At 43.3% G+C, this 72,089-nt stretch overlaps 2 protein-coding genes across 3 annotated transcripts in view; both read right to left on the bottom strand.

Annotated features, from left to right (window-relative positions):
- LOC127573792 (cyclic nucleotide-gated olfactory channel-like) overlaps positions 1 to 9,804 on the bottom strand; it is a 15,272-nt gene extending 5,468 nt beyond the window's left edge. Inside the window, exons 1-4 of the mRNA XM_052022298.1 lie at positions 9,695 to 9,804; positions 8,073 to 8,177; positions 6,767 to 6,937; positions 4,537 to 4,641 (exon numbers count right to left, since the gene is read on the bottom strand). Of these exons, the coding sequence (XP_051878258.1) occupies positions 4,537 to 4,641; positions 6,767 to 6,937; positions 8,073 to 8,177; positions 9,695 to 9,804 (491 nt within the window). The remainder of the gene's footprint in view (positions 1 to 4,536; positions 4,642 to 6,766; positions 6,938 to 8,072; positions 8,178 to 9,694) is intronic.
- A 15,508-nt stretch (positions 9,805 to 25,312) lies between these two features.
- On the bottom strand, positions 25,313 to 57,517 carry slc25a14 (solute carrier family 25 member 14). Of its 2 annotated transcripts, XM_052021272.1 has the most exons (10): positions 55,589 to 55,653; positions 55,126 to 55,202; positions 52,053 to 52,200; positions 49,137 to 49,231; positions 46,371 to 46,455; positions 43,595 to 43,691; positions 37,272 to 37,396; positions 31,217 to 31,352; positions 30,067 to 30,147; positions 25,313 to 28,874 (listed from the first exon to the last, which is right to left on the bottom strand). In XM_052021272.1, the coding sequence occupies exons 3-10, from the start codon at positions 52,109 to 52,111 to the stop codon at positions 28,833 to 28,835; spliced, it is 720 nt and encodes a 239-aa protein (XP_051877232.1). In that variant the 5' UTR covers positions 52,112 to 52,200; positions 55,126 to 55,202; positions 55,589 to 55,653; the 3' UTR covers positions 25,313 to 28,832. The 2 variants fall into 2 exon arrangements, with proteins under 2 accessions (XP_051877232.1, XP_051877231.1); XM_052021271.1 differs by lacking the exons at positions 55,126 to 55,202; positions 55,589 to 55,653 and adding an exon at positions 57,244 to 57,517.
- Positions 57,518 to 72,089: the final 14,572 nt, after the last annotated feature.

Consider the following 72,089-nt stretch of genomic DNA (forward strand, 5'->3'; position numbering starts at 1 on the left):
GTTTGAGAACAATTATTTTACACATTTCTTCTTTCTCACTGGTAATCACCAGCCCTGATTGAGCAGTCTGGTGTTGGGCATGTGAACAAGATGGTCTGAACATTGAAGACGAATGAATGTGTTTAGAGCCATTTGCCTGTCACTTTAATTCCCCGTCCCAATATCACTCCAACCTCTGTGTCTGTGACCTCCTGCACTGTTACAACAGGGCCCAACATAAGCTCAAGGAACAGCACCTCATCTTCAGTCTGGGCACGTTGCAGCCTACAGGACCTGATAGTAAATTCTCCAACGTTAGGAAACCTGCTCTTTCTTCCTGTCTGTGTCAGGACCGGCCACTTATGCTGCCATTCCTCTTCCCCCTTGTTTCTTTCATTTGTATATTCTGACCTGCTCAGCAGCTCCCAGTGGGCCGGACTGTACAACGTCACCCAGATTTCACGACATTAGCAACATGATACCTAGAGAAAGGAGTTAACTGTCCATTCATTTCACCCTATCACAGACACTCCCTCTGTTTCACTAATTGCCCTCCTTACCTTCTCTGCCAAGTAGACTATCTTGCTTTCTCTCTTTCCCAGTTCTGACAAAGGTCTTTGATTTGAAACATTCATTGGTTTCTTTTTCCACAGATGCTGTTTGACTTCCAACATCTCTGGTTTTATTTAGAGCCTCATTGCTGGGGATACAGGCCCAGGTGAGAGCCCTGACATGTGTCTGCTTACCTTGCCAATGGATCTGCAGGATTTAGTGGAGGTATATATGGTGGTGACTGTCCAGTACTTTGAGGAGACTGTTGAAGGTAGTCCACTCAGAAGACTGGCTGCTGCATAGTAAACCATGAGATGTAGGATTTGGAGGCCATTAGCTTTGAATATTCAGATGGCCAAAGTCTGTGCTGTGTACTGAAGGTGTTGGTGAATTTCATAATCAACCATAGAGTCACACTGAAACAGGCCCTTCGGTCCACCATGTCCAGGGCAGCTGTTTTGCCCATTTATATTAATCCCATTTGCCTGCATCAAGTCCATATCTTTGCCTATTCAAGTGTCTGTCTAAATGTCCTTTAAATATCATGATTGTATCTGATTCCACCACCTCGTCTGGCAGCACGTTCCAGATATCAACCACTTTGTGCGTAAACAACTTACCCCTCAGATCCCCTTTAAATCTCCTCCCTCTCACTTTAAATCTAAGCCCTCTTGTTTATGACACCCCTGCCATAGGCGGAAAGGATTCTGACTATCTTATCCTGTCAACTCCCCTCATAATTTGTATATCTCTACAAGGTCACCTCTCAGCCTCCTTTGCTAAAGGGAAAACAAGCCCAACCTATCCAATCCCTCCCCATAACTAAAAGTCCTCCAATCCAGGCAACACCCTGGTGAATCTCCCCTGCACTCTCTCCGGTGTAATCACATCAGTGTCTGCCTTCATTGAGAGAAAGTCCTCCCCAGATATGGATCATTGTTGTTTGTCATATATATAAATGACTTGGATGAGCATGTTGGGGGACTGATTAGTAAGTTTGCTGATGATGTAAAATAGGTGCTGCCAAATTTACACATTTATAAAAGATTAATATGTTTCCATTTATAAGAAATTAACACAGCAAAGGATTTAAAGAGAAACATACCTTGTCGAAGGTTGGATCCATCAGCGTCAGTGATGTGTTTGCCATTCCTGATATCTGATTCAGTTACTCCTCATTGATGGATGCAGAGAATAGCTTCACAATAAAAGTACCAGCATTATCTCTATCATTTTTTTTCTAAATCGTTGCCACATCCTCCTTCTGACAAGCCTCTGCAGCTCCTCTCCACAATTCACCAAAAACAAAATACAAAGATCTTCGTGTAGAACATCCATGGCAAATGGAGTTTAATTCAGATATGTGTGAGGTGTTGCATTTTGGGAAGACAAATAAGGGTAGCACTTTCACAGTGAATGGTAGGGCCCTGGGGAGTCTTATAGAATGGAGGGAGCTAGGAGTACAAATACATGATTCCCTGAAAGTGGCTTCGCAAGTAGGCAGGGTGGTGAAGAAGGCTTTTGGCACGCTGGCATTAATCAGTCAGGGCTCTGAGTATAGAAGTTGGGATGTTATGTTGCAGTTGTACAAGATGTTGGTGAGGCCACATTTGAAGTATCGTGTTCAGTTTTGCTCACCCTATAGGAAGGATGTCATTAAGCTGGAAAGAGTGAAGAGGAGATTTATTATGATGTGGCCAGGAATTAAGAGACTGACTTATGGAGAAAGGTTGAGCAGGTTGGGACTTTATCATTGCAGCAGGGGAGAATGAGGGGTGATCTTACAGAGGTTATAAAATCATGAGGGGCATAGATAGGGTCAATGTGGACAGTCTTTTTCCCAGAGTTGGGAAATCAAGAACTAGAGGGCATCGGTTTAAGGTGAGAGGATGAGAGGTTTTAATAGGAACCTGAGGGGGAACTTTTTTTTACACACAGAGGGTAAAGTTCAGAGGTCAGTATATGGAATGAGGTGCCAGAGGAAGTAGCTGAGGCAGGCACATTAACATCTAAAAGGTACTTGGACTGGTAACATGGATAGGAAAGGATTAGAGGGATAGGAACCAAATGGGACTAGTTTAGATGGGAATCTTGGTTGGCATGGTCTAGTTGGGCTGATGGGCCTGTTTCTGTGCTATATGAATCTATGACTATGATGCAAAAATTGGGAGTAGCAGATAGTGAAGGCGGCTGTGAAAGGATACAGTAGAACATAGATTAGTTAGAAAGATGGACAGAGCCCAATTCTAGACAAGTGTGAGGTGATGCACTTTGGGAAATCAAATACTAACAAGACGTATACAGGGCCCTCAGAAGTGTTGATGTACAGAGGAATCTTGGGGTGCAAGTTCATACCTCTCTGAAAATGGCGACACAGGTGGATAGGATAGTGAAGAAGGCATTCAGCAAACTTGTCTTTATGGCCGAGGCACTGAGTGTAAGAGTTGGGGTGGTCATGTTGCAGTTGTACAAAACATTGGTCAGGCTGCACTTGGAGTACTGTATTCTGTACATTTCTGGTCACCACGCTACAGGATGGATGTGGCAGCGTTAGAAAGAGTGTAGAAGAGATTCACCAGGATGTTGCCTAGAATGGAGGACCTTACTTACAGAAACACAGAAACCTAGAAAAGTACAGCACAGGGACAGGCCATTTGGCCCATCATGTCTGCACTGACCATGATGCCAAATTAAATAATCCCATCATGCCTGCACATGGTCCATATCCTTTTATTACCTGCTTGTTCAAGTGTCTGTCTAAATACCCCTTAAAAGTTGCTTTCATTTCTGTTTCTACCTCCTCTCCTGGCAGCACATTCCAGGTATCCACCATTCTGTGTAAAAAAATGCCTCGCAAATCTCCTTTAAACTTTACCCCTCTTACCTTAAACCTATGCCCACTAATATTTGACATTCCCACCCTAGGAAAATAACTAACTATCTACCCTTTCTATGCCTCTCATAATTTATCTCATATACCGTACTTCTATCGGGTCATCCCTTCAGCCTCTGACGCTCCAGGGAAAACAATCCATGTCTGTCTAACCTCTTCTATGTCTAATACACCAATCCAGACAACATCCTGGTGACCTCTTCTGGGGTTAATGTCAGAGAGGAGAAATTTAAAGGAGATTTGAGGGGAAAAGTTTTCCACACAGAGGGTGGTTGATATCTGGAACGAGCTGCCAGAGGAGGTGGCGGAGGCAGATACAATTACAACATTTAAAAGGCATTTGGACAGGTTGGATAGGAAAGGATTAGAGGGATATGGGCCTAATGCAGACAAATGAGATTAGCAAAGGTAGGCTTCACAGTCAGCCTGGATGAGTTGGGCCGAAGGGCCCGTTTCTGTGCGACAAAAGAGATTGCAGATGTTGGAATCTGGAGCAACAAACAATCTGCTCGACGAACTCAGCAGGTCGAGCAGCATCTGTGGGGGAAAAGGAATTGTCGACTGCTACTAATCCTCACTATATTCTAATCACAATTTTCATTAATAATGACTGCTTCCTAACAATTACTAAGCGTTGACTGTGATTCTGCACTCATTGTGTCTATTTCTTCTTTTTCTTTCTATTTCTCCCAGGTGCTTACAAAGTGCTGTTTGGGGAGAGAGTTTTCAGGATTTAACCCAGTGATGATAAAAGGCTGGTGACATATTTCCAAGTTAGGATGGGTTCTGACTTGTTAGGGACTCTGCAGCTGGGGATTTCCCCTGCGCCAATGTCCTTAGTCTTTCAAGGTAGAGGTTGCAGGTAAGGGTTCAGTAAGGGATATGCCAGTCTGTGGGGTTACAGCCTGTAGTGGTGAACATTTCTGCTGCTGCTGATGGTCTACAGTGCCTCACGGATGCCCAGATCAAACGGCCAGACCTGTTCTCATTTTATCCCTTTGAGTACAATTGTGTAATCATGCAAATATTCACCTCTGGATGAAAAGTCACATCAAGTAATGTAAAAGAGAAAGCACAGTAACATGACATTACTCAGTCCCAAGTAAAATTACCTGCAAGGAAGAAAGCACCAGTTATACAGAACAGGCAACGAAATAACAGCCAGCCATCGGTAATACAAGTCCTCTGCTGGGTCAATCACAAACACAGAATGCTTCCTGTAAAGGTGAGAACGGTGCAGAGTTAGATTAAAGTGAAGCATGGTTAACTTAAGGGCAGAAAAGTTTCAATTAATGCACACTGTACAATCATAGCTATTTAAATATACTGGCCAAAGACATGAATCACAAATAAATAAACATATGTTTTCACTCAAAAGTAATGAATACACTGTCCATCTATAGTCATTCAATAACATGTTAACACATAGTCCATTTCTTCTCATCAGAGGTATATAAACACATGGGGCAAAAAAAACAAACTGCTGGAGAAACTCAGTGGATCAGGTAGCATCTGTGGAGGCAGAGGGATCATTAATGTTTCAGGTCGAGACCCTGCGAGATCACATGGGGCTTCTTTTCCATGAAGTAAAGGAAGTGAGGGATGACCTCATACAGTATATAGAATTGTAAGTGGCATAGATAGATAGATGGAATCTCTTTCCCATGGTAGGGGTGTCAAAAACAAGAGGGCATAGGGTTAAGGTGAGAGGAAGGAGTTTTAGAGGGGATTTGGGGTGAAAGTCTTTTTGATACTAAGAGTAGTTGATATCTGGAATGAACTGCCGGAGGAGGTGGTGGAATAAGATACACTCACTACATTTAAGAGACATTTAGACAGGTACTTGAATAGGCAAGGCATAGAAGGATACAGTCCTAATGTGGGCAAATGGGATTAGTGTAGATGGACAAAAAGATAGGCATGGATGTGGTGGGCTGAAGGGCCTGTTTCTGTGCTGAACAACTCGATGATTCTATGACTCTGTTTGTCCAGGTATTTTCATTCACAGACAAATAAACACATACTATTCACGTATTCTCATTCAGAAAAATAAAAGCACAAATTGTTTGTGTACCTCTATTCAGTGACCAATAAACACACTCTGATATGACTTCTCAGAAAACAGATATGCAAAATCACTGTCCATTTATTCTCATTCACAGAAAATAAATACACTCCATCCATGTACTCTCACACACTATGCAGACACACATACACACACTACCCATATATTCTCATTTACTGATATATCGACCACATATTTTCATTCACATACATATGATCTTTCTGTCCACGTGTCAATGTGGGGACATTGCAGGCATCTTAAAATAACATTCTTTCTCAACATTTCTTTGCTAACAGAGCCTACATTTATCACACATCCCTTGCTGCTCTTGAACTTCATATCAGCTGAGCCATTTTACATATTATAGAAGAGTCTCCTGATTGTCTTGTATCTGGAGTCACACACAGGTCCAACTGTGGAAAAGTTGAATGTTTCCTTTCCTAACTCATGGAGAGATACAGTAAGATAAAGGCCAATCAGCCCACCAATCCTGAACCCACCATCAACAGTAATCCTACATTAATCTCACTTTTTCCTCTCCCAACATTTCCAATTCCCCCCGATTCTAACCCTCACCTACACACAAAGGGAAATTTACAGCAGCTGTTTAACCTACCAGCCCGCGCATCTTTGGGATGTGGGAGAAAACCAGAGCACCCGGGGAAAACCCAAGCGATCACAGGAAGAACATGCAAACTCAATACAGACAGCACCCGATGTCAGGGTTGAACTTGGATCTCTGGTGCTGTGAGACAACAGCTCTACTAGCTGCACCACTGTGCCATCCCCTTCATAAAGGACCTTAATAAGTCAATTGGGCTTTACAACAACAATTTCATGGTCACTTTTACTGAGCTTACACTAGATTTATTTAATTCACTGGAATTAACTGCACTAGTTGCATTCAAGTTGTAGTTTCTGTTCAATTTTCCAGCTTTTATAACTTCTGACTGACTAACATTGCTATAATTTCTCATTGCAAATACTTCCCTTGAAATCCAATCTACCAAGGAAATTGAGATATAATTAAAATTATACCATTTTTATCTGGATTTAAAATGAAGGAATCTTTTTCCCTTAAATAAAAGCAGAAAATTCTGGGGATACTCAACATATCAGGCAGTCTTTGTTTCAGGCTGACAGCACCTCAAGTAACGGCTTTTCCAATTCATCAACCTGAAACATTTCCCGTTTCTCTCTCGCAGATGCTGCCTGACCTGCTGAGTATTTCCAATATTTCCTGTTTTCCTTTTGGAGTTACAGCATCTTTGACTTACTTTTTCTTTCCTGTCCGTCCCTTGTCCTGGGCTGGGCTGCTACACGTCCTGCTGGCCACGTCCCTCAAAACCGGACCTCGGAACCGCTCCAAGAAAGAGTCTGGTCGCTTGTCTTGTTCATGAAGACTTCTGTGAGCCCAGTCCCGCAGGACAACAACCAGGTGAACTATCCTAAGAGTAATATGGTGGGAACTGAGTGTCAGTGGGGGACTAACAGGAGAGTGGGCATGAGAATCAGAGCATACAGGCTGTGGGTTAAAGGAAGTTTAACACTGCAAGAGTGCTGGGTAGAGAGAGAATAACTGCAGGAGTACTTGCTGGAGAGAGAAGAACTCAAGAGAGTCATAGAGTCTTACAGCACAGAAACAGGCCCTTTGGCCCACTACATCCATGCTAACCGCTGTCCCTATCCACACTAATCCCATTTGCCCGCATTAGATCTGTATCCTATGTGGATGCCTTCAGGTGTCTGTCTAAATGCTTCTTGAACATTGTGATTGTATCTGCCACCTCTGGCAGCACGTTCCAGATATCAACCACTCTCTGTGTAAAAATATTTTCCTTCAGATCCCCTTTAAACCTCCTCCCTCTTAAGGCTATGCCCTCTCGTTTTAGACACCGGCCACCTTGGGAAAAATTTTCTTACATTATATTCTACCTAAGCCTTTGATAGTTTCATACCTCTATCAGGTCATCTCTCAGCCTCCTTCACTGCAAGGAAAACAAACTCAGCCTATCCATTCCCTCCTTACAATGAAAGTCCTTCAATCCAGGCAATATTCCCAATGAATCTCCTCTGCACTCTCTCCAGCACAATCTCATCTTTCCTATAGTGTGGTGACCAGAACTGCGCAATGGTCCAAGTGCAGCCTAACCAGTGTTTTGTAAATTTACAACATTACATCTCAAAACTTATATTCTATGCCCGATCTATGAAGGCAAGCATGTCATATGGCTTAATCACCACCCTATCATCCTGTGTTGCCACTTTCAGGAACTATGGACGAGGTCACTCTGTTCACCAACATTCCTTGGTGTCCCTACCACCTAGTGCATATGTCCTACAAGTGTACAAGTAAATGCAGCAAATGGGCGTGAGTAGCAGGTTGACGATGCAGGGATGTGGCGATGAGCGAATGAGAGTGGAAGATCGTGTTAGGGTGTGACAGTGGTTGTTAAGGTGGGAAAGGCTTTAAGAGATGGTGAGCTTGAGATCAGGGAGTTGTGGTGTTGATTGTGAGTGTGACTGCGAGTGTGGGTGTCATACAGGATGCACGGGTGATGTGCCATTTGTTGTACGGCTTACCTGGACAGTGCCCCTTGACCTCGGAATGATTTCTGTGACCCCATTCCTCTGTGGTCCTGTGCAGCCACCCTCTGCAGCTCTGAGCTGGTGTCATCGGAGGCGGACCTTCAGCAGGAGACAAAGAGATGTTACACAATTCCAATCCTGGCTCTAGCAGCAGAGAACAGTCCGTTCTCAGCAAGTGCTGCTTGCCCATACAGTACAGAGAGGGACAAGACAGCAGTGTGCTCACGAAGCACCCCTATCCCTCAGAATAAATGATAGAGGTATATTTCCACTAAGCCCTTGTTGCCCTTGTTTATCTATGTATTGCCAATGTCAACCACATGCCACCCCAGCAGTGGAGAACAAGACAAGTTGCAAGCACCACCTGAACTGGAGACGCAGCCCTCCTCCTAGACTGAACTGAGTCAGGACCTGGACTTTGCATGCAGATTCCACAGCTCCAGTGAAATTATCATCATGATAAAATAAGATGTAAGGTGTGCAGATAGTTTGGTTCAGCACTTTTATAGTTGGCTGCCAGGGAGTGGCCTGAACTGGTGGATGGGAACAGTGTTTGTTGCAGAGACTGAAGAACACAAGAACATCAGAAAATAGGTGCAGGAGAAGGCCACTCAGCCTCGCAAACCTGTCCTGTCATTCAATATGATCGTGACTGATCTATGCTGCTCTCAACTCCTCTTCTGTGCCAGTTCCCCATAACCCTCAATTCCTTGATCTTTCAAATATTTATCTATCTCCATCTTAAGTATATCTAATGATCTGGCTCTCACCATCCTTGGAGTCAGAGAATTCCAGGGACTCACTACCCTCTGAAAGAAGACATTTGTACCTACCTCAGTTTTAAATGACCGTTCCCTTATTTTGGAACCATGTCCCCTTGTTCATGACTCTCCCACTAGTTCCAATCATCCCAACAGCTACTATGTCAAGTTCCCTTAAGATCTTATATGCTTGAATAAGTTCACCCTTCATTCTTCTAAACCACAAGGAATACAGACCCAATCTGTCTGGCCTCTCTTGATAGGACAACCCTCTGATCCCAGAAATTAGCCTGATGCATCTCCAACAATGGATTCAATCTTTCCAATATTTAGTTGGAAATGATTTCTTCTCACCCTGTGCTGGATATTGACAGTTTTATAATTTAGACTCCGTGAGGAGCTCAAGAGAGGTTGTGGTGAGGTAGAGCTGGTGGGCAAATGGCACTGTATTGATACTGGGGGAGATGAAGCTCAACATGAAGGCCCACCATAAATCCTGGAGGGATTGTAAAGTGCAAGGAGCCATTTCTGGTGACTCTTTAGCTATGACGTGACTGATAAGAATGAAAGCAGAGGAGTCCTTTCCCACCCAAGTGGACAATGGCAAAAGGCATTGAAGGAAGTTGGTCAGGCAATCATGTCAGAGGTTTCAAGAGAAACTAGATTAGTAAAAGTGAAATGCTGGAGAAACTCAGCAGGTCAGGCAGCATCTGTGGAGGGAAACTGTTTATTGATTTTCTGAATAAATAAAAACTGTGGTTTTGCAAACAAGGAAATAATGGATGTTGCCTTTCCTTATTCTTTTCTCTGTTTTACAACTTATAGGAAAATTTATCATTTTGAGAGTGTACAAACCTGCTGATTCCACTCTGATAACTCTGCATTTCTTCAATGGTCCCTGTCTCCACCGACAGACAACGGGCTGGCAAGTTATTGCTAGTAATGAGATCCACTTGTCCTGCCATCCTTGAATGACACAAATGTGACTCTAAATCAAAATGGGATAGAAGATACATTATTACTTTTAAGGATGCTGAAACAACGTCGCAGGTCACCACAACATTGGTTAAGAATGAGATCTTCAATCCACAGAACCACATTGTCATGTTTGAAAACTAATTGATAAATATTTAGACAGTGAACATAATAGGCAGAATATTGAAAGACTGAGTACACTGGAGAGGGAAAGATGCAAGAATTTATAGAAAATTACTGCATCAGAGGAAGCCATTCAGCTGATTGTTTCCATGCCTGTCAAAAAATCGCTATTCACCTATCCCCACCTACCAGCCGTACAGCCATTGTTCTGCAGGTCGCAGTTCTTCAAATACACATCCAAGTAGCCTTAAATATAATGAGGGCTTCTGTCACTACCATCCTCTTCAGGTAGCGTGTTCGAGACCCCTAACCATTCTCTGGGTGAAAAAACATTTTATCACCCTTCTTATATTTCTCCCAGTTATTTTAAATCTATGTCCCCTGACTTTTGACTGCTCCACTAAAGGAAATTAGTCCTTCCTTTCCAACTTATACAGGTCCCTTCTGATTTTGTACCTGAATTAAGTCTCTGTTTCTTTGTTCAATAGAAAACAACCCCAGCTCATCCAGTCCTTCATCACAGCTGCAATTTTCCACTCCTGGTAACATCCTGGTAAATCTCCTCAGCACTGTCTCTGCTATAATCACATTTCCCTGTAATGTGATGACCTGAACTGTAGGCTGTATTTCAGCTGCAGTCCAACAAATTATATACAGTGCCAGCATAATTTCCCTGCTCTTCTGCTTGATGCATTGTCTAATAAAGGAAAGCATGTGTGTGCTTTTTAATTCCCTTGATACATCCCGCTAGCCTTGAGGACTATTAATGTACAGCCCATGATTCCTTTCCGAACACACCACTCAGTATCCTCCCAGTTATGCTCCATTCCCTTCCCTTGTTGCAGCACCCCAAATATATTACCTCACACTTCTCTGGATTAAATTTCATTGCCATTTTCTGCCCAATTAACGAGATCATTTATAAGATATCTTTATTAGTCACATGTACATCGAAACACACAGTGAAATACATCTTTTGCATAGAGTGTTCTGGGGGCAGCCCGCAAGTGTCGCCACACTTCTGGCGCCAACATAGCATGCCCACAACTTCCTAACCCGTACGTCTTTGGAATGTGGGAGGAAACCGGAGCCCCTGGAGGAAACCCACATGGACATGGGGAGTATGTACAAACTTCTTACAGACAGCGGCTGAAATTGAACCCAGGTTGCCGGCGCTGTAATGCATTACGCTAACTGCTACACTACCGTCTCTTTATGATTTGGAGCCTTCTTCCTCATTGTCAACTACACAGGCAATTATTGTATCACTTTTAAGCTTCTTTATCATACTCTATACATTTAGGTCTAAATCATACATATTACAAAACTCCAGGGACTGATTACTGAGTCCTTTGGAACCCCACTAGTAACAGACTTCAGTCACATAAACACACACTACGTAATACCCTTTGCATCATGCAATGGAGCCCATTTTAGATCTAATATCATCTTTCTCTATGTGTGGACTTGTTACTGCACTGTTACTGTACTGTTGCCTGAATTGGAAGACTTTAGCTGTAGGGAGAGATTGGATAGGCTGAGCTTGTTTCCCCTGGAGCAAAGGAGGCTGAGGGGGGATCTGACATAAAATTATGAGAGGCATAAATAGGGTAGAAAGTCAGAATCCTTTTCCCATGGTAGGGGTATCAAAATAAGGTGTTGATACTAACAAGGTTTTGATACCCCTACCATACCGAATATAGGTTTGTGAAAGGAAGTAGATTTAAAGGGGACCTGAGGGGTAAGTTTTTTCAAACAGAGAGTGGTTGATATCTGGAACGTGCTGCCAGAGGAGGTGCTGGAATCAGATACAATCACTATGTTTCTTAGGCATTAAGGCAGGCACTTGAACAGGCAAGGCATAGAAGGATACAGACCTAATGCGGGCAAATGGGATTATTGTAGATGGGCCAAGTCAGCATGAACATGGTGGACTGAAGGGCCAGTTTCTGCACTGTACAACTCGATAACTATGAGGTATAGAGGGAGGGAGAAGGGTGATTAGTTCATAAGTTACATAGCTTTTTATTTGAGTTTGAATTAAATTACAATAAACTTCTAGAGGCATTACATTAAATCAGTAGTATAAAAAGATACTAATGAGATTAGGTGATGGGTTTTGAACAGAAGCTCATCCTTTAGGTGACTTTAGAGCTGCCTCTCTTCCCTTGAGGTCTGGGAACACTTGTGATTGAAGTTAATTACTTCATGGATCTTCTGATCATTCTCATCAAATCATTCCGGGTTCTTTCTGGTCGAGAAGCGAAAATTCTCTTCTCAGGTGCTGCTAATGCTGAACCACAGGGCAGTCTGTACAGTGCGGACACACTGCAGCTTCTGCTGGCTGGAATTTGTCAGAGTTGTGTGTGAATTGCTATGTGAGAAGAGTGATCTTTGTGAGGTTCTTGGAAGCTTCCACAATGATTTTCTTGCAGCGGCACTTACGTTTCCCCTTGTTGGGTGTTCATAGTATCATAGTCATACAGCGTGGAAATGGGTCATTCACTGTCCACACTGACCATCAGGAACACATTTACACTCATCCCACATTAATCCCATTTTATTCTCCCCTCATTCCCATCAACTCCCCCCAGATTTTACGTCTCACCTACGAATTTTATAGCGGCCAATTAACTTACCAACCTGCACGTCTTTGGGATGTGGGAGGAAACCGGAGCAACCTGGGAAACTCAGCAGTCATAGAGTCATAGAGCAATGCAGCACAGATACAGGCCCTTCAGCCCAACGAGTCCATGCCGACCATGGTGCCTACCTATCTTGTCCCAATTTCCTGCATCTGGCCCATATCCCTCTAAGCCGCACCCCTGCATGTATCTATTCAAGTGCTCTTAAGTGATACTTTTGAACCTGCCTCAACCACTCAGCTCATTCCATATGCTCACCACCCTCTGTGTGAAAAAGTTGCCCCTCAGGTCCCTTTTAAATCTTTCCCCTCTCACTCTAAATCTATGCCCCTAGTTTTGAACTCCCCTCCCCTGGGGAAAAGACTGTTACCATCCAGCTTATCTATGCCGCTCATGATTTTATAAACCTCTATAAGATCACACCTCATTCTCCTGAGCTCCAAAGAATAAAGACCTAGCTGGCCCACTTCTCCCTGTAAGTCAGGCCCTCTAGTCCTGGCAACATCCTTGTAAATCTTTTCTGCACTCTTTCCAGTTTAACCACGTCTTTCCTATAACAGGGTGACCAAAACTGTACACTACTTACTGATCAAGCCTCGTGCATTTGCATCCAAATCACTTATGTAAATAACGAATAACAAGGGTCCCAACACCGACCCCTGCGACACACCACTAGTCACTGGCCCCCATTCCAAGAAACAACCTTCATCCACCTCTGCTTCCTACCTCCAAGCCAATTTTGACTCCACCTAACTAGCTCTCCCTGAATTCCATGGGACCTAACCTTCCAGACCAGCCTGCCATGTGGGACCTTGTCAAAGGGCTTGCTAAAGTCCAAATAGACAATGTCCACTGCCCTCCCCTCACCTACCTTTTTGGTTACCTCTTCAAAAAACTCTAAAAGATTAGTCAAGCACGACTTTCCATGCACAAAGCCATGCTGACTCCTCCTAATCAGATTTTGTCTATCCAAATGCTGGTAGATCCCGTCCATCAGATTTCCCTCCAGTAACTTCCCCACTACTGATTGGCCTGTAGTTTACTTGGTTGTCCTTGTTACCCTTCTTAAATAAAGGAACAACATTAGTCACCTTCCAGTCTTCAGGAACTTCACTGGTGGCTAACGATGAAGCAGATATCTCCACAAGGGCCTCTGCAATTTCTTCTCCAGCCTCCCACAAAGTCCGAGGATGCACTTGGTCGAGCCTTGGGGATTTATTCACCTTAATGTGCTGTAACACTGCAAAAATCTCTTACCTTGTAATATAAATGTTTTCAAAAACATCTCCACTTGTTTCCCTTATCTCTTGAACAACCATGAATTTCTCCTCAGTAAACACAGAGGAGAAATATTTGCAAAAAATCCCACCTATCTCCTGCAGCTCAAGACATAGGAAGCCCTGCTGATCTCTAAGGGGACCTGCTCTCTCCCTAGCCACCTCTTCACTCTTAATAGAGCTTGGGATTTTCCTTAACCTTACCTGCCAGATCCATCTCTTATCCTCTCTTTGCCCTCCTGATTCCCCTCAAGAGTATTCTTGCTCTTTTTATGGTCATCAAGGGATTCGCCCGTCCCCAACCTCCTAAACCCAACGTATGCTTCCCTCTTTTTCCTGACCAGAGCCTCAATATTTCTCATCAGCCAAGGTTCCCTAAACTTGCCAGGTTTACCCTTCACCCTATCAGGAACATGCTGTTCCTAGACTCTTGATATCACACTCTTAAAAGCCTCCCACTTGCTATTCATTCCTTTCCCTTCAAACAGGCTCAACCAGTCGACCTCTGCTAGATCCTGCCTAATTCCCTCCAAATTATCCCTGCTCCAGTTTAGGACCCTAACCTGTGCACTTGTCCTATCCTTTGCCATCACTGTCTCAAAACTAATAGAATTATGGTCACTAGAGCCAAAGTGCTCCCTGACTGCCACTTCAGTTACCTGCCCTGCCTCGTTCCCTAAGAGGAGGTCCAGTATTTCACCCTTCCTAGTAGGGCCCTCTATGTATTGACTCAGGAAACTTTCCTGGACACATTTCACAAATTCCACCCCATCCAGGCCCTTAACACTCTGTGTGGCCCAATCAATACCGGGGAAATTAAAATCTCTGACTAATACAACCCTATTATTCTTACAACTATGAGCAATTACTCTACATACCTGCTCCTCAAGTTCCTGCTGACTATTGGGGGGGGGGGGGGGTTGTCTATAATACATCCCCACTAGAGTGACCCTCTCCATTTTGTTTCTAAGTTCTACCCATATGGCCTCACTGGATGATCCCCCAAGAATGTCATCTCTAAGTACCGCTGTTATGTCCACCCTTATCAAAGAGGCTACACCCCCTCCTCACTTACCTGTACCTCTGTCACGCCTGCAGCATCTGTATCCTGGAACATTGAGCTGCCAGTCCTGCCTTTCTCTCAGCCATGTTTCTTTTATAGCTTTTACATCCCAGTCCTCCGAGCCGATCCGCACTCCGAGTTCATCTGCCTTACCTGTTAAACTTCATGCATTGAAATAAATGCTGTTTAACCAGGTATTCCTTTCCCTGCCTTTACTGTGCCCCTGGCTATCCTGATTACTAAACTTGCTCTCGCTGGCTACTGCTTTATCCCATGACTTGCTCCTGCTCAGAGTCCCATCCCTCTGCCAATCTAGTTTAAACCCTCTACTAGCAAATTTCCCTGCAAGGATATTGGTTCCTTTTTGGTTCAAGTGCAACCCGTCCCTCTTGTACAGGTTGCCTCTACATTCTCTCTTCTCTCCTCTTCCATCGGGTAGAAGATACAGGACGTACCACCAGACTTAAGGACAGCTTCTACCCACTGTGATAAGACTATTGAACGGTTCCCTTATACAATGAGATGGACTATGACTTCACGATCTACCTTGTTGTAACCTTGCACCTTATTGCACTGCACTTTCTCTGTAGCTGTGACACTTTACTCTGTACTGTTATTGTTTTTACCTGTACTACATCAATGCACTCTGTACTAACTCAATGTAACTGCACTGTGTAATGAATTAACCTGTACGATCAGTTTGTAAAACAAGTTTTTCACTGTACCTCGGTACAAGTGACAATAATAAACCAATACCAGTACCAATACCCCAGAGAGATCCCAGTGGTCCAAGAAGTTGAATCCCTGCCCCCTGCACCAGCTCCTCAGCCACAAATTCATCTGGCCTATCCTTTTATTTCTGAACTCGCTAGCAAGTGGCACCGGGAGTAATCCAGAGATCACTACCCTCGAGGTCCTGCATCTTGACTTCTTACCTAACTCCCTGTACCCATTCTGCAGAACCTCATCCCTTGTTCTACCTATGTCATTTGTAACAACATGTACAACGATCTCTGGCTGTTCTGCAGCCGCTCAGAGAAATCCCTGACTCTGGCAGCTGGGAGGCAAACACACCATCCTGGCACCTCTTCTGCGGACATAGAGTCTCCTGTCTGTCCCCGTGACTATCGAGTCTCCTATCACTATCGCCTCGTCTGACTGCACCCTTTCCCTCTGAGCCGGTCACAGTGCCAGAGACCTGACGACTGCTGCTGGCCCCTGATAGAACATCCCCCTCAACAGTCACAGGGAGAATGTGCAAACTCCACACGGACAGCATGAACCCAGTCGCTAGCGCTGTGAGCCGGCGACTCTACTAGTTGTGCCACTGTGCTGTATTGGGGTTAGTCAGGTTGGTGGCGATAACAGAGCAGATTAGGCAGTGGTCAGTTTCACATTCTCTACAGTAAATATACTAACTGGCTGTCGTAAATTAACTCTGTCCATATTAAAACACACTGACCTACAGTGAAAGAGTGCCTACAATATACACATTGACTGTCCATAATAAACACACTGGCTGCTCACATTAAAACAAGTGACCACTGCGATAAAAAATATTGAATCCGCACGGATTGAATCCATTTGATCTATTGTGCAGCGCAGAGAAATGAATTTATACAGTGAAGCAGATGGACTAACCAGCAGGTTTCCCTATTAGTAATATGTCCCAAAGTCCAATAATATCATCGTGTCTTCCTCCAAGGCGTTGGCTGAAAATAAACCTCACCTTCACGCTTACATTTGGAAAGGAAAGTTCCCGGACACTGGCAGTGGGGAAGGAGTCGTTTCGCATTTACTTTCGCCTTCTCCAGCACCTTCACAAACTGAAAGGAAATAACAATCTCAGCGGCACTGTAACCCCCAACTCTCCTGCTCAATCTTCTGCAGAAATGAACCAGATGCGCATCCTGGGCGACTGGAACCAAACTGGTGGACACACTGCGGTAACAAGATGCTGGTAGCCCCCCAGCCAGCGCCACCACCACCGGGGAAGCGTCTACACAGCACGCTGAGGTTACATTGCAGATCTTCCCAAACCACGTCGGGAAAGGTGGGGGATAAAACCCGGGGTTTGCAATGTGTGCAGGACAGGGCAGTGAGTGTGACAGACTTGTACCGTGCAGGGAGAGAGACACTGCTTCCAGAACCTCCCTGGCAGCATTACAATATTGTTATAAAATATATTATTATAGCCCTCCGAGTTTAGCGAAGTTTGATGTCTTGGTTTTGAGACACTCTTCTTCCTTGGTCGGTTGTTGAATTAACAGTCTGGGAAACCGAACGGATGTACGTTTAGGGATGGTGGACATCGCAGTGCTGGAGTCCGTGCTAAGAATGATCTCAGCTTGAGTTCATATTTGGACACGAGAAAAAGAAAGTAATTGGTTTTGATCATTCGATCTAAAGATTCACTGGTCCCTAATATAAATTTTGCAATCCGTGGTGGTTAATAAAAGAGGGTACAGAGAGAGGGGAGAAAAGAGGAAGAAAAGGAGAAAAGGTCAAAACGTTCTCCACACAATCACTCAGGAGTCTCATGTCCTGCAGAGATTGTAGCATAAATGTGAAAACTCCTTGTAACGCGTGCTGTAACTGCTTCCCTAATAAGATTTTGCTAACACATTATATCTTGTCTTTGATTCAATGGATAATTTTAAAATGGAATGGTATTATTAATACTGAATTAAGTGTAAACACGATCATATTCTCTTTTAATTAAGCAGCTGTTGGAAAGCTACAGCAGGAACATACAAATGCTAATAGTTAGGCTATTGAACACCGGGATCTGATGATTTTTGTGTTTAACATTACAATAAGATTTTTCACATCTGAGAGCAATATATGTTAATACCATCTAGCAGCCAGTCCCTTATTAGCATAACAATCAGCCTTGGCTCCTCCGTACACCTGCACCTCTCTGTTCCACTTCACTAATCTGCCACATCTCCTGCTCGTATTCTCACCAGTGCCTGGCTTCAAGAGCCGTTCAGAGGTTCATACCGTTTCAGATCTTGCGTTGCTCCCGAGTGTCTGTCTGCAGTTTCCTGACCCTTTCTGGCGGGCTCGGTCGGAAGGGAAGTACGTCTTTGATAAATTTAGTAGGTTCTTTAGAGAATAGATGAGGGAAGACCTGGCAGACTACTACAACTAGAATGGGCATGAGGTGCTCAATTTGCATGAATGACTCTTATGAAAGAAGAGGTCTGGATTTTGCTGATGTCCTTTGATGGTGCTGTAAATTACCCACGCAAGTATCAGCAGGTTCAGGAGTCTTGGGCTAGTGCACTGGTGCCAAAATTGGTAGCTTAGCTCCGCCGGTGATTTTTAAACATTTCTGTGTAACAAGGTCATTCTGAAATATTAAAGAAAAAAGACATCAGGCTGAGACCACCCCTGTTAAAACTGACACACTCCCCAGGGACCCCTTGCAAATACTGACACACTCCAGTGACCTCCTGTAAATACTGACATTTTCCCAGGTCTGACTAGGGATCGCACGGCTTTGTGCGTGGGAAATGGTACTGGAAAGAGTGCAAAGAAAATTTAGGAGAATGTTGCCAGGACTGGAGGGGCCCCAGTTATAGGGAGAGGTTGGGGAGGCTAGGACTTTATTAGCATAGGAGACTGAGGGGTGACCTTATAGAGGTGTATAAAATCACAAGGGGCAGAGATAGGGTGAATGCATAGTTTCCCCCCCAAGGAAACAGAACTAAAAATTAGAGGGCATAGGTTTAAGATGAGAGGTGAAACTTCTTCAGGCAGAGGGCGGTGCATATATGGGGCAAGCTGTCAGAAGAAGCAGGTACAATAACAGGATTTAAAAAAAAAATTGGTTAAGTACAAGGATGGGATATGGGCCAAATGCAGGTAGATGGGTCTATCTTAGGTGGGCAAGGATGAGTTCAGCTGAAGGGTGTTACAGTGCTGTAAAGATCTATGACACCCTGTAAATACTGACACCATAGAACCATACAGCACAATACAGGCCCTTCGGCCCATGTTGTGCCACCCTTCAAACCACACCTATGACTATCTAACCCCTTCCTCCCACATATCCCTCTAACTTAAAATCCTCCATATGCTTATCTAACAATCTCTTGAACAGTCTCCCTGACCAACACAGGGAGTGGAGACAGGGGCCTCACATCAGGACACAGCCTTTTACTCCATTCACACGCTGCTGACACTTCTCCTCACCACACAATCACACATTCACTGGGCCTACACAAGGTGCTTCTTCCTCCCTTGTTCCCTTTCCATTACTGCTCTCTGCACCACTCCCGTCGCTTCCTCCACACGGTTCCTCTGCTGCTCTGCTCATCTCATGTCTACTTCTGTTGCCTTTCCTCCTACCCTTTTCCCTGCTCTGTTGTTCTCCCCCTGTGCCTCTACCTTTCTATCGTTCTCCCCACCTCATCCCTTTCATACCTTCTCCTCCCTATTCACAACGATTGGTAAGACCTCAGGAAGTACTGAGGAAGAGAGGGACCTTGCTGTATGTATATGTCCACAGATCCCTGGACACAGCAGTAAACATAAATAAAGATGGTTAAGGTAGCTGATAAGATTATTTGGGGCATAAATATGAGAGCAGGGAGATTATGGTACAATTTTATAAAATATTAATCAGTCCATACCTGGAGTATTGTCTGCAGTTCTGGTCACCACACTATAGAAACAATGTAATTACTCTGGAGCGAGTGCAGAGATTCACCAAGAGGTTGCCTGGATTGGAGCATCTCACTAGGTTTATTTTCCTTGGAGAGGGCTGAGAGGGGACCTGACAGAGGGGTACACAATTTATGAAAGGCACAAGAAAATAGGAGTAGGCCCCTCAAGCCTGCCCTGCCATTCAATAAGATCACTTCTGTGCTAGTTCCTATAACCCTCAATTCCTCGATCTTTCACATATTTATCTATCTCCACCTTAAATATATCCGATGATCCGGCCTCCACCACCCTCGAGGGCAGAGAATTCCAGAGATTCACCACCCTCTGGGAGAAGAAATATCTACACAACTCAGTTTTAAATGAGCGGCCCCCTATCCTGTAACTATGTCCCCTTGTTTGTGACTCTCCCACTAGTGGGAGCATCTCAACTTCTACCCGATTAAGCCCCCTTAAGATCTTACATTTGATCCAAACTGCCTAGCCTCTCTTGATGTGTAGCCTCTCTTGATGTGTAGCCTCTCTTGATGTGACTTTGCTGCTTTGAAGAGACAAGATGGAAATGGAATTAGAATTTTATAAATTGCTGCCAGACTCTCTGCCTAAACAGAAGGCAGTTTTGGGCATCTTTACGTCCCACCCATACTAAGGTTGAAAATAATTCTACGTCATATCTTGCACACCCAATGATGTCCATTTACTTAGAACATAACAGCACAGCACAGGCCCTCTGGCCCACGATGTTGTGCCGACATTTTATGCTGCTCTGAGATCTATCTAACCCTTCCCTCCCACATAGCCCTATCATTCATGTAGTTATCTAAGAGTCTCTTAAATGTCCCTAATGTATCTGCCCCCACAACCTCTGCAGGCAGTGCATTCCGTGCACCCACTATTCCCTCTGTGTAAAAAATTTATACCTGACATCCCCCTTATATCTTCCTCCAATCACCTTAAAATTATGCCCCCTCGTGTTAGCCATTGTCACCCTGGGAAATTGACAGAAATTGACTTAAAACACTGTGACCTATGACTTTTACAAATAACTTTAGCTACTCCAATAAAGAGGAAGTGACAAATAATATTAACCATACACCCACTAACATGAACAGAAATTATGTGTGACTATATTCTGCAATAACTGAACTCCATAGAAACAGGATATTCATATCCACCTCGGAATTAGTGCCAAATGAGATTAGGGCAGTAGATCACAAGAAAAGGGCTGTTAATAAATAAGTAAACCCTCATTAACTCTCCACATTGAGTCATTAGAGGGCAGCTATGTGATGAACAACTTAAAGCACTGTTTACCTGGAAATACTGTGGAGTCTGCATATCTTTGCATAAACAGTGAGATAGAATAGTAAGAGCCAACAAGAGGAATTGATAATGGACAATGTTCCAGGAGTAATAATACCATTTCTGTGGTATTGCCAATGCCTTGATGAAGAAATATTAGCTGTATTATAGGGTGAATGCATGCAGGCTTTTTCCCCTAAGGTTGAGTTAGACTAGAACTAGAGGATGAAAGGTGAAATATTTAAGGGGAATCTGAGGGGAAACTTCTTCACTCAGAGGGTGCTGTGAGTGTGGAACGAGCTCCCCGTGGAAGTGGTAGATTGTAACATTTAGGAGAAGTTTGGATAGGTACATGGATAGGGGGTTTGGAGGGATAGGGTCTTGGAGAAGGTAGATGGGACTAGGCAGATCAGGCGGCCTGGACTAGATGGGAAGAAGGGCCTGTTTCTGTGCTGTAGTACTCTATGAGACTATGTATTCATAGAATAACTGGTGCCGCAAAAATAACCTCACGCTCAACATCAGCAAAACACAAAAGAGCTGATTGTTGACTTCAGGAAGGGGATGGAGGGCAAACAGTGCCGACACCCCTCCTCCACTGAAGGTCATAGTAATATAGTTGTACAGCACAGAAACAGCCCTTCGGCCCGACTCATGCATGCCGACCAAGATGCCTATCTACGCTAATCCTATTTTCCTGCAGTTGGCCCATATCCCTCTGTTCCTTTCCTCCCCATGTACCTGTCAAAATGCTTTTTAAACATTGTGATTGGACCTGCCTCCACCACTTCTGGCAGCTTGTTCTATGAACCAACTTGCCCCTCAGATCTCCTTTAAATCTTTCACTTCTCACCTCAAACCTATGTCCTTTAATTTTAGACTCCCTTACCATTGGAAAAAGATGGTGACAATCTACCCACTCTATGTCCTTCATAACTTTATAAATCTCTATAAGGTTATGCCTCAGCCCTCTCACTCCAGTGAAAACAACCCAGCCTATCCAATCTCTCCTTAAAATTAAAGCCCTCCATTCCAGGTTGCTTCCAGGTGTATCTCTTCTGCACTCTTTCCAGTGTAACCACATCCTTCCTCGTGTGTGACCAGAACTACAGCCAATACTCCAAGTGCAGCCTGACCAATATTATGTACAGCTGCAACGTGGCATCCCAATTCTTATATTCGATAACCCTGCGCAGGAAGGCAAGGAACCTTCACTACCATATCCACCTGTGTTGCTATTTTCATGGAGCTTATGAATTTGTCCCCCAAAGTCCCTTGCTTCACAGAACTCCTAGGATAGAATTCATTAGGCCCTGGGGACTCATCCACATGAATATGCATCAATATCTCCAACACTTCCTCTTTCCTGATACACACATCTTCTAGAATATCAGCATACATCTCCCCAACCATGCATCTCCCCATCCTTCTCCCTGGTGAATCCTGATACGAAGTATTCATTCAGGACACCACACATATCCTCTGGCTTCACACAAAGATTTCCCTTTTGATCCATGAGGGGTCCTACACTTTCCCTAGCTACCCTCTTGCTTGTACTATATTTATAAAATGGTTTCCTCCCACATTCCAAAGACGTATGGGTTAGGAAGTTGTGGGCGTGCTAGGTTGTCACCGGAAGTGTGGCACCATTTGCGGGCTGCCCCCAGAACACTACGCAGAAGATGCATTTCACTGTGTGTTTCGATGTACAAGTGACCAATAAAAATGTCTTACCGTAAAAGGTTTCAGAATTCTCTTTAATTCTGTTGGCCAGGTCCTTTTCATGTTCCATTTTTGCCCTCCTGTTATCTTTCCTATATCCTCTATAAACCTCAAAGGACTCACCTGATAACAATTTCCCATACCTGACATATGTTTCCTTCTTTTCCCTGATGAAACCCTCAAATTCCTTTGTTAACCAAGGTTCACCAATTTCACCTTTGCCCCTTACCCTTACAGGGACATGCTGACTCTGAACTCTCACTATTTTGCTTTATTGGATTTTGTTTTTCCCTCCAGCAGCTGCTCCCAATCTACTTTTGCCAGGTCCTGTCTTACACTATTGAAGTCGGCCTTCCCCAAATTTAAGACCTTAACTCTAGCTCCAATCTTATCCTTTTCCACAAATACCTTAAATTTGAGTGAATTGTCACTGTTTTCGAAGGGTTCCTCACAAACATTTCCACCACTTGCTATCCTCATTCTGATATAAGGTCGTACAGCTCCCACCCTAGCAGGACTCTTACATAATGTTTTAAAAACCCTTCCTGGATGCATCTAACAAATTCCACCCCACCCAGGCCCCTTTCACTAAGGTAATCCCATTCAATGTCGGGAAAGTTAGAATCACCCCAACTAAAACCCTACTGCTTTTACATCCTACTACTATTTGTCTAAATATTTGTTCTTCGAAATTCCACTGACCGTTTGGAGGACTATAGTACAATCCCAGCAATCATAAGGAAAATGCACCAGCGTCTTTACTTTCTTAGGTTAAGGAGGTTCAGCTTCTCATCAAACACTCTAATTTCTACAGATGTACTGTTGAAAGTATCCTGACTGGTTGCATCATGGCCTGGTACACCAGCTACCATCAGGCAGGAGGTACAGCATCCTGAAGTCCCACAGCACCACATTCAAGAACAGCTACTTTTCCTCAACCATTCGGTTTACAGTTTAGCAACACTATGATCACTCTGTACTAAAATGGACTTTTTTTTGTTTTGATTGGGTGTATTCTATGTTTATGTTTTTCTTGTGAATGCTGCTTATATGATGCTGCTGCAAGTTTTCATTGCACCTGTGCACAAATGTACTTGTGCACATGACAATAAACTCAATTTTGACTTTGTATTATTCCCTCTTCCTGCCACATTTTGATCATATTTCATTTGGTTTAGGATCTGCTTTTTTAAAAAAAATGTGTATGGGTGTTGGAGAGGACAATGACCGTTTAATAAAGCATCTGTGCAAGTTGAAATTATGTGCAAAACAGCAAACATTGAGACATTTAACAAACAAATGGTAGCTTTTCTTAACAGCAAAATTCATCACGTGGGTTGTACTGGAATATCAGATCACTTTAGCTGACTGATGAAACAGGTACGTTAAGGGAATCAGGGCATTACCATGCAGTTGTACAGCACAAAAACAGGCCCTTCAGCCCACCACATCCACACTGACCTTTTTGCCCATTTACACTAATCCCATTTGCCAACATTAGGACCATATCCTTCTATGCCTTGCCTATTCGTGCCTGTCTAAATGCCTCTTAAACATAGAGATTGTATCTGACTCCACCGCCTCCTCTGGCAGCACGTTCCAGATATCAACCACTCTCTGTGTAAAAACTCCTTCCTCTCATCTTAAACCTATGCCCTCGTTTTTTTGATACCATGACTATGGGGAAAGAGATTTTGTCTATCCACCTTATTTACGCCTTTCACAACTTTATAGGCCTCTATCAGGTCACCCCTCAGCCTCCTCCTCTCCAGGGAAAACAATCCTAGACTATACAGTCTATCTCCATAACTAAAGTCCTCCAATTTTGTTAACATCCTGGTGAATATCATCTGCACTCTGTCCAGTGCAATCACATCCTTCCTATAGTGTGGTGACCAGAATTGCATACAATACTCTAAGTGCAGCCTAACCAGTGTTTTGTAAAGTTGCAATATGATGTCCCAACTTTTATCTTCTGTGCCCCGACCTATGAAATCAAGCATGCTATATGCCTTCTTCACTACCTGTGCTACTGCTTTCAAGCAACTATGGCCTTGAACCCCACAGTCCCTCTGTTCATCAACTTTCCTTTGCACCCTACAATTTACTGAATATGTCCTACCTCTATTTGACATAAAATGCATCACCTTGCAGTAGTTGGGATTAAATTCCATCTTCAAATGCTCCACCCAACTTTCCATCTTATCTATATTTTGCTGTCAATCTACCTATCAACACCACCACTAATTTCCATGCCATCCACAACCCTACTAATCATACCCCCTACATTCACATATCATAAACAACAAAGGTTCAAGCACTCATCCCTACAGTACACTGCTGGTCACAGATTTCTAATCAGAAAAGCATCCTTCCATCAATACCCTCTGCCTCCTTTCACCAAGCCAATTTTGGATCCAAGTAGCCAGTTTGCCTTGTTTCTTTACCTTCCGGGGCAAATGCCTTACAGTCCATACAGTCAACATCTGCTCTCCTACCTTCATCAATCTTAGTTACCTCCTCAAAAAAAAACCTCAAATTAGTGAGAAAAAGACAATTAGTCCCACACTGTGTGGGAAATTAGGATCTGGAAACAAGGTTCTGTGGCACAATCAAGTGAAGCCAAGAATATAAAAATATCTTATGTGAGAGTTTTTAAAAAATGAGTTGATAGTGATCAATTGACATGGGGAAGCATTGTGCATTCATTATCTTTATATTATTACATAAGATCAAGTTATACAGAGTGAACTGAGCAAATCCAATTGCATATTCAATCCCCACAATCTTCATATAAATGACAATGTACAACATCACAAACAGTGATTGGATAGTCGCCAGTACATTTACAAATCTGTTCCGAAACAGGGCAGTTGTCTAGTCTTTGCCACATGGAGTTTGACCAATGAGTGCTCAGTGCAGCGTCCAACAATAAGTACTGCAAGGCACTCGCTGGTCGTAATTCAAAAACTAACTCAAACAAGTCAATTTACTCTCTATCGGGACAAGAATTGACTCTTACTCTCACCATGCTGTTTGCTCTTAATAAAAGTGCAACACTAAATTACAAGGGCAGTAAGCTCTGATCTACAAAACCGACTGCTCCTGTGGAAGTTTCGTAGTGCCCTTGGGCAGACTGAACCAGTGCAACTGTTGTCCAATGATTAGAAATAACCATTTCCAAGAGAATCCAATGGCACTAAGACAGATTTCAGTTCAGTAACTCACAGGTTAAAACATATTTAATGACTTGATGTCTCATTCTTACAACAGGCTTGCCCAAATGAAACTTCAATACTTAACTCTATTTGGATAATTGTCCAACAATGCAATACGTGCCTAATTGTGACCATGTTGTAATAACATTCATCGTAATATTTTTTAAAAAGTGCCAAATAGCTAAAATTCTAAACATGATGAAACAGAGATTGTCACAGTAGCCTGGAAAATCTGTTAAAGGGTAAAACAAAAAATTATTAGAAGGCATTCAATGAAAAATTGAATGAGCTTCAAACTCAATTTCAACAGCCAAAGGGCATGTGTAGTTGCATAAAATAATTCATAGACAACAGTTAATGAAAAACAAAAGACAAGTGTAAAGCTCTCTTGCCTTGAAGGGAGTGTAACGTAGATATGATATACGGGACAAATTACAAGATGCCAACTTGAGTTGCATTCTGTAGAACTTAGAAGACTGATAGGTAAAAGAGGAGCAAGAACTGATAAGGTGACATTAAATAGCTCTCTCCAGTGGCTTGGAAGCATTGAACTGCAGCGAATGTTAGTTCAGCCTGCAAAGTCCACATCCCTTGAAAGTATATAGATTAAAAAAACTGCAGGGAAAGTCTAAAGCTTACAAGTTAAGGAAAAAAAACAATTCTGCAAGTAAAGATAGTAGAAAATTGTCTTCCATATACAGCAATAATTTAACTTTGAACAGGATTGAAAGATTTTTGTTAAACCAGTAATAAGATTACATTTCAGCCACTGTCTCATTGACTGGCAAAAAAAAGGCTTGACAGGCTCACAGAAACTTGAAATTAAAACACAGCCAATCAAGCAACATCTGAAGAGAGAGAAACCAGTTCACATTTTAGGTCAGGGACCTTTCCTCAGAATTGTGGGAGAGAGGAGGGGTGTTAATTTTCAAAGCAAAGCTGGGGGGAGGAGTAAGGCATGAGACAAAAGACTAAATGGAGACTGGTTCAGACAAATCAGGTCATAGGGAGCATTGTACTGACTGGTAACAAGGAATTTTATAGAAATGGGGTGAGAAAGGGACATCAGCACAACAGGAAACGATGAGAGACACATTAGACAACTAATGTTCATTCCAGGAAGATTGCAAAGTGCTCGGATGGAAGATATTGTTCCTCAACTTTATGTTGGGCCTCACTACAGCAGTGGAGGAGGATGCAGACAGACAGGTCAGAATGGGAATGGGAATTAAAGTGGCACAGAACAGGAAGCTCAGGGTCACTGCTGCAGACTGAGTGCAGGTGCTCCACAAAGTGATCACTAAATCTCCTTTTTGTTTCTCTAATGTAGAGGAGACTACATTGTGAACACCAAATGCAGGACACTAGATTGGAAGAAGTGCAGAAGTGCAAGTGAATCATTGCTTCGCCTGGAAGGACGGTTTAAGTCCCTGGATGGTGAGAAGTAAATCGACAGGTGTTGCATCTCCTCCGGTTGCATTGGAAGGTGCCATGCAACGGGGAAGCAGTCAGTGGGGATGGAAGCGCTGACCATGAAGTCATGAAGTGAGTGGTCCCCATGAAATGCTAAACGAGGAGGGGAAGATGTGATTTGTGGTGGGATCATGTTGGAGCTGATGGAAATTGCAAAGGATAATACATTAAATGTGAACTTGATGAAAGCCTGATAAGGACGGTTGGAGACATTTACCAAAGAAATCTTTTGGCTTTCCAGCGAAAAGTATCAGCAATGGGTGACGATATAAAGCCTGGACATGATTCAGTTATAATCATATTTTAATACCAACATGGATTCTGGGACTGGGACTCCTTTCAACCTGTAAAGAGGGAGGAGAAATAATGATCGCAGCATTGGAAAACACTTACATCTCTGGACCGCTGCCCCTTTTCCAGGGCATGCCAGTGTCCCTTTTCATTTGAAGAATGACAGGTCCTCCAGAACTGAACCATCACAAAACGAGAGAAGGACGAGGTACAAAATCTAAATAAATCATCACATTGAACTACAGCTGCAAACTGGAATGGCAAGGTTTGAAAATCAGCCGAGGGAAACCCCTAGAAGTCACCTCAAAGAACATGCAAAAAGCAACTTAAATTTTGGTTTAAATTTGGTGAATAATCAAAAAAGAAATTTTAAAAAGGAATCTTAATTTGAAATTCTGAAAAGCACCAGTAGAAACAAAAGCTATATTATGCCATCATTTAACGAAAGGGAATGAGGAACTTCCCTCAATGCACAGTATTCCACATACCTTTTCTTTACAAATAGTTTGGTCTTGCCTTTTGTGAAGCCTTAAAATAGAACCAGGCACAAAGACAAGAAAATGTAAATACTTGGTTACTGACTGATTTAGCCACTTCTTCACATCAGGATGTGGCAAAGCCCCAGTAATCCTGCCTTTAGTCAGTCTAACTGTCCAGTTTGAACTTTGAGTCTTAGAAAGTACTGTTTATTGACCTGTTGTTTCACGGGTGGAAAGGGTCCTGTTTTCTAATTTAGGACTTGAGACACTGTACCAGATCCAAACTACAGTGACCCCAATCCCACAAAGATAAACCATATCCAAGTTTACACTGAGGATGAACTTTTATCCTTAACCTCCACAACTGTACAACTCTTCCCATAAACTGCATGTCTGTCTCTGCATGCACGTGCATGTCCAGTGGCATGTCATCTATGTACACATCTGTGTTTCCATGTGCATATGGCACAACCAGGTCTGTATGCATTGGGTGCAGGCCCGTGCCCACAGCTGCCTCTGGTGAGCTGTTTCCACTGGACGGCAAAGTCTTCTATTCTTCCAAGTTTTCAGAGAGAGAGAGTGACTCCTGTACACAGATCTTCTTTCCACACAATGTCATTGAACTTGAATGCAGCAACATTCATGCATAAACCTGAGGCAAGGGTGGAAGAAAAGGCAATGGCATGAAGGCTTCCTTCCTTCAACAAACAAATGCCAGGTAGCAACACAAGGATGAACTTTTGCAGGATACAACTTAGATAGGGAGTTTCCGGAGTTGCTCATATGTAATGAAGAACTGAAAGAAACAGTTAAGTTAAACAATGCAACTCAGTTTGTTAATACAAGAGGTAAACTTTCCTCTACTCTCACTCCTGGAGAAATATTTCATTCTAAAAGAAAACTGCAGATGCTAGAAATCTGAAACAAGAACCCAGGAAAATTCCTGAGATTTATCTCCCTGAGAGAAGAAATTTCTACGCACCTCAGATTTAAATGACCAGCCCCTTATCCTGTAATTCTCGTTTGTGACTCTCGTATTAGTGAGACCAACTCGACATCTACCCCTTGGTATCTTATATGTCTGAATGAGGTCACCCCTCATTTTCCTAAAACCCAAAAATTATAGATCCTACCTGTTTAGCCTCTTGCGAGGACAACTTTCTCGTAAGGACAACCCTCTCATCCCAGGAACCAGCCTAGTGAATCTCCTTTGGGCCTGCCTCCAATGCTTCTATATCCTTTTTAGGGTAAAGAGGAAAAATTGAAAATGCTGTAATGCTCAGCAGGTCAGGCAGTTTAAATGGTGAAAGTCAATGATTCAGGTTGATGACAATTTATAAACAAAGATTATTGAACTGAAACTGACTCCTTCTCTCTTTTCAGACACTGCCTGAGCTGCTGAGAATTTCCAGAATTTGTTTTTTTTTTCATAATCCATATCACTTTAACCCTCGCCTGGGTGTCATCAACACCAGGCCCAGGAAGATGCTTAAGGGCTTTTCTGAAAAATTTCTCTAGTAACTAAGGGCCAGTATGGAAAAGATCCTGTGGCAACCAGATCTGACCAATTTCAACTTGGTAAATCTGCTTATTCCAAGGAAAGAGAATAGATTGCACCAACATTACCCTTATCGGGAGAGGATGAACCACTTCACCCACACCACTTTTCCCACACCTACTTGGGAAGCAGATAATTGCGCAGTGGGATACTGACTTCATTGTGACCAAACTAGTGAATATTAATTCAACTATCCAGTACAAATGCAAGACCAAACATTTATCTGACACTCATGCATACTTGCTCTCCACAAGTCCCTTTCATCGGACAAAAGCAGAATGTAGAGAGGACACTGAATGAAAATGGAAGACACTTTGCAAAGTGCCACCAACTTTCTAACAGTACCTTCTCTAATGACTGAGGTAGAAGTCTGCACATTTAAAAAAACATCACCAGCACACAGAGAATGAGAAACAAAGGAAAAGGATACGATGATATTCCAAGGCCCAAGCCGTAACCAGTTTGGCCAGAATCCTTTGTACAAAGCGAAGAAACCTTCAGTCTTCCAGATCTAACAATGCGTTAAAAAAAACTTTAAACATTGCCCTTCAGCCCTTTTAATTAAAATCCTTGCTCTATAATCCCAACTAAATACTACAAAAATGTTCTCACTGAGATACCTTCACTGGTTTCCTCCCTCAACCTGCAGACCAAGTGAATGCTCATTCTTGGTAACTTTTCGCTCAGAGAGAGTCAGAGACACACAGCACAGAGATGGGCCCTTTGGCCCACCGAGTCCATGCCAACCATCAGCACCAATTTACACTAATCCAGTTTTATTTTCCCCGCATTCCCCTCCACTCCCTCCAGATTCTATCATTCACCTACACACTAAGGGCAATTTACAGTGGCCAATTAACCTCCCAACCCACATGGCTTTTGGATGTGGGAGGAAATCGATGCACCCAGAGGAAACCCACACGATTTCAGGGTGAACATGCAAACTCCACACAGACAGCACCCGATGTCAGGATTGAACTTGAGTCGCTGGAGCTGTGAGGCAGCAACTCCACTTAGCTGTGTCTCTGTGCCAATCAATTCAAATTTGTCCTGCGTTCATGGTTTTAATCTCTCTCTTCATAACAGATACTCCTGAATAGGCTCACAGCCATTGCCCTGCCACTTCACATAATCCTGGTCAATCATGGTGAGAGCTATCTTCAGAGAGGGATGCTTTTATGGGACATTGATGCTGCTGGTACTGCCATTGTATCAGAACACAATGTCACTATCCGGTTAAACAGGTCAGAATTTGGTTCGTTCCTGTAACTGGTACAAACCCAAACCAGCATCTGGAGACATTTAGGAGAAATTTAAATGACTGTTGGCTCCAAATGGGCAGCTTCAAATATCTACTCAAATGTTTTCTAAGAAATAAATGGATTATGGGCTTTTTCCTAAGGTAAATCACCCTAGTAATGAGGGGATCAGTAGGGGGCCTGTTGTATACAAATGACCTTTGGAGTGTTTATCTACACAAGCCCTTTGTTTGTACATATTAATGCAATAGTTTCTACCTTATAATAACAAGTGCATTGTGCAAAGCTTCTGTTGGTGACATATTTCCTCTTTAGACTTACCTGCAGGAGACCATCCAGGGTCCCCTTGTAAGCAACATGGCCCCCCAAGGCCACTTTCTGGTTCATCATGCGAGTCCGCACCACATCGACAGGATTGGAGGCCAAGGCACCAGCCAAACCACAGGTGAAACTCGAGCTGGAAGAGCAACAAATAGGAACATTGGAAAGATATGAACGACTTGGGCTCCTTAAGTCTCTTCTACCATTCAATGAAGTTGTGGCTGATTGGTGACTCCTTTTCCTGAAGAATAATCTGCATATTAAATTCACAAACTAGCAGCAAAAGTCCGAGTTGTATGGCTCAGAAACAGGCCCTTCGTCCCACTATGTCCATGCTACCCATTGTACCCACCTACATCAATCCCATTTACCCACTTTAGGTCTGTAGCCTTCCATGCCTTGGCAATTCAAGTACTCGTCTGGATGCTTCCTAAAAGTTGTGAGAATCTCTGCCTACATCGCCTCTTCAGGCAGCACGTTCCAGTTCCAACCACCCCAAGTGGAAATAATCACCCTCATGTCAGTTCTAAACCTCCTCAAACCTATGGCCTCTGGCCTTAGACAACCCCACCATGGGAAAAAGATTTTACTATCCATCCCCTTAATAATTTTGTAAACCTCTATCAGATCACCCCTCAGCCTCCTCCACTCCAGGGAAAACAAACCCAGCCTATCCTCATAATTGAAATACTCCAATGCAGGCAACATCCTAGTGAATCTCCCCTGCACTCTCTCCAGTGCAAATAGCGTCACCAACTATATCAACTTCTTCCCAGTACTTTGAAAACCTCAATCAAACAACATTTAAATTCTATGGATTACAACCTAGTTTCTACAATTTCTTCTATTGATTTAGGGTCAAAATAAGATCCTGGTACATCTACACTATTCACCTAAGGCCATCTTTTTAGGATCCTTGATATTTGCCCATATTGAAATTCATTTCCTGCAGTTCTGCCAATTCGCTCAATAGAGCCTGAAATTGCCTGTGAGTGGTGAGGTGTCTGTATTCACCAGTCTGTTATCAACTAGGCATATCCCAAGTTACATCCTTCCAGCCTGAAAAGAACCCATTTATCCCAACTTTTCCATGTGACAGCTGGTTTTCACTCCATGCTAACACACTTCCTTCAATACCTTGGGCTCTTAATTTATATGTCAGCCTCTTATGTGGGCACCTTGTCAAATGCCTTCTGGAAATCAAACTACACTACATCTATAGTGTGTGACAAATGATGACATTTTTCCTTTATTGACTCTCCCTATTACATCCTCCAAGAATTTGAGCAAATTTGTCAAACGTGATTTACTTTTCATAAAAAGTTCACTAAGACCTGCTCTGGCTAAAAATGGTATCACATGCTAGGGCCCTAACAAATATCTCTCACTGAAATGCTTTGAAAACCAGTTCAGCCGTCACAGACATTCAGAATCTGTTAACACTTAATTGCACCATCAAAAAAGATTAAAAACACCACAAACAATTCAAATTTAAATGTTACTTTAAACACCTCTCTCATCCTCATTTCTCTTCATTGAAGTGTAGTCACTGCTCCTTGTCCCCAGGTAAGTGCAGCGGACAGGATTTCCATTGTGTCTGTTGGGAAGCTGGCACACTACCACTGGACACGAGGAATTCAACATTGTAATGCAGTCAGAAATTGCATCGGTTGCCCGGGACTTCTGCAGTGACAATTAGTGCATATGGGATTTGCTACTTTCATGAGTTATGGGGTAAATGTTGGGAGTTCAGCCAGCAGACCCAGGTGGAATTGATGACATTTATTAGGAAAATTTGGACACTGTTTAATTCTGTCACCCACACTACTTAAAATAAATTCTACACCATCTTTGTGCCATCAGAAAATTGAGGAGGCCGATGGATGACCTGATAGAGATACACAAAATTATGAGGGGGTAGATAGTAAAAACCTTTATTTTCCATAAATAGGGTGTCAAAGACAAGGGGGCATAGGTTTAAGGCAAGAAGAAGGGGATTTAGAGGGGATCTGAAGGGGAATCTTTTCCACACGGATGATTGGAGTCTGAAATGTGCTGCCTGAAGGGATGGTGGAAACAGATACTCTCACGATATTTAAGAAGTATCTACACAAGTGCTTGAATCACCAAGGCATAAAAGGCTATAGATCTAATGAGGGTAAATGGGATTAGTGTGGGAAGGTACAATGGCAATAAGGACGTGCTGGGCCAAAGGCTTGTCTCTGTGCTGTACGACTCCATAATACATGGTTTTCTATACCATTACCCCAGTAATTTATGGCTACGATAAACAATTGTCGTCCCAACACAAACGCTTGTGAAACCTTTCTAGTCACATCCTGCCAACTAATGTAGCTACCTGCTACCCCTAGTCCCAGCTCAGCCAATCTCTTCACCTGGTCAAACACCGTTCCCAGGTATTATGTCGCTTCAACTTCTGAGGACCAGATTCACACTCCCTATTGTTGCAAAAGGCCTATGTTTGGGCAGTTTATCAGAATTCCCATTGTTCTGTCATTATGTAAAACTAACTCAGCACAGTGAGGTTGGAAAGGATCAGAATTCAGAGTACACTCTTTTCTTCTGAGGTTGCATTCACATGAATAGTATTCCTCACTACCCCAAGGTTGCTTATGGTGCAGAATAGAAAAAGCTTTGGGAGGACTAATAAGGTAAGGACATAGATAATGAATGGTAGGACCCTGGGAAGTACTGAGGAACAGGAGGACATTGGTGTACATGTCCAAGGATCCCTGAAAGCAGCAGCACAAGTAGATAAAAGCAGTGAAGACTTATGGAAAAATTGCCTTCATTAGCCAGATCATAGATTATAAGAGCAGGATGGCTACGGTACAACAACATAAAATGTTAGGGCAGTGTTGAAAAACCGTGTGCAGTTCTGATCGCCACATTATGGGAAGTACGTAAATGCACTGGAGAGGGTGCAGAGGAGATTGAACAGGCTCTAGGATTTAGGTAACAAGAGTATACTATGATAAATCCTTGGTGCACGCTATTATACAAGTAGATTATACTCTCAAAATAGGAAGTCATACAAATGATTTACTAGAGTGTTAATTAAGCATCAATGTTGGATCCAAAATTCATCCATGCGTTTTTTATGGTTTCCGTCAGGAATATTTGCATGGAATCAACAGTAGATCAATTGGGATATATTGACAGTATGGAAACAGGGGCAACGGAAGAACGTTTACCATAGGGACTACATGTAGGCACCAAAGTTGCCAACATTGATGACCTCCACTATTTAATTCCAGGCTTGTATCAGATTACTACCTCTACACATGAGCAACAGTGACTCATCTCCATTAGTTGTTTTTGGAAGCTATATAAGATGACAGACACCTAAGGTGACTTCAAATCTGTTCAAACCAGCAGAAAATGAAGTGGTAACTTTGAGTAAGTTCAGCCTCACTGGAACATTTTCCAGATAAATATCACACTCTTTTGGGGGTGGGGAATTTCATAAAAGTTTAGCAGCCTCAGTCTTTGGACTTGCAAGACATATGGGAGCTTTGTTACTTCCAGGGAAGTATTTGGTTCTCCTTGCAATTAGACTCGATTAGACTGAAGTTCCTGAACACCGAACCCAACAAAGAGACATATAAGAGATATATCCCACTTTTTAAGAAAGGAGGGAGGGAGAAAACGGGGAACTATAGTCCAGTTGGCCTAACATCTGTGGTGGGGAAGATGCTAGAGTCCATTATTAAGGATGAAATAGCGGTATATCTGGATAGCAATGATAGGATTGGGTCGAGTCAACATGGATTTACCAAGGGCAAATCATGCTTGACTAATCTACTGGAGTTTTTTTGACGACGTAACCAGGAAAATAGATGAGGGAGATTCAGTGGATGTTGTACACCTCGACTTTCAGAAGGCATTTGATAAAGTGCCGCACAGGAGATTGGTGGGTAAAATTAGGGCTCATGGAATTGGGGGGCGGGTATTAACATGGATAGAAGACTGGTTGGCGGATAGGAAACAAAGGGTAGGGGTGAATGGATGTTTCTCAGAATGGCAGGCCGTGACTAGTGGGGTGCCACAGGGCTCGGTGCTGGGACTGCAGCTGTTTACGATCTATGTTGATGATTTAGATGAAGGCATTGTGAATAACATTAGCAAGTTTGCTGATGATACAAAGTTGGGTGGCAGTGCGACATGTGTAGAGGAAGTTAGGAGAATTCAAGGTGATTTGGATAGGTTGGGTAAGTGGGCAGATACTTGGCAGATGAAGTTTAATGTGGATAAGTGTGAGGTTATCCACTTTGGGAGCAGGAACAGGAAGGTGGATTATTATCTGAATGGTGTGGAGTTAGGTAAGGGGGAAATACAAAGGGATCTAGGAGTCCTTGTTCATCAGTCACTGAAAGTGAATGAGCAAGTGCAGCAGGCAGTGATGAAGGCTAATGGAATGTTGGCCTGTATTACAAGGGGAATTGAGTACAAAAGCAGAGAGATTCTTTTGCATTTGTACAGGGCCCTGGTGAGACCACTCCTGGAGTACTGTGTACATTTTTGGTCTCCAGGGTTAAGGAAGGATATCCTGGCTATAGAGGGCGTGCAGCGTAGGTTTACGAGGTTAATTCCGGGGATGTCGGGACTGTCTTATGCTGAGAGGTTGGAGAGACTGGGATTGTACACGCTGGAATCGAGAAGATTGAGAGGGGATCTGATTGAAACATACAGGATTATTAAGGGATTGGACAAGATAGAGACAGGAAATATGTTCCAGATGTTGGGGAAGTCCAGGACCAGGGGGCATGATTTAAGAATAAGGGCTAAGCCATTTAGGACAGAGGGGAGGAAAAACTTCTTCTCCCAGAGGGTTGTGAATTTGTGGAATGCACTGCCTCAGAGGGCAGTGGAGGCCAATTCTCTGGGCACTTTCAAGAAGGAGCTAGATAGGTTTCTTATAGATAGGGGAATCAAGGGATATGGGGACAAGGCAGGAACAGGATATTGATTGTTGAGGATCAGCCATGATCTCAAAATGGCGGTGCAGACTCGAAGGGCCGAATGGTCTACTTCTGCTCCTATTGCCTATTGACAGGATTGGTTCCAAGTTCCTTGTTGGATTTGCTGACCTTTTCCAGGACCCAGCTGTACCAATGAGGATGATTATCTGCTCTTGTCTGTTTGGATAACGTGGAATGAAATTAAGCAGCCATCTCTGACATAGCACTTGTTAGAATGGAATAGTCAGTGGAATTTAGAGAATTCTTAAAGGAATACATTTCTAAAAGATGTTTTTACAGGTCATTTCAATTTGTGTTGTCTTGTGTGCAGCTCTGGTTGCCATGCTAGAGGAAGGATGTGATTGCGCTGGAGATGGTACAGAGGATATTCACCTTGATTGGAGGACTTCAGATATAAGGAGAGATTAGATAGGCTGGTCTTGTTTTCCCTGCAGCACAGGCCACTGAGAGTTGACACGACAGAGGTATATAATATTATGAGAGGCATAGATGGGGTAGATAGTCAAAATCTTTTTCCCATGGTAGGGGTATCAAAAAGAGGACATAGGTTTAAGGTGAGAGGAAGAGGGGATCTGAGGGGTATGTTTTTTTTAAACACAGAGGGTTGCTGATATCAGGAACATGCTGCCAGAGGAGGTGGTGGAGGCAGATATGATCACAGTGTTCAAGAGTCACTTAGACAGGCACTTGAATAGGAAAGGCTTAGAAGGATACAGACCTAATGCGGGCAAATAGGATTAGTGTAGATGGGCAAAATGGTTGGCCTGGACGTGGTAGACTGAAGGACCTGTTTCTGTGCTGTACAACTCTATGACTTTAAACAAAGCAACTGAAATGATGAGCATTATATAATCATTTAAACATTTAATTCTATGAAAAATACTATTAAGTGGATAACACTGTTGTCATTTACAAGTCAACTTGTCTTTGCTCTTGACCCTGACTCCACATCTCCTCTGCCCATTTTCCCTTATTCCTTTAAATAGCCTTGGAATGAATGGTCTAGATTAAAATATTCTACAGCAATGCAAATAATTGTTGAAGAAACTTACAGGAAGTGCGTGTAAACTGTGTCTCCCATGAAGCCAGACAAAATTATATATTTTTTCGTGACATCATAGATGGGTAACTCCACACCCACAACAATGGCTGCTCGCTGGGCAGTGAGGCTGACACCCTGGATATCACACAAAGAACAATGTCTGAAGAGCGTACAAAACACAGCTCACAACACAAACAAGGTGTTACACAAAAGCAGAAGAACTCAGCCAGTTAAGCTGCATCTGTGGAAAGAGTTGAAAACACGATGATGCTGGAGGAACTCAGCAGGCCAGGCAGCATCCATGGAGAAAAACAGGTGGTCAACGTTTCGTGTCAGGACCCTTCTTCAGGACTGAAGATAAGGAAAGGGGAAGCCCAATATATAGGAGGGAAAAGCAGAGCAGTGAAAGGTGAACAAGAGGGGAGGTGGAGTGGGCACAGGGTGGTGATAGACAGGTGCGGGGGAGGAGGGGAGAGCAGATCCACCGGGGGATGGGTAAAAGGTAACAAGAGAAAGGGGAAAAAAAGGGATAGGAGAAAGGGAAGAAGAGAAGCATGGTGGTGGTGGTGGTGGGGGGGGGGGAAAGAGAGGGGGCTTTGTGGGGAAGGGCAGTGGGGATTCCCTAAAGCGGGAGAATTCAATATTCATGCTGTTAGGCTGCAAGGTTCCAAGATGGAAAATGAGGTGCTGTTCCTCCAATTTGCGCTTGGAATTCTCCTGGCAGTGGAGGAGGCCGAGGACTGTCGTATCAGTGAGTGTGGAAGGGGGAGTTGAAGTGACCGGCAACGGGAAGATGCCAGTCACTGTTATGGACAGAGCACAGGTGTTATGTGAGACGGTCACCTAGTCTGCGTTTGGTCTCACCGATGTAGAGGAGGCCACACTTGGAGCTCCGAATGCAGTTGGAGGTGCAGGTTTATCTCTGTCTCACCTGGAAGGACTGTTTGGGTCCCTGGATGGAAATGATGGGGTGGTGTAGGGCCAGTGTTGCATCTGCTCTTGTCCCGTGGAGATCGTATCCTCCTACCTGGACACTATCCTGTCCCCCGGTCCATTCCCTTCCCACCTATGTCCATGACACATCACATGCTCTCCAACTCTTCCATAGCTTTAAGTTCTCCAGCATGCACATCTTCATCTTCACCATGGATGTCCAGTCCCTATATACCTCCATTCCCGTTCATGACGGCCTCACTGCCCCCCACTTCTTTCTTGACCAGAGACAGAAAAACCAGTCCCCTTCCACTAACACTCCCCTCCGCCTGACTGAACTTGTCCTCATGCTTAACAACTTTACTTTCAATTCCTCTCACTTTCTACAGACCAAGGGTGTAGCTATGGGCACGTGCATGGGCCCCAGCTATGCCTGCCTCTTCGCTGGCCACGTTGAACAGTCTCAGTTCCAAGCCCACTACGGCCCCATTTCTCAACTCTTTCTTCTGCTATATTGACAACTGCATTGGTGCCACCTCTTGTACCCGTGCGGAACTCGACAGTTTTCAAAAAATTTTGCCAGTAATTTTCACCCAGTTCTCCAATTCACTTAGATCTCTCTAACACATTTCTCTCCTTCCTCGATCTTTCTGTCTCCATCTCAGGAGATTCCTTATCCACTAACATCTTCTACAAACCCACTGACACCCACAGCTACCTCGATTACAGCTCTTCCCACCCGGTCTTTTGCAAGGATGCTATCACTTTTTCCCAATTTCTCCGCCTCCGCCCCCACGATATGACTTTCCACTCCAGGACATCTGAGATGTCCAACTTCTTTTCTAACCGGGGCTTCCCCCCGACTGTGGTCAAGAGACCCATATCCCTGCTATTTCCTGCACCTCCGCTCTCACCCCCACCCCTCCCAGACCCAACAGGGATAGGGTCCCCCTTGTAACACCTGCCCCTGCACCACGTCCATCACTCCCATCCAGGGACCCAAACACTCCTTCCAGGTGAGACAGAGATTCACCTGCACCTCCCTTAATATCATCCACTGCATTCAGAGCTCCAAGTGTGGCCTCCTCTACATTGGTGAGACCAAACACAGACTAGGTGACTGTTTCGCAGAACACCTGCCCTCTGTCCGTAACCACAACCTGCATCTTCCCGTTGCCAGTTACTTCAACTCCCTCTCCCACACTGTCACTGATATGACAGTTCTCAACCTCCTCCACTGCCAGGAGAATTCCAAGCACAAAGTGGAGGAACAACACCTCATTTTCCACCTTGGGACCTTGCAGCCTAACGGCATGAACATTGAATTCTCCCACGTAAGGTAATCCCCACACCTAATCCCCACACCTCTTCCCCACGAACCCTCCCCCCCACCATGCTTCTTCTCTTCTTCCCTTTCCTAGCCCTTTTTTCTTCCTTTCTCTTCTTACCCTTTACCCATTCCCCCAGTGGATCTGCTCTCCCCTCCACCTGCCTATCACTATCTCTTACCTGCATCTACCTATCACCACCATGTGCCCACCCCGCCTCCACACTTTTGTCCACCTATCACTGCTTTGCTTTTCCCTCCTATATATTGGGCTTCCCCTTTTCCTACCTTCAGTCCTGAAGAAGGGTCCTGACCCGAAACATTGACCACCTGCTTTACTCCATAGATGCTACCTGGCCTGCTGAGTTCCTCCAGTATCATAGTGTTTTTCATCTAGATTCCAGCATCTGCAGTCCTTTATTTGTCCAGTCTTTCTGTGGAAAGAGAAACCAGTTATCATTTCATGTCAAAAACCCTTCATCAGAACTGAGAAAGCAAGTTTAAGTGGCAGGGAAGGCAGGAGAGGATAATGGGTGGAACAAAGCAAACATTTGTTGTATGGTGAAATGACATCGTTAAGCTCCTTTGTCTATGTAACATGTTGTTAATATTGTGAAGTCTGGGTGATATTGTACAGGTTGTTTTGCTGAGACGTGCTAAGCACGCCAGAATATAAAATGGAAATAAAAAGGTGGGGACAGGAATGACAAGCATAAATGGCCAGTCCTGATACAAACAGAAAGAAAGAGCATGCTATCTGAAGTCGGAGAATTCAATTTCAAGCCCTACAGTCTTCAATTGCCCAGATGGAAGATGAAGTGCTGTTCCTTGAGCTCACGTTAGGCCCTGTTGTAACAGTGCAGGAGGTCACGAACAGAGAGGTCAGAGTGCAATTGGATGGTGCTCTGCCCCACATAGAACTAACTAGTTATAATAGCCCTCTTGGTCTTGCTGTCTAAACACTCCCAGGTACATAACAAATATACTTTAAAAAGTCTCCTGCTCAGGCTGCACCCTCTTGTGCCCTGTAACCCGACACAAACCCCTGCCTCCTCCATTTTGCTCTGCACTGCTGTTCCAGGAATATGGTGTGAAGACCCCTCTAGTGGCTCAGCGTGGAAAGGCTACCTTGGGGAGCTGATCCAATTGGTGCAGTTGGTCAGCAAGAGTCATGGAGCTGCACAGCACAGAAATAGGCTCTTCGGCCTGTCATACCCAAACCTCCCATTGTACCCATCTACACAAATCCCATTTATCCACATTAGGTCCGTAGCCTATGTCATGGCAATTCAAGTACTTGTTTAAATGCTTCTTAAATTTTGTGATTGTATTTGCATCACCAACTCTTCAAACAGCATGTTCCAGACTCCAAACACAATCTGGGTGAAAAAATTAACCTTGAGATCCCCTCTAAACCTCCCATCTCTCACCCGATACCTATGGCCCCTTGTCTTTAATACTCCCACCATGTGAAAAAGATTTTTGCTATCTACCTTATCAATGCCACTCATAATTTTCTATACCTCTCTTAGGTCACCCCTCAGCCTCCTCTCACCAGGGACAACAAACCCAGCCTATCCAATCTCATAACCGAAATGCTCCAATCTAGGCAACCTGCAGAATCTCCTCCACACCCTCTCCAGTGCAATCACATCCTTCTTGTAGTGTGGCGACCAAAACTGCACAGAATACTCCTGATGAGGCCTAACCAATATTTTGTAAAGCTGTAACATGACAACGCTAAATACATTGGTCACGTTCCGGCCACCAGTTACCAACTGTACACCCCTGTGGAACTCTAACACCAGAACATAAGTTCACTGGATTCCCTGGCTATTATCTGCCAGCCTGCTCTTTCGATTGGAGAATTTACAGCTGCAAGACAGATAAGCAAGCAAGCATCGAAGGAGTTGCAGAGGAGTTTCACTAGGATGTTGCCTGTATTGGGGCTTTATGATTACAAGGAGAGATTGGATAGGCTGGGTTTGTTTTACTTGGGGTAGAGGGGTGTCTTGATAGAGCTGGATAAAATTCTGAGGTAGATAGATAGGGTAGATAATAAAATTCTTTTTCCCCATAGTGGGGGTGCCTAAGACTGGAGGACATAGGTTTAAGATGAGAGGAAGAAGGTTTAGAGGGGATCTGAGGGGGAATTTTAATCACACAGAGGGTGGTTAGAGACGGGAATACACTGCCTGAAGAGGTGGTCGCGGCAGATATCATCACAATATTTAAGAAGTGTCTAGACAAGTGCTTGAATTGCCAAGGGATAGAAGGCTAGGGACCTAATGCAGGCAAAGGGCACTAGAGTAGATAAGTACAATGGGCAGCATGAACATGGTGGGCCGAAGAGCCTGTTTCAGTGCTGCCATGGGGAAAGGCTTTCATAGTACTTATGCCTTTCATAATTTTATACACTTGTATCAGGTCCCCTCAGCCTCCTCCACTCAAAAGAAAACAAACCCAGCCTGTCCAGTCTCTCCTAACTGAGACACTCTATTCCAGATAACATTTTGGTGAATCTCCTTTGCGTCGTCTCCAGTACAATCACCTCCTTCTTATAGTGCAACAACCAGAATGGTACACAATACTTCACCTGTGGCCTAACCATTACTTTATAAAATTGTACCATAACTTCATACTCTTATATTTTGTACCTGGGCTAATGAAGGCAGATATCCCATTTATCCTTTACAATATTCTTATCTACCTGTGTTGCCACCTCTAGGGATCCTTGGATTTTTACAGGGGTTCCTCAATACCACCCAAGGTGTTATCATTCATGTACATGTCCTGTCCTTATTAGTCCTCCAAAAGTGCATCAGGTCACACTTATCAGAATTAAATTCCATCCGCCATTACTCTGCCCATCTTAGCAACTGATCAATATCATCCTGTAGTCTACAAGTAGCCTCCTCACTATCAACAGCACTACTGATTTTTATGTCATCAGCAAACAAAGACTTACTTGCTGAAAATACAAAAGGTAGTCACAGGCTTTTGGACCAATCTCCATGTAGGACCTTACCAATTTTACTAACTTTATCAATATATTTTGTTGACAAATTCAAACAAATTGGTCAGACAGGATCTCCCCTTAATAAAACCAAGCTGACCATCTTTGATTAATCCTTGCCATTCCAAGTGCAGATTAACCTTGTAACCTTGTCCCTCAGTTTCCTGCAAACCTCCCCTCCCCCCCCCACCCCACCAATAACTTCAATTGAGGCCCAAGTTCTCGAATACTTTCCCTAAACCTCTCTGCCTCTCTTCTCTCATGTAAATATGACTATATATAAAATTTTGATCATCTCATGTAATACTTCACATTAACTGGTATAAGATATTCTGTAAAATGCTTTTGAGTTTTACCACATTAAAAAATATATATACAAATGCAAGCTTTGTCATTGTCGCACAAGCCCAGGGAAATATCCAGACTCCTGACTAATTCTCAGCAGCCAGTCACTAAACATCTCCAATCCCGTTACCAACCTCCTCTGATGGTCCTGCTTTCCTTCAGATACTATCAAACTCACATTTTTATAGATCCACTCCCCACACGCACCATTCCTTTACAAAGCAATTTCTCCATAACTCTAACATTCCTAAAATCTCATTCCATCGACTCCCTTCCTGATAGTCTTATAGATCCATGCCATACCAAAACTTTTAAACAAAATAAATTAAACAATTATTCAGCATTTCCATCACCAGTACACAGCCTATGCCCAAGTAGATCATAATTATAGGCGTAAGTTATTTAATATCTCAAACCTGTTCCATCACTTTGTAGTTCTCTGTGACCCAGTTCCATTCACTCACCTTTGCCCCCATAACCTTTGTTTAAAAATCTATCAATCTCTGACCTAAAATCAATAACTTACCTAGCATCACTTCCATCCCTGTGCACCAAGAATGACCATTTGAGGAAAGAAACAGGTTTCTTGGAAGTAGCATTGAGCAGCTACTGATGTGTAACTCATCCTAACACAAGATAAGTTTCAGGAAAGCAGAAAAGTGGATGAACATCTGCAAAGGCATTTCTGGTACTGTGACCACTGAATACTTACCCTCCATAAGCCCCTGGTACCTTCTTGCTGGTAGATATTAATGAAATTACCAATCATACTTCCCTGACAAAGGTCACTTTGTGCTTGCATCCGTATCTGAAAGAGAAATTAAACAAATAAAAATTCATACATGTTGCATCAACCAAGAAAAGCATTAGAATTAGGGGTTGTTTGCAATAGCTTAATTCATAAAGACCATTCATTCCCTAACAATGCTATCAGTAGTCTGCCTCATGTGAAACTTAAGATTTCTTAGATCCCAGAAAATGACAGCACAGGTGGATAAGATGGTGTAAAAGGCATATGGGACGCTTGACTTTATCAGCTGTGGCACAGAATACAAGGGCTGGGACATCATGTTACAGGTTTATAAAAAGTTGATTAGGCTGCACTTGGAATATTGTGTGCAGTCTGGTTACTGCACTATAGGAAGGATGTGATTACGCTGGAGTGTGTGCAAAGGAGCTTCACTAGACATATAGACTGGATTTGTTTCCTCTGGAGGAGGCTGATGGGTGACCTGATAGAGATTAATAAAGTAATAAGGGGGATGGGGTAGATAGCAAAAATGTTTACCTGATTTCCTCAAAGACAAGAGGGCATAGGTTTAAGGTAGGATGTAGGAGCTTTACAGGATCTGAAGGGGAATTTTTCACAGGTGGTTGGACTTTGAAATGCGCTGCCAGAAGAGGTGGTGGAGGCAGAGACTCTTACAACATTTAAGAGACATCTAGGTAAGTACCTGAATCATAGAAGGCTATGGATCTAAAATGGGTAAATGGGATTAGTGTAGGTTGGTAATTGCAGGTAGCATGGACAATGTGGGCTGAAGGACCTGTTTCTGTGCTGTACAATTCCATAACTATTATTCCATGACCCTATGTAAACCATGCAGATCAGAAATTTCCTAAACGAAGCCAACACGTAAATCTTGGTCACGGTGTGACACACACTGCAGTTCTCCTCACACAGCACAGCAATGAGTAGTGATTTCAATAAGTGAAAATTTATCCTGGTAACAGAACACTAGCAGAACTCTCAAGTCCTTCACATGAATATTTTTTGCATGCCCAAGAAAGGAGGACTTTGTTTTTATATTTTATCTGAATAGCAACACCACCAACAACCTCATTAAGGGCTACAGTGTAGTGTTAGCTTAGATTATGATATCAGGCCTGATGAAGGTGAAGTGCCAGGGAATAATTATGCTCTGGAATTATCTCTCAAGTACTTAATGAACTTGTGGGAAACAGAAGCCATTCCAAGTTAAGGCATAGGGTCACCCTCTGTGCAGGCAAACTACCAAGAAAAGGAAAAGTGTTGCCATTTACAAAGTGTCACCTGGTTTCAATCTCTCCCTCCCACTGTGATCTCTCTAGCTGCACTGTAGGAATCTTCCACAACCCTATCAAAACTAAACAGTAGTCGCTGTCCTTCATTACAAGGAAACTGATATCTGTCTTCAAGAAACTGTACAATGCAGTTCAGACCCTTCCCTAATCATTCCTTCAAGACAACAAAGAACTGAGGAGCTCTTTGAGTTCAATAATGGAGTATCTCCTTACCATTACCCCCAATACTTTCCACAAAGATGAACCTACCAACTCTCCATCACCTGTGACATTTGCAGGCTTGCAACTAGATGAACTGGAAAAACAATCCAGACAAAATCTTAATGATGTTGAAAGAATCATGGATAGATACCGAAGGATGGGTTGCACCTGGTGCCCAATGATTATGGAGAGGATGTTGCCTTATCCAAAGGAGGGCACTGATTAAGGTTCTTTGTAGAAGTTAAGTTTGGGAGTAGAGAGGCCCTGAGAGTCATAGAGAGATACAGCACGGAAACCCTACGACACATCCAGTCTGTGCTGACCCTCAACTACCCAGTAACACCAAAACTACATTAATCCCATTTTCTTTCCCCCACATTCTTAACAACTCCTGCCAGTTTCTACCACTCAACCACACACTGGAAGAAATTTACAATGGCCAGTTAACCTACCAACCCACACATCTTTGGGATGTGGGAGGAAACTGGAGCACCCGGAGGAAACCCACACTATCACAGCGAGAACATGCAAACTCCACACAGACAGCACTGGAAGTCAGGATTGAACCTGGGTCTCTGGCGCTGTGAAGCTGCAGCTCTACTAGCTGCCACACTGTGTCGCTATAGACCTAATTTCCTTAGCTGTTCATGGCAGGTACGGTAGCATAGTGGTTAGCATAATGCTTTACAGCGCCAGAGACCCGGGTTCAAATCCGGCCACTGTCTGTAAGGAGTTTATACGTTCTCCCAGTGTCTGCGTGGGTTTCCTCCAGGTGCTCTGGTTTCCTCCCACATTCCAAAGATGTACAGGTTAGGAAGTTGTGGGCATGCTATGTTGGTGCCGGAAGCGTGGTGACGCTTGCGGGCTGCCCCCCAAAATCACTACGCAAGAGCTGTATTTCACTGTGTGTTTTGATGTACATATGACCAATAAAGATCCTATCTTATCTTCTCTGGAATTAGCCTGTGAATCTCTTCTGGACTGTCTCCAATGACAGTGCATCCTTTCTTGAGCAGAATGTGCAAACTCCACACAGACAGAACCAGGCGTCAGGGTCAAACCTGAGGCAGTAGCTCTGTGTGGTAACCTGTGAGTTCTGTTTGCACAGAAGCACTGTCCAGCATTCTTAATCCCATAAACTTCTCAACTCACAGATCAAGGTTAGATTCACCCAGCCATGTGTTAATCAGAACATACATAATTAAAAGGTTACCACTGTACCTTTTAGGACATCTGTAGGGTTGGCTATCGAGGACGAAACTACTCCAGCAAGAATTCCACAGAAAACATTTACAAGCAGAGGTTCATCTGTAAATTGAGTGCACTTGCATGAGTGGAAAGGCAAGCCAAAAATACAGAAGTAACTTAGAATTTAAAAATAATGAATGGTATAACATCAATAGGCTCAAGAGAATAAACATTCTTAAATGTCACACCAACCACAACGCTGAATGCTTGCTTTTGGAGGAATGTAGGGCTGCACGATAGACTTGGCCATACCAAGTGTCCCCAGGCTACTGTATGGGATTGGAATCAAATGCAATACATACTTATGAAGGCAATGAGAACTTGGTGAACCAATTAGATTTTTACAGCAAACAAATGCTTGTTTTCATACTCTATGACTCTACCTAATTGTAAGATTAAGTGTTATCACTCTGTCGTAAAAAACAAACTGCTGGAGGAACTCAGCTGGTCAAACAGCATCTGTGGCAAAGGGATGGTCAACACTTTGGGTCGAGACCCCGCATCTTCCAATAGTTTGTTTCTTTGCTCCAGATTCCAGCGCCTGCAGCCTTGTGTCCCCATCATCACCCTGTCATTCTCGTTCCTAGTCACAGAATGATGTGGTTCTGAATAGTCTTCTTGACTCATTATCACGGGGTCAAATGTTACTGCATATTAATCTGGTTTCCAGTCAGGACATCAAGTCTCTGTATCATAAATCTGGCTCCTGGTTTTTAATTTATTTAATAGGATGATAGCATTGCTGGCATTCACTGTCCAATCTATAATTAACTATTCATAACCACCTTGAGTTAGTCAAACTCCTTGAAGTACCAGTTAAGGCATGCTCAGAATAATTGATGAGAGAGTTCCAGACTTTAGATGCCATGTTGATAAAGCAAAGGTAATATGCTCCCAAGTCAGTATGGTATTCATCAAGAAGGGCAATTTGTAGGCTGTCCTTGTGTGAGGTAGGATTCTAGCCAGTTAATTCTTTTCCATCAATTCCCATTGATTTTTTTTTAAGCCAGCTCTCCTTGATGTCATACTTGGACAAAGGCTTCCTTTTCTGAAGGTTAGTCAGTTTGCACCTTGCCTTGGAATTCAGCACTTGTTTGGTCTGCAAGAGGTCTCGAGCCAAGGGGAACAAGAACAGAAAATACCGGAGAAATAAAATACTGGAAATAGTCCGCAGGTCGGGCCATTCACAGACCTTTCATCACAAAGGCTGTCTGACTTGCTGAGTATTTCCAGCATTTGCCACTTTCATTTCAGATTTCCAGCACCTGCGGTATTTTTGCTTTTCTAGAGGTAAGTAGTTCTGGTGAAACCTAAAGTGATCATGAATGAGCACATTATTGCAACTATCATTGAGAATGCTGTTAATAACACCTTCCATTACACTGAGAATACACTGAGGAGGTAGCAATTAATCTGACTAGATTTGACTTTTCTTGTTGACATGACATAGCTGGGAAATTTTCCACAGTTGGTTGTAACTGATGTCGGTGTTGTAACTACTGAAGTAGTTTGGTTATACGTGAATCTAGCCAAGGAGGCTGACGGGTAACCTGATGGAGGTTTATAAAATTATTAAAGGCATAGATAGAGAGTAAGATTCTTTCACCCTGGTAGGGGTATGAAAAACAAGAGGTTTAAGATAAGAGGGAGGAAACTTAAAGGGGATTTTTATTGAGTGACATCTGGAATGCATTGCCAGAGGTGGTGGTGGAATCAGATACAATCACTATGTTTAAGAGACGTTTAGACAGGCACATGAATAGGCATGGCCTAGATGATATGAACTTACTGCAAGCAAAAGTATTAAGGTAGCGGGGCAAGAAGGTTGGCATGGACTCAGTGGGCTGAAGGGCCTGTTTCTGTGCTGTACAACCACTACAGTCAGGATGTTATCCAATCCCATGGCCTTTACTGCATACAATGTTCTCAACTATTCCTTGCTATTGAGTAGATCAAATCAAATTGGTTGGTGGAGATCTCAGGAAGATCCATCCAAATGTACCAGCCTTGACTTTGGCACTTGTGTTCTGGGTTAAGTCATAGTCGATACTGGTGATGTTCTTGGATCCATTTCATCTTCTCAAACTGTTTAACTACTCACCACCATTCAGGACTGCAGATGTTTGATCTGAGTGATTAATCTTTGGATCACTTAACTCAATCTGTTACTTACTAGATAAGCTCACAAGCAGTTCTGTGTTGTGGCTTTTCTAAGCTAGGCAACATTGTGCCACCTTTCTGCTCCTAGTCATGGTGCAATACCAGCTCCTAGTAAACGTTATTGCATTACTGGTCCAACTCAGTCATTGGACTATGTTTTTCCCTATCACTCAGCCAAGTGTTATTGTGCTATCATTCAAGGTCACTATCAAGCACTCTTTCCCACAAATATTAACTGAGAGGAAAACAAATCAACTTATCTCACAAAATTATAAATATTGTGCGTTGGAATTATCGTAGCGTTATCCTAAGTTGCTTCTGGCGCTCTCAGTCATGTGTAAAATTGACCGCTCAATTAGTACCCAAAATCAGCTTTAACAAGAAGGGTAACACATGCAATTTTTTTTTTGAAGATCAAGCAGTCAGATAGGGAGGGAATAGTCACAGTCCAGGAAATCAAATCAAAAGTTCTTGGAATTTCAGGTGACTTGGATATAGTGAGGAAGCAGTAGTGCTATGTTGCAGGTGGCATGGTGTACAAGGACAAGACAAATCATCATCAAACGTTAAGTAAAACTAACCTTCTGGGCAGCTTACAAACAAGCGTTTCAAACTTTGGTATGTTCCGATTTTGATGGTGCCATAGGACGCTTGCCGCAACAGTGCTGGGCTTATGCTGTATCAGGAGATAAAAACATTATAACAGACTAGCCTGCATTCAAAAATGAGTTATGCTATAGTCCCATATTGGTTCAGCACCAGCTCATCTCTGCACCCTCAGCGTCAGTGTTTTCTCTATCCAATCACCAAATGGTGCACCATGTCCATAAGTTAAGAAGGGAGACTTGTTTACAATCCAAATTTTCAGCCCATTCCTTCATTCCAGTCATGTACCTCTAAAAGCAAAACACTGGATGCTGGAGATCTGAAATTAAGACAGGAAATATTGGAAATAGTCCAAAGAGAGGTCAGACTCTGCTTCTCTCTCCACAGATGATGCCTAGTTTGATCAGCATTTCCAACATTTTCTGTTTTTAACACAGACAAACACAATTGTTCCACCAGATATAGGCTCTTGTTTATTTGCTATCAATATTAGCTTTCTTTACCCTATTTGCATAATCACTTTGTACATGGAACATTCTTTCATTAAAGAAATAGTAGAGATAGCAGCCTGTTTTCTAACAACAGGTGTTGCAAACACAACATTGTGATTCCGCAACAGGATACAGATAGATCAAACAATTGGGTGAAAACCTGTCAAATGGAGTTTAATGTGGGGAAGTGTGAAGTCACGCACTTCTGCAGGAGAAATCAAAAGGAATGAAATTAACTAAATGGACAGAGACTGCAAATGGGTGAAGTTCAGATGGTCTAGGTGTTCTAGTGCATGAATTGCAAGAACAGGCAGGTCCAACATGCAGTTAAGGAAAACATCATTTTTGCCTTTGTTGCAAAGGGGCTGGAGTTTAAGAAAAGGCAGGTTTGTACAGGGTGTTGGAGAGGCCGCACCTGGACTACTGCGCACAGTTTTGGACTCTTTATCCGAAAAAGGATAGAGTAGTATTTGGAGACAGTCCAAAGCAGATTCACCATGCTAATCTCTGGGATGAGGGGGTTGTCCTTTGAAGAGAGGCTGGACAGTTTAAGTCTTTTTCTTGGGGTTTAGAAGAATGAGGAATGACCTTATTTAGACATACAAAATCCTAAGGGAGCTTGATGGTGTAACTGTTGAGATATTTCCACTAGTGGGAGAGTCCTGAACAAGGGGGCACAGTTAAAAAGTAAGGGACTGGTCACTTAAAAGTGAGATGCACAGAGATTTCTTCTCTCGGAGGGTAGTGAACCTCTGGAAAGTCATGGGCAGATCCCTCCCCACCATTGGTAGTATCAACAGGAAGCGATGCCTAGAGAAAGCAACATCCATCATCAAATATCTCCATCAGCTGGGCCATGCCGTCTTCTTACAGCTACCATCAGGCAGGAGGTACAGAAGCCTGAGGTCCCACACCACCAGCTTTCAGAGAAGCTACTTCCCTTCAACCATTCAGTTCTTGAACCAACTAGCACAACTCTAATCACTACAGTTTAGCAACACTATGGCTACTTTGATCACTTTGCACTAAAATGGATTTTGTTTTTTTGTTCTAATTGTGTTCTTTCTTGTAAAAATTGTGTATAATTCATGTTTATGTTTTTCTTATGAATGCTGCTTATATGATGCTGTGTGCCTATGATACTGCTGCAAGCAAGTTTTTTTTATTGCATCTGTGCATACATGTGCACAATAAACTTGACTTTGACTCTGAATCCTCTGCCCCCCGAGGGTGGTGGAAGCCAGATCGTTTGATACACTTAAGGTGAAGATGGATAAATATTTGAAAGATCAAGAAATTAAGGGTTATGGGGAACTAGTAAAGAAGAGGACAGCACAGATCAGCCATGATCATATTGAATGACACGGCAGGCTTGAGGGGCCAAGTAGCCAACTATTGCTTCTATTTTCTTGTGTTCTTGTATGATGGTACCACATACAGGATATTGTCAAGGATGTATATTTTTATTTAACAGCATTCTCCAAGTTTACCAGTGTTCAATGCACTTTCAGAAATAATCATCACACGCAACCTACCCAACTTTAACCAAACAACATGTATTTATATACCACCAGTGGAGACCCTCCACACTTTGCAGGCACATCCTGTGACTTAAAGTGAATGGATTTAATAGGGATGGGGAGTAAACAGGAAAGAAAGACAGAAAATGGGGCAGGACTTGAAAAGGCAAAGGAAATCAAGGGAATCAATTGTAATTAGAAGTTGGGTGATCAATAGTTATGGGAATTGTTTTAAGGATCAGGAGGAGTAGGTCCCAAACAAAATAAACAGGGTTACAGGGAGATCAGATTGAAGCCAGAGAAAGACAGACCCGAAAAAAAAAGAGGAATGAGGTAGAGACGGCTGATCAGATAGTTTCAGTGCTCCTCGCGCTTATTGGCAACTGAGGACACAAGTAATATGGAAAAGGATTTCCAAATGTGGTTTGCAGTGGAGAAACCTTCCAGAGTGAACCAGTGAGCAGTTCTGGCTAATGAGACAAGATCCTGATATTACTTGATTTAGTAATAGATGAATGAACAAGTTGTGCATTGTACACTTTCAAGTCTGTGCAATTTAAACTCAAGAGTCAAAGATCAAGGTTCTGGCAGCCATTTTAAAGGATACAAGAGCACCAAAAGTGGGCAATAGGCTGATCAGTAGCTACCAAAATGTTGTGGAGGACAGTTAGGAATCTGAAAGTTTAGCTGTGATGTGAGAATCATTTTCTGCAGAGATAAGTGGCGCTGGGAACAGGAGAGGTTGAGGATGGAGAAGGATGTTTGTGTTTACAAACCCAAGATTAAAGAGCCGCGGTGAAATTCTGGAATGCACAACTGAGGCAATAGTTGAGGTAGATTCAAATGAAGCATTCATACAAGAGCTTTAATCTATACTTACCCAGAATAGAGAGCCCTCAATCCTTCCTCTTTAAATATTCGAAATAGGGCATGCAGCATTCCTCTGTATTTAATCTCCTTATAACGCAAATCAAGAGTTTGGCCCTGAACTTGCAGTCGGGTTTTAGTGAGGTCTATCGGAAAAGTGCCTAGCAGAGTGGAAAAAACAGCTTTTTACTCCTTAAATTTTAACAAGGAAACCCAAATAATGGCTAATAAGTTATAACAATCGACTATCATATTATAGGCTGAAGGATGCTGGGCCAGCAATTTTGCAGTGTCTCCTAGAGGAATCAAATGAAGTTGCAGAGAAGAGAATTAATAAAATCAATCCCAAGACGTTTTCAAAGCACAAGATACAGAGAGATTGGTTAGCTGTCATCCAAGTAATTGCTGTGATATATTAGCAGGTAGCACTGTAAAACAGGGTATAAACATGGTCAAAAAGGAGTCAATGCTCTGGGGAGGGCAGCTGGGGAACTCAGTAAATGGGAATTCCCAACATCAGAATTCCAGATTTAAAATAATAAATTCTAAAACATAGAATAGAACAGCATAGGGCAGGAACAAGTCCTTTGGCCCACCATATCCATGTTGACCATGTTGCCAATCTAAACTAATCCCATCTTCCTGCACATGGTCTGTATCCCTCCACTCCCTGCTTGTTCATGTTTGTCCAAATACCTGTTAAGCATTACTATCTTATCTGCTTCTACCACCACCACTGGCATCGCATTACAGGGGAGACGGCAGAAGATGTGATAGCAACAGATGACTAAAGATGAATGAACTACAACTATACATTGAGAGTAAGTGAAAATGTTTGGATCGTTAATCTTTACCAGTTTATGCTGCTGTCCCAGTGAGCAAAGTCAAAATGTATCAAGCTAATTGAGGAAAGACAGACAACTGCACAAAGAGAAATACAAAAGACCATTTCTTGGTCTATGAGCAGAGGAAGATAGGAAGAGGTGTGGGCTATTGAGCCCAATGAGCTGTTAATATCATTCAATGAGATCACGACTGATGTGTGACCTAATTTCACAAATTCACTTTTTCTACTATACAGTTTGAAACCTTTCAGTCATGGACTCAGAGCCGTGCAGCACAGAAACAGATGTCTTGGATGTGGAGGCTCACGGGGTGGTAGGTGAGGACAAGGGGAACTCTGTCCCTGTAATGTTGGGGGTGGGGGGAGGGGGGCGGAGGGGAGATGGGATGAGGGCAGACGTGTGGGAAATGGAGGAGATGTGGGTGAGGGCAGCATTGATGGTGGTGGAAGGGAAACCCCATTTACTGAAGAAGGACATCTCGGATGTCCTCCAGTGGAAAGCCTCATCATGGGAGCAGATGCGGCAGAGGAACTGGGAGAAGGGGGGTGGCATCCTTGCAAGTGACTGGGTGGAAAAAGCTGTAGTCAAGGTAGCTGTGGGTTTGTAAAAGATCTCTGTGGTTAATCTGTCTCTGGAGATGGAGACAGAGATATCCAGAAAGGGGAGAGAGGTGTCAGAGATGGACCAAATAGATTTGAGGGCAAGATGGAAGTTGGAGGCAAAGTTGATGAAACTGACGAGCTCAGCACAGGTGCAGGAAGCAGCCCCAATGCAGTTGTCAATGTAGCGGAGAAAGAGTTGAGGAGCGTTACCGGTGTAGGCTTGGAACATGGACTGTTCCACATAGCCGCAGAGTCAGGCATAGCTGGGACCTATGTGTGCGTGCCCATGGCTATACCTTTAGTTTGGAGAAAGTGAGAGGACCTGAAAGAGAAGTTGTTGAGGGTCAGTACCAGTTCAGTCAGACGGAGGAGGGTGGCGGTGGAGGGGAACTGGTTGGGTCTGTTGTCGACCAACTAACCTGGGTTTTCCACAGCCTTGTCATAACATCTATCCCTATCATAGCATAAAGGCCATTGCTCAATTAGCTTTCTTTTAAAATTATTTTTGTACCTGCCAACATCACAATGATGTGCACAGAATTCCAAGTCCTATTCGTCAGTCTGTGAACTGCGAGAACCTTGTGAAATCTGTACTCACTTGATTTAAAAGCGCAGTTTGATGAGTTACATCTTTTATATAAAAAAGGCACACCTTGGGTAAATTTATGGCTACTTGCTGCACAGGAAAATGGCCTGGCCATTTAAGATGGCAAACTGTGTTTGAATACTTCTAAGAGAACTTCAAACCCATAATCCGAAATGGTATCATTTATTGAGCACATCAGGTAGCATTTGCACCACTGATCAATTTTAAAAGGCAGTTTTTAATGACCTAATCATCACCACTAAATTGGGCAAGTGACAGATAACTATTTGCATCCTGTGAATGCAGTCAATCTGCAATAATTTGGAAACTGGAAAGAATTCTTGGTCAACAACAGCCAATCAATTCAATTAAACCAGACACAAAGAGTAGGTATGAGAAGCAAAGGTTTTTAAACGTTAAGCCACATATTAGGTTGGGTGACCAAAAGTCTGATCAGAGATAGTAGAGAAGGAGGAGTTATTTAGGGAGTGGGATTTCAGAGTTCAGAAGAGAGACAAGAGACTGTAGATGCTGGAATTTGGAGTAATAAACAATCTGCTGAAGGAACTCAGCAGGTTGAGCAGCATCTATGGGAGGAAAGGAATTGTCAACGTTTCAGGTTGAAAAATGGGAGGACCAGACAAGGATTGGAAGGAGAGAGAGGGGGGAGCGGGGGAAGGGGTAAGGCGGGGGGGCAGAAACAAAAACAAAACTGGAGGGGAGGATTATCTAAAATTGGAAAACTCAATGTATATGCTATGGTGTTGTAGACTACCCAGGTGGAATATGAGGTGTTGTTCCTCTAGTTTGCATTGGGCCTCAACCTGGCAGTAGAGAAGGCCGAGGATGGACAGGTCAGTGTGGGAATGGGAAGGGAAATTGATATGGCATGCAACTGGGAGCCCCGGATGGCGCTTGCAGACTGAGCTTAGGTGCCCCATGAAACAGACACCTAGTCTGCCCTTGATCTTGCCGATGTAGAGGAGGTCACATTGGGAAGCACCAAATGCGGTAGACAAGGTTGGAGGAGGTGCATGTTAATTTTTGCCTCACCTGGAAGAGCTGCTTAGGTCCCTGGATGGTGGTGAGGGAGGTGCCAAGACAAGTGTTACACCTCCAGAGCTAAGAAGCTTGTCAGTTGAGGCACCAGTCCATCGAACATTGGAGCAGTTAAATTCAGAACGGATCAAGAGGTGAGAATTGCAAGAATTAGAAAATCTTGCATGATAACAAAGCTAAGAAGGTTAAAACAATTGAAATACATAAAAACTGGGGGTGAGGATTTCAAAGATCAAGAGGAGAAACAGTGCAGACCAACATACAGGGATGATGGCAAAAGGAGTCTAGTGTAAGTTAAGGCTGACACAACAAAGCATTTTAGATTACCTGAAACATGCGGAGGGTAGAATGAAGGAGTTCAGCTAGGGTTAATAAAGGCATGGTTGAGAATTGGAACAGGCAAGCTGAGACAGGTGCAGAGTTGAATATGCAATGCTTGAGGTGGAAATTAGCTTACTGAGTGATGGCATAGATTCCTGCGACAAACCTCAGCCTATGGCCTTACTAGCAGCTACAAGAGCTGTTGCCACACAGGGTTCAATTCTGACCTCTGATGCTAACCGAATGGCGTTTGCACGTTGTCCCTGTGGCTGTGTGGGTTTCCTTCAATTACTCCAAATTCCTCCACATTCCTAAGATATGGGTTGGTAGGTTATTTGACAGCTGAAAATTGAGTAGTAGAATCTGGGGGGAGCCAATGGGAATGTGGGCACAATAAAAAAAATTGGATTAACACAGGATTAGTTGGGTGAGTAGGAATACACCCCAGAGGAAAAGTGCAAGGGGGCACAACAGCAAGGAGTCAAAGCAAGTCTCACTCTCTTGCTGCTCCTTGGCGACGACCTTAAAACTGACATCATTTAACTAACCCGTCATGCCTGTGGCCATCTCCATTTTCTCTAAATTGTCAGCCTGCTAATATGACATTCAGTACTGATGGATCAGAAATTTCTTCCAACCAGCAGTGAGGAAGACTGAAGCCTGTGGCTATGATTCCCATCCCCTTGTCACCGATTTGTATATGGAACGAGCTGCCAAAGGAAGTGGTTGAGGCAGATACAATAACAATACTTAAAGCATATTTGGACAGGTATATGGATAGAAAAGGTTTTGAGGGATATAGACCAAACGTGGACAAATTGGACCAGTTTGGATGGGAATCTTGGTTGGGCCGAAGGGCCTGTTTCCATGCTGTATTATTCTATGACTATGATTCCATCTGTCTCCTTGTCAGTGGTCTGTGTCTGAACCAAAGTTGTATGGACTCTTAAGTTGCAGAATCAGAAAAATACAGCACGGAACAAGGCCCTTCGGCCCACAGAGTCGATGCCAGCCAGCAAACACACATTTACTCTAATCCTATATTGATTAACTCAATATTTTTATTCTCCCCACTTTCCCACCAACTCCCCCCACCCCACCACCCCCACGATTCTTCCCCTCACCCACACAATGGGGACAACTTAACTTGTCCAAGTGACCAATTAACCCACCGACCCGCACCGTCGTGGGAGGAAACCGGAACACCCGGGGCAAACCCACGCAGTCACAGGGAGAACGTGCGAACGGCAGCGCCGGAGGTTGGGATTGGACCCGGGTGTCTGGAGCTGGAAGGCGGGGGGTAAGGGGCGGGGGGTGGTGGGATGGGTGGGTGAGAGGGTGGGAGGGGGGTAGGTGGGGGGGTTGGTGGGAGGGTTGGTGGGAGGGGGGTGGGGGGGTTGGTGGGGGGAGAGGTGGGAGGGAGGGGGGTGGGGGGAGAGGTGGGAGGGAGGGGGGTGGGGGGAGAGGTGGGAGGGAGGGGGGTGGGGGGAGAGGTGGGAGGGAGGGGGGTGGGGGGAGAGGTGGGAGGGAGGGAGGGGGGGAGAGGTGGGAGGGAGGGAGGGAGGTTGGGGGAGAGGTGGGAGGGAGGTTGGGGGGAGAGGTGGGAGGGAGGTTGGGGGGAGAGGTGGGAGGGAGGGAGGGAGGTTGGGGGGAGAGGTGGGGTGGAGGGGCGGGGACGGCGGGAGGACGGGGGCGGGGGACGGACCTGACCTTGTCAGGACGCGGGGGCAGAGGCGCCCCGGGGGTGTGACCGGGAGCGGCGGCGGCGAAAGGGGCCGGTGAAGTACTTGCCGAACTCGGCGGTGATGGACGCCAGGCCTCCGTACACAAAGGGCTTCCAGCTGAGGGGAGACATTTCCCGGCCGTCACCGACGCTGCCCCTGTGGAAAGAGAGAGGGGGGGAGCGCGCCCCACGTGCCCGCGCGTGGGGCGGGGGGGGGGCGCACGTGCCCGCGCGTGGGGGGGAGCGGGGGCGCGCACGAGGGCCAGACGGATCCTCCGACCCCGCCGGTCAATCCGCGCGCCGGCTGCTGACGCAATGGCCCGCTCGTCACTTCCGCGCAGGGCGGTGGCGGACCGTCCGTCCGTCGTCGTGCGTCCTTCAGGCCGGAAGCCGCTGGGGGGAGCACCAAGCCGCCGCCGACTGTCCCGCTCCTCTTGCAAACAGTGACAAGGCGGCCGCTCAGCCCTTCGGGCCCTGCTGCACTCTTCACTGGGAGCATAGCTGATGATTCACTTGTGCCTCCTGCTGCTGCTGTTCCCCCCCCCCCCCATAGGGTTATACAGCAGGTTCTTCGGACCAACTCGTCCATACTGACCAAGTTGCCTAACTAAACCAGTCGTATTTGCCTGCATTTCGCCACACATCCCTCTAAGCCTTTTCCTATCCAAGTACCTGTCCAAACGTCTTCTGAAAATTGTAATCGTATCCGCCTCAACCACTTCCCCTGGCAGCTCATTCAGTACACTCACCATCCTCTGTGCAGGAAAACTTCCCCCTCAGGTCCCCTTTAAATCTTACCCCTCTCATCTTAAACCTCTGATCTTTTTAGAATTTTTAGACTCCCCTGCCCCGGGAAAAGACTGTCTTATCTATGCCCCCTCATAATTTTATAAACCTCTATAAGGTCACCCCTCAGCCTCCTTTGCTCTGGGGAAAACAGTCCAAGCCTGCTTTGTCTCTCCTTATAACTCAAACTGTCCAGTCCCAGTAACATCCTTGTGAATCTTTTCTGCACCCTTTCCAGCTTAATGACATCATTCCTATAGCTGGGTGACCACAACTCCACGCCATACTCCACAAGTGCAGTCTCACCAATGCCTTGAACAGCTGTAAAATGATGTCCCAATTCTTGTACTAAGTGCGCTGACAATGAAGGCAAGTATGCCAAACACCTTCATCACCCTGTACCTGTGTTGCTACTTTCAGGGAACTATGTACTTGTACCCCCCTAGGTCTCTCTGTTCTACAACCTCCAGTTCAGGTGCAACCCATCCCTCTTATACAGTCACCTCTGCCCCAGAAGAGATCCCAATGGTCTAAGAACCTGAATTCCTCTCTCCTGCACCAGCTTCTCAGCCACACATTTATCTGTCCTATTCCTATTCTTACCCTCACTAGCTCATGGCATCAGGAGTAGTCCAAAGATTATGACCCTTGAGGTTCTGCTTTTTAACTTTCTACCTAACTCCCTATACTAAACAGCACCTCATCCCTTTTTTCTACCCTTGGTACCAATGTGCCCAATGACCCCTGGCTGCTCACCCTCCCTCCTGAGAATGTTCTGTAACCACTCAGAGACATCCTTGTCCCTCGTACCTGTGAGGCAACACACCATCCTGGAGTCTTGTTCATGGCCACAGAATCCAAGAACACAAGAAAAATTTGAGCTGTGAGGAGGACGCAAAGAGGGTCCAATGTGATAAGTTGGACAGCACTGTAGCACAGCTGGTAGAACTGCTGCCTTACAGTGCCACAGACCCAGGTTCGATCCTGACCTCAGGTAGTGTCTGTGTGGAGTTTGCAAGTTTTCTCCTTGTGACCCCCATGGATTTCCTCCAAGTGCTCCAGTTTCCTCCTAGATCTCAAAGACATACAGGTTAGTCAGTTAATTGATCACAGTAAAATTGCTGCTGGTGCACAGGTGAGTGGTTGAATTTAGGGTGGGGGTCGGGAAGTTGCTGGGAATGTGGAGCAAATAACCTACAGGGAAAATTAGTGAGGGAATTTGATTGCTCTGTAAATTGGCTGAGATTATTTTTATCTTGTAAGGAAGTGTGATGTTGGTTTTCAATGATATACCCAATCTCGTTTAACTGTGACCCCTGATTCCAGAGCCCCACTATTGGGTAAATCCTTCTTGCATCTCCTTTGTCTGGTCCTGTCAGAGATTTATAGGTTTTTATGAGTTTCCCTCTCATTCTTCTAAACAATGAATATACAAGCCGTCCCCATCCTCCCTCCCTCCCTCTCTCTCACTTTTTTAATTGTTCTTTCTTATCAGTCTTATGTGCTTTTGATAGCATTCATTACAGTACTGTGGAGGAATGGTTACCATATTGAGTGTTATTTGTGTATTTTCTGACTTACAGACAAAATCAACTAGCAGACATCTGTAAAGATGGGACCTGTTGATTACCCGGGGAGAGCCTGTATGCCTACTGAATCTAATTTCAGAGGCATAGGGGGATCCAGCAAGGAAACAGGCCCTTCAGCCAACCGAGTCCATGTCGATCATCAACCACCCATTTACACTAATCCTACATTAACCCTGTTTATTTTATTCTCCCCACATTCCCATCAACTCACAGATTGTCCCACTCACCTACACACTGGGGCAATTTACAGTGGCCTGTTAACCTACCAACCTGCACGCTTTTGGGATGTGGGGGAAAACCGGAGTACCCTGGGTGAAACCCATGCAGAGGGAATGTGCAAAGTCTGCACAGAGAGCGCTTTGGCCCAATTGGTAAATTGGTTTATTATTGTCACGTGTATTGAGGTACAGTGTAAAACTTCTTTTTGCATGCCATCCATACAGGTCATTTCATTACAACAGTGCATTAAGGTCATACCAGGGAAAACAATAACAGAATGCAGAATAAAGTGTTACAGTTACAGAGAAAGTGCAAAGTTGCCTTCCTTCTTGAAAATGCCTGATGTGCTGTTTGTAATGTGAAGCTGCAATGTTTGATTCAACTGCCATTTACTAGATTCAACTGATAAGGTAAAATAGTTTGTGACCATGTATTTATGTGAAGAGGAATTCTAAATCACTTGGAAACGTTCATACCATTGTCACAATTAACCCTCTTTGGTTAGGTCCAATCATATCACAGAAATTAAACTGTTAAGTAAATGTTTGCAAACCACTTTGTGAAGAACAATTCTAAGGAACTTGGAAATGTCTATTTAATTCTTGGACTTAACCATCTTCTGTTATATGCCACCATATGAAAGTAAAAAGCATCTAATTTGGTTTTCGGCATTGTTTGCAAAGTTGGGTTGTAATCATCACCAACTTGTCACTGAACTCCGAGACCTGGGACTCAATACCTCCCTCTATAACTGGAAGAAAAGCAAGGTAACATGCCTCAATGACTACCGACCAGTGGCTCTGACATCCACCATCATGAAGTGTTTTGAGAGGTTGGTCATGGCATGCATCAACTCCAGCCTCCCAGACAACCTGGACCCACTGCAATTTGCGTAATGCCGAAACAGGTCTACAGCAGACGCCATCTCCCTGGCCCTACACTCAGCTCTGGAGCATCTGGACAGTAAAGACACATACATTAGACTTTTGTTTATTGACTCCAGCTCTGCCTTCAGTACAATAATCCCAAGCAAGCTTGTCACCAAACTACGAGACCGAGGACTCAACACCTCCCTCTGTAACTGGATCCTTGACTTTCTAACAAACAGACTGCAATCAGTGAGGATAGGCAGCAATACCCCGATTATTCTCAACACTGGTGCCCCACAAGGCTGCATCCTCAGCCCTCTACTCTACTCCCTATATACTCACGACTGTGTGACCAGATTCTGCTCTAACTCCATCTACAAGTTTGCAGATGATGCCACCGTAGTAGGCCGTATCTCAAATAATGATGAGTCGGGGTACAGGAAGGAGATGGAGAGCTTAGTGACATGGTGTCATGACAACAACCTTTCCCTCAATGTCAACAAAACAAAAGAGCTGGTGATTGGCTTCAGGAAAGGGGGCGGTGTACACGCACCTGTCTACATCAATGGTGCTGAGGTCGAGAGGGTTGACAGCTTCAAGTTCCTGGGAGTGAACGTCACCAATAGCCTGTCCTGGTCACATCGCGTAGATGCCACGGCCAAGAAAGCTCACCAGCGCCTCTACTTCCTCAGGAGGCTAAAGAAATTCGGTATGTCCCCTTTGACACCAACTTTTATCGATGCACCAAAGAAAGCATCCTATCTGGATGCATCACAGCTTAGTATGGCAACTGCTCTGCCCAGGACCGCAAGAAACTGCAGAGAGTTGTGGACACAGCCCAGCGCATCACAGAAACCAGCCTCCCCTCCTTGGACTCTGTCTTTACCTCTCACTGCCTTGGTGAAGCAGCCAGCATAATCAAAGACCCCACCCACCCGGGTCATTCTCTCTTCTCTCCTCTCCCATCAGGTAGAAGATACAGGAGCCTGAGGGCACGTGCCACCAGGCTCAAGGACAGCTTCTATCCCACTGTGATAAGGCTATTGAACGGTTCTCTTATTTGAAGAGATGGACTCTTGACCTCACAATCTACCTTGTTGTAACCTTGCGCCTTATTGCCTACCTACACTGCACTTCCTCTGTAGCTGTGACACTTTACTCTTCTGTTATTGTTTTTACCTGTACTACCTCAATGCACTCTGTACTAATTCAATGTAACTGCACTGTGTAATGAATTGACCTGTACGATCAGTATGCAAGACAAGTTTTTCATTGTACCTTGGTACAAGTGTCAATAATAAACCAATACCAATACCAATAATGTTTCATTTAACTCATTTCAGCTGTTAAATAAATAGTTGCAAACATATTTACTTTATGTAAAAACAACTCCAAAGAACGTGGAAATTTTTATTTCATTCTAACACTTAACCTTGTTTAGTATCACAAAGTATGCCAACTAGTTCAAAAGCATCTAACAGTCTTAAGCAGTGTTTGCTATATTAGGTTACAAAGTTTGATTTAACTGCTTTCAATACTTAAATAAAAGGTTTATAAATGACTTTATATAAATCACAATTCTAAAGCACATGGGAACATTTATATCTTTCTCAGACTTAATCCCCACCATATCACAAAGTATTCTAACTTGTTCAAAAGCAATTACTTTAGCATTCAGCAGTGTTTGCAATTTGGGTTGCAAAGTTTTATTTATCTACTTTCAACTGTTAAGTAATTGGTTGCAAACATTTTTAATTTATGTAACAAACAACTCTAAAGGAATTGGAAATGTTTATTATATTTTCAGACTTAACAGTGTTTATTTAGATGCCACCATACCACAGAGTACTCTAACTTGTTCAAAGGCATCTGACTTAGTCTTATGAGGTGCTTGCAATCTTGATTTAGCTGCTTTTAACTTTTATTTAAAAGTTTGCAAATTACTTTATGTAAAGAACAATTCTAAAGCACCTGGAAGCATGCATTTCCTGCTCAGACTTACCCCTGTTTAGTTAGATGCAATGGTAGCACAAAGATTGCTAAATTGCTCAACTGTGCCTAACTTGGGGTTCAGCAGTGCTTGCTATGTTGGGTTGCAACATTTGATTTCATTAATTGTTCAAAAACATCCAGCTTGGTGTTCAACAGTGTTTGCAATGTTTGATTTAACTACTTTCAATTGTGATGTAAATGACAGCAATCTATTTTACTTTATGTAAAGGACAATACTAAAGCACTTGACAACTTTTATGTTATTCCAAAACTTAACTCTGTTTAGTTAGATGCTACTGTAACACAAAGTGTACTAACTCGTTCAAAGGCATCTAACTTGGAGTTTAGCAGTATTTGCATTGTTGGGTGGCAATGTTTGATTTAACTAACTTAAACTGTTAAGAGGTAGGAGGTGAGGGCAAATGAAAGAGGTGGATGGTGTGTGGATAAACGAGAGAAAGAGGGGCTGAGGGCAGTCGACCAAGAAAGGGAGAGGGTGGGACAAGGACGAGCGAGAAAGACGGCGTGAATGGGAGAGCCCAAGTGAAGGAAGGGCAAAGAGCGAGAAAAACAGCGAGAGGGAGAGAGGGGGTGAGATAGAGATGGTGAGAGAGACAGTATGAGAGGGAATGAGAGCAAGAGGGTGAGAAAGAGAAAGTGGCAGCAAGAGGGAGGGTGAGTGAGAAGGAGAGTGAGAGCATGACAGGGCAAGTGAAAAAGATGGAGAGGGATATATGCCGGGCTAACTGGGGAAGTGGGCTAAGGAATGGCAGATGGAATTTAACTCAGACAGGTATAAGGTATTGTATTTTTGTCAGTTAAACAAGGGCAGGACTTGCACAGAAAATGGCAGGGCCCTGGAATGTCGTAGAACAGAGAGACCTGGGGGGGGGGGGGGGGGGGGGGGGGGTACAAGAAAGTAGTTCCCTGAACGTGACAACATAGATAAACAGGGTAGTAAAGAAGTCGTTTGGCATGCTTGCCTTCATCACTCAGGGCATCGAGTACAAGAGTTGGGACGTTGTGTTAACAGTACAAGTTGTTGGTGAGACCACACTTGGAGTATTCTGTGCATTTCTGGTCGCCCAGCTATAGGAAGGGTGCCATTTAGCTGATAAGGATGCAGAAAAGATTCACAAGGATGTTACCAGGACTGGAGGGGTTGATCTATAAGGAGAACTGGATGGAGTCATAGAGTAATACAGCTTGGAAACTGGCCCTTCAGCCCAATTCATCCATGCTGACTAAGGTGCTCACCTAAGCTAGTCCCATTTGTCTGCATTTGGCCCATAACCCTCTAAACCTTTCCTATCCCTGTCTTATTCAAATATCTTTTAAATGTTGTTATTATACCACACTCAACTACTCCCTCCGGCAGTTTGTTCCATATATGCACCAACCTCTGCATAAAGAAGTTGCCCCTCAGGTCCCTTTTAAATCTTTCCCCTTTCACCTTAAACTTATGCCCTCCAGTTTTTGGTTCCTTTTCCCTGGGAAAATGATTGTGTGTATTCACCCCTACCTATGCTCCTTATGACTTTATACAACTCCATAAGGTCACCCTTACAGAGGTACATAAAATCATGAAGGGCAGAGATAAGGTGGATGGTCACATTCTTTTTCCCAAGGTAGGGGAGTCTAAAACTAGAAGGCATACATTGAAGGTGAGAGGGCAATTATTGGTATTGGTTTATTACTGTCACTTGTACAGAGCTACAGTGAAAAGCTTGTCTTACAAACCGATCATACAGGTCAATTCATTATACAGTGCAGTTAGTACAAAATGCATTAATGTAGCACAGGTAAAAACAGTAACAGTACAGAGTAAAGTATCACAGCTACAGAGAAAGTGCAGTGCAATAAGGTGCAAGGTCACAACAAGGTAGATTGTGAGGGCAAGAGTCCACCTCATCAAATAAGGGAACCATTCAATAGTCTTATAACAGTGCAGTAGAAGCTGTCCTTAAGTCTGGTAGTACATGCCCTCAGGCTCCTGTATCTTCTACCTGATGGAAGAGGAGAGAGAATGTCCTGGGTGGGTGGGGTCTTTGATTATGCTGGCTGCTTCACCAAGACAGTGAGAGGTAAAGACAGAGTCCAAGGAGGGGAGGCTGGTTTCCGTGATGTGCTGGGCTGTGTCCACAACTCTCTGCAGTTTCTTGCGGTCCTGGGCAGAGCAGTTGCCGTACCAAGGACAACCTTCTTTTAATTACACGGAGAGTGGTGGTTTCAGCTGCCAGAGGAAGCTGTAGAGGTGGGTACAATTACAACATATAAAAGACATTTAAACAGTTACATGAATCGAAAAGGCCTAGAGGGATATGGCCAAATGCAGGAAAATGGGACTAGCTCAGATAGACATCTTGGTTGGCATAGATGAGTTGGGCTGGAGGACCTGATACCATGTTATCCAAGAGAGAGAGATAGAGAGAGAGAAACAAGGGAAAGATAGGAAGGCAAATGAGAGAGAAAAGGTGAGAGCTAGAAACAGAGGGAGGGCAAGAGAGAGAGAGAGACAGACAGAGAGACACAGGGAGTGGGGGGGTGAGAGAGAAGGTGAGCGAGAGAGGGAGGGTGAGAAAGGGCACAAGGAGGGAGAGTGGGTGAGAGGGAGGGCAAGAGAGGGAAAGCTGAATGAGAGTGGGAGGGGTGAATGAGAAAGACGGGATTCGAGAGAAGGCAAACAAGCAAGAGTGCGAGAATGGATGAGAGTGCGTGCGAGGGGCCAAAAGAGAGCGAGAGAGACAGTGACAGTGTGAGAGGGAGGGCGAGTGTGAGAAGAGAGAGGGTGTTGCCAATTAAACCAATTGAATAACAAACCACACTAGGCATTGACTTTTCTGTCAACTATACTTTATTAACCATGGGCTGTTCAAAGAACTCAAAGATTCACTATGTAGTTTCAAACAAAACTCATTCATGCTTTAGCTACTTATCCCTTTTATTTAGCTTCACAACTTTCAAAACTCATTAATTCTAGATGAACCTGGCTGGGGATCAACTGGTGAGTTCCTCATTGAGACTTGGGGTCTTCTGCAATTGTTGGTCTTTGAAGTTGTTGCTGTCAGTCATCTCATGAGGCACCTTTTTGTACATTTCTTTGTAAACTTTGCAGACATTGCTCTGATTTTACAGCCAATTGTATGGCTGTAACTCGACTCCTTTTCCATACATGTACACGTTTCTTTGATATTTTCAAATTCTTGCTGCTTTCCATAGACCCCTTAGCCACCTGGTCTGTAATTATCGGAGTTTAGATGTACAACTTACCAGAATGTTGCTGGTACACAATATCTCAAAGTTGTCAGTGTTTCTCTGTATCAGAATTAGTGGGGAAAATGTTCAGTGTGGTAAAGCTGCCTCAAGTGGAAAATTACTGCAGCTACATTCTCACACTGACACTAACCAGACTTCCAAATGTCAGTGACACCCCACTTCACATCAAGTCTCCAGCTTCGGTCTCTTTTGTTGTTTTCAATTCTGCTACTTAACTTTCTTTTCCTCTCAACTGTCTATAGGGAGGGAGGGAGAAAAATAGGCGGGGTGGGGGTGGGGTGGAAGGGAGGGAGAGATATACAAGAGTAGCTGAAGCACTGGAAATCTTTAGCTGTGAGGAAGATTTGATAGGCTGGGGTCATTTGCTTTGGAGCTGAGGGACAGGTAGAATAAATAGAAGGACCTATTCCCCTCAGCAAAGGTAGCAAAAACAATGTGCATGGATTAAAAGAATTACAGGAGAGATGTGGACAATGTTTGTCACCCAGGAAGAGGAAGGCATCTAGAACTCACTGCCTTGAAAGGGTGTCAAGGGTGCCCTCACACATTTAAAAGATGCCTGGATGCGTAGTTGAAGTGCTGTTTAAGTTTGAAAACATGTTGTGACTTGGATGACTAATTGGAATTTGTCAAAATGTAAAATGTAGGATTGAGTTGCTAGTTCTTTCCTAGTACTTCTACTTTTACTTGGAAACAGTAATTCCTCCACAAAGGCACTGTGTCTGATCTGAATCACTTTTGGCGAGACCTCTCTCCTACTCCTTCCACAATGATTCATTATTAAGTCACTGGAGTTTGCAACAGAAAAATAATTAGACGTCATCTAAGTATCTGCAGTCACTTTTAACCCTTTTAATTTTCTGTATCTTGTTAAATAATTATATAAATACATCATTGACTGTATGCATAAAATACAGAATAAATTAATCATTAATTTAAAACAGCAAGACAATCTTGCCAATTAAGAACAGGGGTCTATCTACTTGACAAATGTCTAGAATGAGACTTAGTGCTGTAAACTTTGTAGTAAAACAATATATTGGTAAACTTGAAACATATTATGAGAGAGTCAAAAACTATTCTAACAACAGGAGCTATCAGTGCAAAATACTCAAATGTCCATGAAAGTGGGGCTTCAAGGCTAAAAGCTGCCTTGTTATAACTGGTGACATTTTCAATCTGTAACATGATGCATTCTGTGACCACAACAATCCAGACAAACATACAAGTCAGTCTAGCATGTCTCACTGTCCTTAAATGACGTGATTGCCTGGGGAATTGAGTAATGAGAAAAGCTTCCAAGATGATGCAACTTAAAACTGTAGAACTAATGTACACATTTGCTGACAAAAGATTGTGAATGAGACCACTGATGAAGTTAGCTGAAGCAAGTTTCACATCAATCACTTGGTGATAAATCTTGAAGAAGGCGGCAGGGACCAGCAGCACATCTGCAGCTGCCAGATGTGAAATAAAGACTGAGGTGCACTTCTTGGACACAGTCTCGGATAAGAGTAAGACTGAGACGTAAAGCGTTGCAGAAGCCCCCATAGACATTACTACAAGATTTGTAGAAGGCAGGATCATGTATTGAACATATTTTAGAACCAAGTATTTCTTCAGGACAGTTATGTAATCTGTATCCAGGGGATCCTTTTGTCGTACAGGGGTCCTGTGAGAGAAAGGAAATTAATCATTCTAAACCAAAAGTCTGAGAAGTAATTAATTACTTGATTTGCAGCCCAATGCAGAGATCTGAACATGAAATTGTTGTTGCTGAATTGGAGTGCAGTGTAAATTCAAGGTCCAAGTTGCAACCTTTTGAGATATTGAGCAATGACCTATCTGCCTTCTCTGTAGGTCATAAAAAAATCCAACCACTGTATGAAGTTAGTGATGATCAAAAATGCATTGTTTATTCACATTTTTTGAATCATTGTAGGCATTTTGATAGTTGGGATTTGATCAGGAATGACTTTTTTTACATTTCAAATGTAATTGTAAACAGGATGTTGGACATGGTTCAAAATGCAGTAATTGGGATATGCATGCTTTTTGGAACAGTACTAATGGGAATTGTTCCCTAGAGGATGGGCAACATGATAGAGGTATATAAAATTATAGGAGGCATTGATAGGGCAGATGGTCAGAATCTTTTTCTCAAAGAGGTATCAAAAACAAGACGGTATAGGACTGAGGAATCAAAGGGGATCCGAAGGGAACATATACTTTTTTTTAAAGAAAGCATGGGGAGTGGACATGCTGCCTGAGGAGGTGCTGAAATCAGATACAATCACTCTCCAGAGACATTTAGACAGACACTTGAGTAGGCAAGGCATAGAAGGATATGGTCCTAATGTGAGCAATTGAAATTGTTGCAAATGTGCAAAAGGTCACCCTGGGCCCATTTGTGGTGTCCAGCGCGATGATTGTATGACTATATCTTTGCTTAGCATTAGAAAAGTGAAAATTATACGATGATTTTGACTAATATAATTTAAATTCATTGCTTTTTACAGCCAGTCAATTGTACGACACTTGTGTAATTAGTTAATCATCAATTATTAACCATATACGAGTTTATTAATCAATGTAAGCGTCCTTTGCTCAATATGAGATGGGACATATAATATAGCATGCAGTGGAAATTCATCATTATGATCATTATCAGCTCAGTCATATACAAAAGCAAAAAAAGTCATGAGAAGGCAAATTCAGTAATATAATGGTTAACATGCCTGGTTTCCTTCAGTGTGGCTTATGATTATGTTTCACTGTTTCTGCTTTGGTTGAATGCCTACTTGCAAGAGCAGTGCATCAAAAGGCATGTGATTTTTTGCCTTCTATTACGCATAACTAAACTCTTTAAATCATAAATTTTGTCACCTATCATGTCCGAATTAACTACAGGTTGTGAATAGCTGTGCAAGCTGATACAGCAGTATTCACATCAACTTAAACTATTAAGGGGATGAGATGACATAGGTATATAATCTTACAAACTTTAAACACAATCTATCTAATATGTAGTTTCATATCTCCTTGTTTGAATGTGGAAGTCATCAGCTGAAATATCTTTAGAAATTCTAATCGACTTGGAGGAAACTGTTGGTCAGTTCTAAACTCCAATGTTTTTGTTGAATTTTACTCAATTTGAATCAATAGTAAACTAGGCAACACAAAGCACTGGAGAAACTCAGTGGGTCGGGCAGCATCTATGGAGGGAAATGGGCAGTTCATGTTTAGGGTCGAGACCCTTCATCTGGACTGAAAAGAAAGAGGAAATAGCTGGTATAAAAAGGTGGAGGGAAGGGGTGGAGCAAGGGCTGACAGGTGATAGGTGGATCCAATTGAGGGGGGTGATAGGCAGATGAGGGAGAGGGAGAAGGGGATAATGTCAGAAGCTGGAAGGTGAAAGGTGGAAGTGACAGGGCTGAAGATGGAATCTGAGAGCAGAGGATAGAATAAGGGGAGGGAGGTGGGGAGAGGAACTGGTGGCTGATGGGGGCCAGTTGGATCAGAAGGAGAGAGAAAAAAGAAAAATAGGGATGAAGGGACAGGGGGGAACGGTTTCTAGAATTTTGAGAATCTGATGTTCATGTCACTGGGTTGGAGACTGCTCAGGTCAAATACAAGGCACTGCTCCTTTAATTTGCATTTAGCCTTGACTTGGTAGTGGAGAAGGCCATGGACAGACATGTCTATGCAGGAATGGGAAGTGGAATTAAAATGGCTGGCCACCAGGAGATCCTGGCCAGCACGGCAGACAGAGAGAAGGTGCTTGACGTAGCAGTCGAGGAAACTGAGCATTGTTCCCACGTGATGGCATGTTAATTAGGATAACCTTTACATTCATCTCATTTCTAGATCAACAGCTGTAGCCGCACTGTTGCACACATGCATGTAGACATTCTCCCAAATCCATACACTTGTGCAGTCTGTTATACCTTTTTATTATTAGATATACACTTGGACATACTTTCTCATAAAAATTCATATACTGTCTCACACATACTTTCTCACTCCCACCTTCTTACAAATCAACTCCTGATTATTTACCTTGCATATTTAACCATAACAAAAGTTTAAGTGTTGCATTTCACTTTCTATACCATTGAGCCAACTTCCAGCCCTGACAGCAAATTCCAATATTTTAAAAGACTTCACTTTGAGAACTTCGCTGAGCTGATCCTGGATATAAGCCACTTTGTCAAATGACATTGAGCTTCATGCTTAAAATATAGTACAACATTATTTCAGTCAAAAGTATTTAAAAAGAAATTAAAAAGAACTAGGACAGTCTTAAAAAATATCAAAGTTAGCTCAATATAAAGAAATCAGCACTTACACCTGTTGTTGAGAACAAACTTCACTCTGGTTGTTCTGATGATCCATTGTTCATTACTGCATTGTCTCAACATCTGAGAGAGATTTTATGGCTTCATTTTTATATGTGATCTGGTCTGAGCCAGTACTGATGTCATCGTGATTTCCTCTTGCAAAACAAGGAATGCTTGCTCACTTCCCACTGAGAGACTAATTCTGGCCTCTATATTTTTGTTACACTAGCAACACAATTAGCAGTTCTTTTTACCATCCTTTGCTAAAGAATTAAAAGTAAAAGAATATCAACAAGCTAGTTATTGGCTCAGAGGAAAAATAAACCTGAATGAAAGTTTCTCTTGTGAAAAGAGAACTAACAAAATTTACTGGCTTAAAAAAACATTGTTCAACTCTGACTCAGCGTCTCCAACACCACAGTGAAGGATTTCTTGTTCATAAAAGGGCTCAAAGACTTAACTATATCAATGCTGTGAGGAGCAATTCAATCTTGAATAGATTTCTGTAAAATGGTAGAATAATGGTGAGGAACTTTCAGCATTAAAGTCAACAATTACCTCTACAGGACTGATAACATTAATAGAAACCAAATGCTAAATGTTAATTTATGTTGGAGCAATAATCCACAAGAATGCAAAGTGTGATTTGCTCATCAGTAAGGAATGTTCCAACATTTCTTAGTTCATACATTGAAATGAATCAAAGATTAGCAGTTACATAAACACGGCGACATAGTTTTTGATCAGTTTCTAGGAGCATCATTGTTCATTAGTGAACAATATCCAATTTAGATGGTCCTTAAAACTAATTAATTACATGAGTTAATACACATTACCAGGATACAAGTCCCTTGCTGGTTGCTAAGGCAAACCAAGGCAGTCACAGCATCACTTCTTTATCTATTAACCCCAGGTACAACAGCTAAAGTACAGTTCCTTGGGAATGTAACATGCAGAGTCAATAGAGGGAACCCGTAGCTGTACTGTATTTGGATTTTCAGAAGCATTTGACGAGGTGCCACATAAAAGACTGGTGCACAAGGCAAGAGCTCATGATATTAGGGGAAGTATCTTAGCATAAACTGAAGATTGGTCATCACATAACAGATACAGAGTCGGAATAAATGGGACTATTTCAGGCTGGAAGGATAGACCTATGGAGTGTCCCAAGGATAAGTTCTTGGTCCCCCAATTATTTATGATTTTCATCAATGACCTGGAGGAGGAAGCAGAATGTAAGATATCCAAGTTTGCTGGTACATGAAAATAGGTGAGAGAGTGTGTGTTATTTATGTTAATTTAAGTGTATGTTAACTTATATTTGTCATGTTAGTGATGTACTGTGCTGCTGCTACAAAAAGCTAATTTTCATAGGCATAAATATCCAGGACATAAATGCTATGACAATAAACTTGAATTTGAGAGCATGCTGTGATTAGAATATTAGGACTACAGCAGGGTATAGTTAGGTTAAATGAGTGAAAACTTGGCAATGAAAGACTTAAGTTATGAACTATGGTAAGAGAAATCTAAAGGTAACCTAGTATCTAAAGAGAAAGATTGCAGATGAGATAAGTACAGAGGGATCTCGATGTTCTTGTGCCAAACCACTAAAAGTGAACAGACAGGTCTAGCAAATGGTTAGGAAGGGAAATGACCTATTAGCCTTCATTGCAAGAAGAATGGAATTTAGAAATAGGGAAGTATTGTTACAATAGTACAATTGTAGTATTGTAACAATTGTAGGGAAGTATTGTTAAATAGTACAGGGTGTTGTGAAGTCACACCTGAAGTACTGTGCAATTTTGGTTCCCTTATTTAAGGATGCACTGACATTGGAGGC

Source organism: Pristis pectinata, chromosome 8 (genome assembly GCF_009764475.1).
Source record: "Pristis pectinata isolate sPriPec2 chromosome 8, sPriPec2.1.pri, whole genome shotgun sequence".
NCBI classification, from domain to species: Eukaryota; Metazoa; Chordata; class Chondrichthyes; order Rhinopristiformes; family Pristidae; genus Pristis; species Pristis pectinata.

What these genes read in the sequence shown, in the direction of transcription:
- slc25a14 (XM_052021271.1), bottom strand. Translation starts at nt 57,307, where the DNA reads ATGTCTCCCCTCAGCTGGAAGCCCTTTGTGTACGGAGGCCTGGCGTCC. An exon ending in AACCCTACAGATGTCCTAAA is followed by an intron (nt 43,692 to 46,370) that starts AGGTACAGTGGT and finishes ATTTCTCTTTCA; the next exon opens with GATACGGATGCAAGCACAAA. An exon ending in CCCTGGATGGTCTCCTGCAG is followed by an intron (nt 30,148 to 31,216) that starts GTAAGTCTAAAG and finishes ACGCATTGTTAG; the next exon opens with ATCTGGAAGACTGAAGGTTT.